This window comes from Corythoichthys intestinalis, chromosome 6 (assembly GCF_030265065.1).
Source record: "Corythoichthys intestinalis isolate RoL2023-P3 chromosome 6, ASM3026506v1, whole genome shotgun sequence".
Lineage (NCBI taxonomy): Eukaryota > Metazoa > Chordata > Actinopteri > Syngnathiformes > Syngnathidae > Corythoichthys > Corythoichthys intestinalis.
Genome location: NC_080400.1, coordinates 53,270,993 through 53,343,081, shown reverse-complemented (window position 1 = coordinate 53,343,081; position 72,089 = coordinate 53,270,993). Strand labels below are relative to the sequence as shown.

The 72,089-nt window shown below is 38.6% G+C and overlaps 1 protein-coding gene across 4 annotated transcripts; it reads left to right on the top strand.

Moving 5' to 3' along the window:
- The first annotated feature begins 27,828 nt into the window (after positions 1-27,828).
- fzd4 (frizzled class receptor 4) lies at positions 27,829-64,118 on the top strand. Of its 4 annotated transcripts, none has more exons than XR_009063514.1 (8): positions 27,829-28,437; positions 37,549-37,686; positions 39,574-39,954; positions 45,870-46,015; positions 46,409-46,656; positions 63,434-63,557; positions 63,727-63,870; positions 63,946-64,118. XR_009063514.1 is itself a non-coding variant. In XM_057839444.1 (7 exons), the coding sequence occupies exons 1-7, from the start codon at positions 28,174-28,176 to the stop codon at positions 63,773-63,775; spliced, it is 1,350 nt and encodes a 449-aa protein (XP_057695427.1). In that variant the 5' UTR covers positions 27,829-28,173; the 3' UTR covers positions 63,776-64,118. The 4 variants fall into 4 exon arrangements, 2 of the variants coding, with proteins under 2 accessions (XP_057695427.1, XP_057695426.1); XR_009063515.1 differs by having other exon boundaries at positions 63,434-63,587; positions 63,784-63,870; XM_057839444.1 differs by having other exon boundaries at positions 63,727-64,118.
- The last annotated feature ends 7,971 nt before the right edge of the window (positions 64,119-72,089 follow it).

Genomic DNA, 72,089 nt, shown 5'->3' with positions numbered 1-72,089 from the left:
TAGATAGATAGATAGATAGATAGATAGATAGATAGATAGATAGATAGATAGATTTTTTAAATATTTTATTGAATCCTGTGGTTTATAGTCCAGTGCAGCTTATTTGTTTACTGGCCATTACTGAATGCTTTTGACAGATGTAATTAAGTGTCATCTGGCAAATTATGTCTCTAACTCCATTTATGTTCAGCTCGGATCTCTAACATCCAGTCAAAAGTGAGAGAATTTCACTAAATGACATTTGTTATAAGCATTCATTAATGCTCATGACAGTGTCATGTCATATTTATTATTGTCTTGTGACAGTCTTATGGCGCCACTGTCAAACAAAGTGTTACCAAATACCATAAATACCAAATTAATGAAACAACTGGAAAAGTTACTGAAGAAATAATTAGCACAGAACATGAATTTTGATTGTTATTTACATCTGTAGCTCCATCATGCTAGGAGGCATGTTGGAGAACAACAGTGTTGACAGCAGGTGGCATCAGATCCACCGGACAGAGATTGACTGTCTCCCCCAAGGGAGCAGTGATGGCCAAATGAAGCTTCTTGAAGTAATGAAGCTATGCAGCCAACTGTAGTTCATTTGGTCTTACGACAGTCTTATGATGCTGCTGTAAAAAAGTGTTAGTGGTTAATTTCTTTTGGTGTAAATATCCCATAATACAGTGAGAACAGCTGCAGTTTATATTCCAGTGCGGCTTATCGATGAACAAATGCCGTTTTCATGTCAAATTTGGTAGGTGGGAGCTTATAGTCAGGTGCGCCTTATGGTCTGAAAATTACGGTATATGTGTTATATATACAGTGCCTTGCAAAAGTATTCGGCCCCCTTGAACCTTGCAACCTTTCGCCACATTTCAGGCTTCAAACATAAAGATATAAAATTTTAATTTTTTGTCAAGAATCAACAACAAGTGGGACACAATCGTGAAGTGGAACAAAATTTATTGGAAAATTTAAACTTTTTTAACAAATAAAAAACTGAAAAGTGGGGCGTGCAATATTATTCGGCCCCCTTGCGTTAATACTTTGTAGCGCCACCTTTTGCTCCAATTACAGCTGCAAGTCGCTTGGGGTATGTTTCTATCAGTTTTGCACATCGAGAGACTGACATTCTTGCCCATTCTTCCTTGCAAAACAGCTCGAGCTCAGTGAGGTTGGATGGAGAGTGTTTGTGAACAGCAGTCTTCAGCTCTTTCCACAGATTCTCGATTGGATTCAGGTCTGGACTTTGACTTGGCCATTCTAACACCTGGATACGTTTATTTTTGAACCATTCCATTGTAGATTTGGCTTTATGTTTTGGATCATTGTCCTGTTGGAAGATAAATCTCCGTCCCAGTCTCAGGTCTTGTGCAGATACCAACAGGTTTTCTTCCAGAATGTTCCTGTATTTGGCTGCATCCATCTTCCCGTCAATTTTAACCATCTTCCCTGTCCCTGCTGAAGAAAAGCAGGCCCAAACCATGATGCTGCCACCACCATGTTTGACAGTGGGGATGGTGTGTTCAGGGTGATGAGCTGTGTTGCTTTTACGCCAAACATATCGTTTTGCATTGTGGCCAAAAAGTTCAATTTTGGTTTCATCTGACCAGAGCACCTTCTTCCACATGTTTGGTGTGTCTCCTAGGTGGCTTGTGGCAAACGTTAAACGAGACTTTTTATGGATATCTTCGAGAAATGGCTTTCTTCTTGCCACTCTTCCATAAAGGCCAGATTTGTGCAGTGTACGACTGATTGTTGTCCTATGGACAGACTCTCCCACCTCAGCTGTAGATCTCTGCAGTTCATCCAGAGTGATCATGGGCCTCTTGGCTGCATCTCTGATCAGTTTTCTCCTTGTTTGAGAAGAAAGTTTGGAAGGACGGCTGGGTCTTGGTAGATTTGCAGTGGTCTGATGCTCCTTCCATTTCAATATGATGGCTTGCACAGTTCTCCTTGAGATGTTTAAAGCTTGGGAAATAGTTTTGTATCCAAATCCGGCTTTAAACTTCTCCACAACAGTATCTCGGACCTGCCTGGTGTGTTCCTTGGTTTTCATAATGCTCTCTGCACTTTAAACAGAACCCTGAGACTATCACAGAGCAGGTGCATTTATACAGAGACTTGATTACACACAGGTGGATTCTATTTATCTTCATCGGTCATTTAGGACAACATTGGATCATTCAGAGATCCTCACTGAACTTCTGGAGTGAGTTTGCTGCACTGAAAGTAAAGGGGCCGAATAATATTGCACGCCCCACTTTTCAGTTTTTTATTTGTTAAAAAAATTTAAATTATCCAATAAATGTTGTTCCACTTCACGATTGTGTCCCACTTGTTGATTCTTGACAAAAAAATTAAATTTCATATCTTTATGTTTGAAGCCTGAAATGTGGCGAAAGGTTGCAAGATTCAAGGGGGCCGAATACTTTTGCAAGGCACTGTACATATGTTATACAGTATGTGCTTGAAATTACGGTGAACCTCAACTGGAGACTAATAAACTAACTTATTTTAACCCCAACCCATCAACATTGGACTACATTTGTGTGACTGTTCCAAAAATCTTCAAAATAAACTAATCAGTTTCCATCAGCACCATGATATGTTTGATTAAAAATGTAACAGCTGATCACCGAGATGATCTAAAATAATTTTCAATCTATGATACCAATTTCAAAATCGCCCTGCCCTACCTAAGACCCTCCACTATATACAGGGCATGAGTAGGGTCTGTCTGAGGGATGCAAGATGGCAGTATAAAATGCCTTTTAGGGGCAATTCATGCTTTTTGGAAGAGGTGGTAACTGTTCTAAAGGTTCAATTATACCGCATCCGTCAGGGAATGGCAGCCGAATCAAATACCCAACCATTATAATTAATGTGCGAGTTTATGTACCCTGCATTTTCATTTCTGTTGCTTTGCTGGGCCAGTATTCGCAAGCCTTCCATATCACCTCAATATTTGCCAGACGGCCCAACATTTCAGCGCGGCGTGAGCACCATCAAAAGTTCTATCTGCCTATAAAGTAAAATAGCAGGTGTATTTTCAAAATAAATGAAGCGAATACATTGAACTATTCTTCACGTGCTCTTAATTTACTAAATGAAGCCATATACTGTACCTTTTTTTGTTTTATAATCTATTAAATATGCAACTGCACGTTCTTTCTCAGTCGAACATTTGAGACTGTTGTGCTCCTTATGGTTTAAGTATAGCTAGGTGAAGGGGGTTGCAAATAGCAGACATGAGATGCACACCCGGTAATCTACTCTGCTCTTTACAGGACCCACAGGTATACTGCTGGATGGCAGTTTCCTGGAAAAGGTCACATTCACTTCTATCATTGTCAGGAAAAAAGTTATAGCAAAAATGACTGCGGCTTTCCAGTCGCAGTGTCATCTCTGCACGTTACCACAATGAACAAATTGTCTCCGACAAGTGATTTCCTGTAGGAAGCTGTTCAGGTACCGTTGCTGAGAATGAAAACTACTAACACATCCACTCAAATATTTGTCTCCGATTCATACTATTGTCCACAGCTCCCTGCAAATGCTTTTTCATCCCCTAACAAAAATATTCTAAGTGGTGCATTCTCACAACGAATACTGTACATTTTTACACTTTGCCTTAGTTTTACATTTAGCATTATGTTAACTTTTTCTATCAGTTGGAATGATTTCTAAGTACACCACTCATTTGTTGTAGCAATAAAGGAAAGTTTTTTTTCTTTTTCTAAGCCTTAAAGATCAATGCTTTTTTCACAGTTTTATTCATTATGATGACCTCTACTATGCACCCTTATTGTTCCTTTAAAATTTTGCACCATGGCGATCACCCCGACCGCCACCGCTTTTTTGAATAATACATTATCTTAATATCTCTTGTTCAACATAGAATTATTTTGATTTTTTTTTTTTAATTAAATTATATTTACAATACACTGTATACATTTAATAAAAACCTTTATTTTATATTTGTTTCTATAATAAATGTTATTTAAAATAATTTAGATTGTACTTCTTCAAATTGATATCTGTTAGGGCTGCTGAAAAAAAATCCTAGAGAAAATGGAATTGGAATATCGTTCTGATAAGTTGTAAGGCTGTTTTAATGCTCTAATGAAACATCACAAGTTGAGTGACTGTTTGGCGCTTTTTATAGGCCGCAAGAATCATTTTTTCAATTAGTCCAACAACACATGGATACAGCATAAATATTACGGTGCGTTTGCCAATCATACAGTCGACTGTGCAAATTACGTCTTCCCACCTGCTTTACAGGTTAGTGCCAGTCAACCTGCATATCCTTGTTCATTTTTACCGCTGTATTGATGTGTGTTTGGTCGCGTTTTCCCGTGAATTGTCAGTTTAAATGGTTCAACTTTACTCTTTACGTATCAGACAGTTAACTGCGGTAAACTACTCTGTTCGCAAATTCATGTGGCAGATTAGCTGCCGTCTCCTACCTGGCTGTAAATACATTGACAATTAAATGTGATTTAAGTGAGATGTTCTCACTCAAGAGTTTTGTTGAAGATTGTTTTAATATAATATGTGCTATTTGAACTGTATAAATACCGAAGCTATTTATAGTTATTAGTTTATATGACTAAAATGAATAGAATCAATCTGTATGAATTAATTGCCCATCTTTAGGATATGACATCTAACAATTTTGGATGTGTGCTCATCATAATTTTCAGCTGTTTTACAAACATTTGATTTGTTACTGCAGTCCTTGTAATCTCTAACAAAATGTTTTTTTTTTTTCTATTCGACTCAAACATCATTACACTTGCAAATGGATTTTGCGAAGTTATTTGCTTGCAGCAAGGATGAATTGGCAAGGCAACATAAACCCCTTTTAGGTCACAACCTATCAGTTGAATTGCATAATATTTACAGTAATATATCTCAAATTCTGTTCAGATGAAGCGCTATTTCTGACTTTTTATGATAAATAAGTGTTAAAAAAATTGCTTTGTCGTCAGTGCCCCACTGTGCCCCAGTATTGTATTAGGTCTAGTGACGCCCCTGCTCTAAATAATAAGTCTGAAATAAGTCTGAAAATGCTTTTTCTAAATCTAAGTGAGTCACTTTCTCAAACTGTCTGAACAAATAAAAATTGGTTTAACAAAGACGCAAAGATACAGACGATATTTTGATGTTAATTACAGGCTACCTGCTAAATGACAGACAGACAAAATGGCTACCCTGTGGTCTGTGGTAGTAATGACACTTAGCAAGACAAACAAATACACCACACCACATCCTCCACCACACACAGAGAGCACTGTGGGTTCAGCATAATACCTAATCATAAATCTTGCATGCTGGTAACTGTATAAACCCATGCAAGTCAAGTGGTGCATAAGTTTCAGTTTAGAAAGTTGCGCGTTCAGGTCACAGCATTTACAGCCAAACATAGTCCATTTTCTTCATTGAGGGTGGAAAGAATGGGAAATAATAGCTGTTTATACTTTGAAAACCAAACTGTTCCAATAAATGTACTCTGTCTCTCTCGGCTGCCTCTTTATTCTCGTTCTGAACTGCTTTTTATGGATGAAATTATTCTCCATGTCCCTGACAGAGCAATAAAACATGTTGCCAGATACACACACTCCTACTGGGCCTTGGAGAGATGGAGTCATTGGAACAAAAAAAAGGCAAAAACGGCCAAAAGAAAATATGAAAAAACAAAATACAGCAAGAAAGAATGCAACAAAGTGCACGTGAGTAATATAAATGGAATGAAAATACAAGGAATTGAGAAGCTGTGACGTTGGGGATAGCACAATTACTTTTCCATGTGTAGCCTCTGGGCTCAGTTCATCTACTGTATGTGAACACCGAGCATGCATGTTACCCCAATCAGTCATTAGAGTCTAAGTTAAAAATAAGCATCTTCCAAGTCTCACATTGCTACATGTCAAATAGAGTTGTCCAATCTAAACCCTGATTAACAAAAATGTCGTCATTTTTACCCTCCACATTTCACAAAGAAAAATATACACGAATGCACACACTTTCATTCTTGGACACCTCTCAGGGATCTAGAGGGAAAATATTTTTTTTGTTTTTTTTAATACATGCAGCTGCTATGTAAATCATTTGTCTGGTGTTCTCCTCTGACAAAACAAAACGGAGTGATCTGAACCAAGAAATACAGTCCTCAGTCTTTAATTGTTGATTTTTAAAATATTTTACTGTTGCTCTAATTGATGCAAGTGAATAATCAGTAAACTGTTTATTGTTAAACCTAAAACAAATGTATACAAAATCAGATGTCATAACAAGAGATACTGATAAAGTTCCAGGCTCTGTTCCCGACTGGTACATTTTCAAAAGTAGAGATTTGAAAAGAATTATTCACCAGAGTTGTAGATACTTTTTACATTCCATCAAAGGTCTGCATGAAAATCTTAAGTATCCCAGAAGATTTGTGCTTCGAATACTTGGCAGAGGTCTAGTGATTAACGCCTGTGAAGACTCTGGGTAACTATGAAGTACCAGTCACAGGTTTGTCTGAAAAAGATATCTACAAAGAATAATCGCAAGAAATTCAAGTAGGAGTCACCATCAGACAGAAATGCGAAAGATGCATCATTCCAGGGTGCCTCCTTAACAGTAATGTGTATTACACCATGTTAATAACATATAAAAACAATCTAATACATGGTACGATTTTCTCACAAATTCACATTGATTAACACAACCTGTATGAAAACACTTTTTTTTTTTTCTTTTTTTTTTTTAAATGGTATTTCCAGCATGTGCCTCCATGCAAAATACCACATAAGGTCTACAACTGTTATTAAATATTACACAATCTCACTTCCTCGTTCTCTCTCAAAGACCCTGCTAGTCACAAAACCATCCTGTAGCTTCGTGGTCATTTAAAGTAATATGACACTTAAAAAGGAATCTTATTTTCTTAGTTATTGAAATTATAATTATATATTGAGCCGAAAACGGTGAGCTCTAGGCGAACATTCAAGAACCAGTGGTGATGCTGGAGGGCGGCACAAAACCGAATTCAGCACCAAGTAAAAGTGTTTTTGTTTCAAATTTGAACAGCATATGGCTTTCATCATAACATTTTCGCTTTTTTTAGTGCAAACCTGCTTTAGCCGAAACCTGCTTAAATGCAGGATTCTAAATAAACCATGCCTCTGTTTTAGCAGTAAAAGCCAAAATGAGCCCAAATTTCAGATGACTAATCTGATTAAAAAGATCAGAAGTACTCCATCCGCCATTGCTGAGGTATGCCCCCCGCAGGACACAACCAACAGCAGCTAATGTTACTGTTTACATTGACTGACAGTATGCTACTACAGGTGTGAAAACACCCCAGTAATGGCAGCCAACCACTAGAGGGCGACGAACACAAATCTCTACTCGGATTAGTCTAATGTTGTTACTTCAGCAGACTGCAAGGCAATGCTCGCTGCTGCACGCTGCCAACTAGTGGACGGGAGTAGAAGGGCAGCTAACGAATTGTTTATTTTCACCAAAAACACGTGTAAGGATCAATACAGACGAATTTTTAATTGATACGAGAATTGCGTGATATAATATTGCGATATATCTCAGAATCAATTTTTTATCACTCCAAATGTCAACTTTCTAATGGGGAAAAGGGCTGAGCAACATCGATAGGTCAGTTGGTGACCAGTGGTCCCTCGCTTGTCTGACTTGTTTCGCCTTTCTTCGCGGCGAACATGATTTTTTTAGAAACCCAAAGAGGCTCACACCACTCTTTCTTGTGTAACAACAAAAACCTGCAGCACAACGGGCTGGCTTGACACAAAAAATATAGGGAAAACAGCAAAATCTACAAAACCTGACGTCACATTTGTCTTCCTCCTCAATCTGAGACTCTGGACAGAAGTCACTCATATTCGTGGCGTAGGATTCAAAAAGTTTAATAAACATCGATTGCGTCCGCACAAAGCCAAGCGGTCTATTTCATTCAGGAGCGTAAAATACCACGTGTGATATGAAATAACCATGCTTTTTCGTGCCATGTACACTTTGATACTCCACCTCAGCTGCATTCAGACAGACAAGGACAAATGTAATTGTGGCCTGTGGTTTGACTACACATCCAAACTGAAAACCATCTTGTACAAATGTCTGGCTGTCAGTATGGTCCATTTGCCTGAAAGTGTGTGCATGTTTTGCGAGACAATTATACAGCGTTTACGTACTTTTTCTCTATCAACCACTGATCTGTGATGTAATTAGCAGGCGTAACATGTAATGTAGCACAGGTCAAAGCACAGTAGGTTGGGCTGAACAGTAGTGATACTATGAGAATGTTTTGGCGGTTGTCCACGCTACATCCAAAGAGAATAAGATGTTTTTATAAAGTCGTCATTGACTTCACAATAAACACTTCTCGCTGTGCTTGATATGACTATAAACCCACATTGAGAATCAAATCTAAACAATGAACCCACATTCTTTCCATCCGAACACAGGCAGATGTTCAGAATGGGACGGAACATATCACATCCGCATATGTTTTGAGGCTTTTCACCATTCAGCTTAATAAAAAAAAAAAAAAAGGCTGTCAAATTTATCGCGTTAAGGGGCGGTAATTAATTTTTTAAATTTATCACGTCAAAAAATTTGATGCACTTAATGCATGCACGGAATGACCCGTTCATTCGTTGCCTTAAACAGTTTACAATGACGCCGTTTTAGCACAGGGAGAGTGAAAATGCAGGGTAATGCGAGTGGACACAACGTTCATTGGACCGCGCCTTTTATTGGCTTAAGCTTTGGCAGCCACTACCAACAGTCATAGTTGCCCAACCATGGTTACCCATCATGAGGCAATCTTATTCCTAACATGCTTAATTGAGCACAATGCAGAACATACTGTATACCACTTACAGCCACCATTGACAGTCATGGTTGTCCAACTTCCCATCACGCATTTGGGCGGAACCGTTAGGTCGCTACAGTATCATTTAGTGAAAGCACAACAAAATTAATATTGCTATCTCTCAAAAATAATGTCCTCAAAAAGAAAAGCGCTCAGTGCAAAGACAACTGGAGTTCCCAATCATAATAACTATGCAAAATACTCATAAAACTTACACAAAATTTGCCTTGGCTAGATCTCTAATTAATTTAAAACTCGCCATTGAAACCTTGTGGTGTATTTCAATCACCTTACGTAGTTAATGACACTGTGGAAGAACGGCAGGGAGCCGTCACCGCTCGGCGACGTCAACAATGGCGAGCTGTTAGTTTTTTGTTTTGTTTTTTTTTTTAATTGAAAATTTTACAAATGTTATTAAAACAAAAACATTAAGAGGGGTTTTAATATAAAATTACTATAACTTGTACTCAAATGTATCTTTTAAGAACTATAAGTCTTTCTATCCGTGGATCCCTTTAACAGAAAGAATGTTAATAATGTTAATGCCATCTTGTGGATTTATTGTTATAATAAACAAATACAGTGCTTATGTACAGTATGTTGAATATTTATGTCCGTCCTGTGTCGTATCTTTCCATTCTAATAATAATTTTAAAAAATATGGTATATTTTCGATATTGTTTAAATTGCGATTAATTAATTTTAAAGCTGTGATTAACTCGATTAAAAATTAGAAATGTTCATTATAGTTAAACTTTAAATATGTATACATTTAACAAGACAACATATTGCCTTGTCGTAAATAATCTTCATTAAACCTTTCGATGTTGAATGTTCCTTGCAGATCCTGGTGGTCCATATAAACTCACTGGAGTTTCACAGAGGGATACAATCCAATCGGCAAACCTGGAAGAGGGGATGATGTCATGTGAATTACCACCATTGCAGCTACGACTGCTCTCAGCTCTGGGAAGACAGAACATTTGTGAAATCAGAGCTCAATAATGTTCCTACTTGTCACGAAGGTGATTGACAGGAAGGATTTTAATGCTGGTTGCAACTGACATTGAGAGACATCAGATCCATTTGAACTTGGAGAGCTGGCTGCGATCGTTTGCTGTGATCATTCGTTGCTATCTTCAGTTGTCAGTCCCTATCAATTTAAATGGATTGAACGTCGAATGCCGTCAATGGCAACGATCATGGGAAGAACACTAAATAAGGAAGCTCCTGACTTATTTTTTAATAGTTTGAACTGTTTCATGCATAAGAGAAATGAGAGTGGGCCCTGGTTGAAGTGTGTAATCTATGTAGTTTTTATTTTTTAATTAGATTGTAATTGCATTTGCAAGTCAAATTGTTCTAAAGACGGTAGGTTTTGAAATTGTTTAATTTGGGACGATACATTACACCGTGGTTTATTCTGGAAGTACCTGTCCTCCTCTATTATCAGGAGTGCTGAGCACTGAGAAAAGCCGTCTGGAGGTTGCCACTTCCTGGTTCTAAAATGTGCCGCATTAAGCATACAGTATATGAATAAAGCATGACTTGAATCTATAAATGCATATTTTCTATGGTTAAGTACAATACTTTTAGCACATGATCCCTCTGGGTTTTTTACTTTTTTAACCCCCATGTGCTCCACACCCCATCCGATGCTATTTGCCGTTTCCCAGCTGAGAGGCATTTCCATTGGCTTGCTCACTGCCAAAAGTCAACCTCCTTGTCTAGTCACTCAATGTTATTTTCCCCCGCGAGCTTCACCCCACAACGTTGTTTGCCGCCTAATCCTTGCCAACTCCTGGTTTTAAACCTGCAGTTTTGAGACTTTTCACCATTCAGTTGAATGAGGAAGCGTCTAAAACCTTTTGACTAGGGTGTAAAATGTGCCACGTGAAGCTTACAGTGTATACATAAAGCATTATTTAAATCTACTGTATACACGTGCATTCGCTGTGGTTTAGTACAATTCTTTAGTCGCAGAGCCAGTTCTTGTTTTTGTCACTTTTTTTTCTGCGCCACTATTTGTCGTCTATCCTACTGAGAGGCACTTTAGTTAGTTAGTGTTGTTGTAAGACACATCAATTTATCTTCCCTTTGCCTGGTATACCAGACTCACCGCTGTTCCAGCGATTGAGTCTGGCGACCATCCAGCGGATCAAATTCTGAGGGCGGAGCAAGCCACAGCAAACAGACAGCGGAGTGGACCAATCAGCGACGGGCAGACGTGACGTTGTTAAAGCGACAAGTAATTAGCGTGAGCGGAGAATGGAGATGTTTATTCAACATGGCTAGCGCGAGCCATGTTGACTGTTGTCAATGACTTGTGTCAATGTGTTTTTGGTAATTTAAAACTGGTTATACCGCAGATTGGAACATATTCTCGGCTCTCCCGTTCGCCATCTGTGTTGTTGTAGAGACAACTTTAAGCGCACAAGAGTGACATTACTCGTTAAGAACATGTCACGCAAATAAACGAATCTGATTGGACGGTTGATTTGCTGTTAATGGGCTGGGTCCAAGACTATTTCTCACAGTGTTTGAAAAATACAGGGAGAATAGTCTGGCGGTGCCAGGCAAGTATTCCCTTGGCTCACAGTGTTTTCCACCTGTAAACAAATGAACAAAACGCTTGCAACACATTTATGCGTTTACATAATTGTGCCATCTTATAAGTACTAATTAGCAACAGGCTAGCAGCAAATAGCATGTTTTGTAGCCACAGCAGTACAGTAGTTGTAGTAAGTAATATTAAACATCGTCATAATTAGAAAAATCATCGTAATAACAATATCAAAGACAACAAGTCTTTTCACGTGCAAGATTTTAGCTTCAGTATATTTTGAGCACCAGACACATGAAAATGGAGGGATAGGAAAAAAAAAAAAACGGCAACATGGCTACATAAACGGTCTTTGTGGTGGCACGGACTTGGTTCCACATCTGCCTTCATTCCCTTTCCAAATAGTATTTCCAAATAGTCTTTTTTGAGGAACTTTGATGTTGTTTTGGATTGAGAAAGTGTAAAACGGAAGTCACGAGCAGACATGCGGAAGTACCTCGGAAACTTTATTTGTCTATTGAAGGTAAGAAAAAGGGCTTTCCTGGCAGTCTCAGTTAAAATGTCAGGGCTCTGTGTACTTATCAGTGCCTTGGTGGAGCATACATGGAGTAGAAAAGTATTTTAAATTAACTTTAAAAATCCAGTATAATCCCTTTAAGATTGAGCTCTTGACCAACCTGTGATTAATTAACTCCTGGGTTGTGCAATAGTTTTGTTCAGTGTATTTGCTGCACGACTCTTAAGTGCCGCATTTTTCATAGAAGCACATAAAGATGTGTCACATGGTTGGGATTTCATCAGTCAAGTAGTCTAATAAGCAGGCCGGGCACTAAATGTAACAGAGATGCCCTCTTCTTACAGTTGCATGTCAGAAGATGAAAGACTGCAACAGCTTCATTCTGTTCAGTGGCTTCTGATACAGTATGTCACTGAATAAATCCGGACCATCAAGGTGAAATACAAGTATATTTCTACAAAGATACGCTTGTGAGTGTCAAAGAGGGGGTCAATATTCCCACGGCTGGGACAGTGTTTACTTTTCCTCTGGAGACACGAGTTCTATTTCAGGGTGTGGAGAAACAAGATGGGGAAGAGACAGGTGCCCAGGAAGTTAGCATAGACTATGAATAACAAACTAAAGGGAAAAACGGATGGTGGTAATTTCAACCGAGAAAAAAAATGAAAAGATTTTCATTCCATCAGAGACAGTTTTTAAAAACAAAATATTTTGTATCCAACATATTTGAGGGCGCAACAAGGATATTATAGCTAAGTAAAATGAATGAAATAACTAAACAAAAACTAAAATGACAAAATGAATGTTCACACTGCAAAAACACATCTCTTTAAAACTAGTTAAATTCCCTTGTTTTCAATATAAATCTACGAAAAATAAGTGAAATTATCTGCCAGTGCTTCAAGTGAATTTTTTTGGGGAAGAAAAATAGCTAACTGAAAACAGCTTAAAAGAATTGTTGTAAGCAATAAATTAGTTTAGTTAATCTTTACAGAAAAAAGCATGTTTGCCAGAAATGTTCTTAATTCAAGAATAGATATTGTTGAAAACATTATTTGAAAGCATTTTTTTATTGATTTATGTGAAAAATGACTTTTAGATGTATGGGCTTAATAAGAACAAAAAGCAATATTTACTTACAGTTAGTGGAATAATATGACACATAAATCTTAACTATTCTTTAACAATTACAGATGGAGAAAATTGACTAAATTTAAAAAAAAATAATCTGATTAAGATGTTATAAATTTGCAGTGCATAAATGAACAAATATAAAAACAAGACATAAACTGAAATGACACTGCAAATATACGCCTCCTTAAAACTAGTTAATTCCCTTGTTTTCATTGTAAATATACGTACTAAAAATTAGTGAAATTATTTGCCAGTGGTTCAAGTAAATCTTACTCAGATTTCTTGAAATAAGAAAAATAGCTCATTAAAATTAAGCTTAACAGACATTTTGTCATGTCTCGTAATTCTTGTTAATGTTTTGTTTGTTCAAGTAGGGTTTTTTGCTTATGTTTTGGTAGTGACGTTACACCTTTAATTCCTGCTCTTCCAAATCAGGCTGATCATTTTCACCTGTGACCCTGTGAATATATTAGGGTTGGGAATCTCTGGCATGAAGCCGATTCGATATGTATCTAGATACACAGGTTACGATTCGATTAAAAAAACGTTACACTTTTAAGGCCGAGCGATTCGATACGATTCGATACAGTTTAAGAACGATACGGTTCGATACAGAGTGAAAACGATACGATAGTAAACATTTGTTGTGTGTGTTTGTACAGTATTTTAAACATATAAAAAAGACCACATTTCTAATAGCAAAATTAAACAACAAAATTTCATACTAATGTTATGTTTTATTTTTTTATGAAAAAAAGGCTTACTATATGACAGTCATTTTGTTGGATGGGATTGATAATAAAATAAAACCCTAGTGACAGACAACAATAAAGTGCAGTAATTCAATTACTGTATTTCCTGGTGTTTTTAACGCAAGAGGTAAGTAATTTAAGTGCAAACTTTCAACGTAAACATCTTACAAACAAAAAAAAATTATTTACAGCAGCTCTAGAAAAAAATAATTCCAAATCAGGCTGATCATTTTCACCTGTGACCCTGTGAATAAATTAGGGTTGGGAATCTCTGGCATGAAGCCGATTCGATATGTATCTAGATACACAAGTTATGATTCGATTAAAAAAGGTTACACTTTTAAGGCCGAGCGATTCGATACGATTCGATACAGTTTAAGAATGATACGGTTCAATACAGAGTGAAAACGATACGATAGTAAACATTTGTTGTGCGTGTTTGTACAGTATTTTAAACATATAAAAAAGACCACATTTCTAATAGCAAAATTAAACAACAAAATTTCATACTAATGTTATGTTTTATTTTTTTATGAAAAAAAGGCTTACTATATGACAGTCATTTTGTTGGATGGGATTGATAATAAAATAAAACCCTAGTGACAGACAACAATAAAGTGCAGTAATTCAATTACTGTATTTCCTGGTGTTTTTAACACAAGAGGTAAGTAATTTAAGTGCAAACTTTCAACGTAAACATCTTACAAACAAAAAAAAATTATTTACAGCAGCTCTAGAAAAAAATAATTCCAAATCAGGCTGGTCATTTTCACCTGTGACCATGTGAATAAATTAGGGTTGGGAATCTCTGGCATGAAGCCGATTCGATATGTATCTAGATACACAAGTTATGATTCGATTAAAAAACGTTACACTTTTAAGGCCGAGCGATTCGATACGATTCGATACAGTTTAAGAACGATATGGTTCAATACAGAGTGAAAACGATACGATAGTAAACATTTGTTGTGTGTGTTTGTACAGTATTTTAAACATATATAAAAGACCACATTTCTAATAGCAAAATTAAACAATACAATTTCATACTAATGTTATGTTTTATTTTTTTTATGAAAAAAAAAAGGCTTACTATATGACCGTCATTTTGTTAGATGGGATTGATAATATAATAAAACTCCAGTGATAGACAACAATAAAGTGCAGTAATTCAATTACTGTATTTCCTGGTGTTTTTAACACAAGAGGTAAGTAATTTAAGTGCAAACTTTCAACGTAAACACCTTACAAACAAAAAAAATATTAATTATATGCAGCAGCTCTGGAAAAAAAGAATTAAACCTGCTAATGTTATCATAAATAAATAATAAATTATGCTTTACGACTGGTATAATTGGGGGAATAAAAACATGGCATTTTAGACGGACAGGTCAATAATCATTACTTTAACCGTATACACAGCAAAGTCATTCACTTATACCTGTGCTTCCACATTTTTTATTCCTCATCACTGTCCATATCTTTTTTGAAGGGCAGATTTTTCTTGAGGAAGATCAACTTATCCACATGTTCATGTTCAAGTAGACTGCATTTCGTGGAAACAATATGCCGCCCTTTCCACCATTGTAGTGGGTTATTTTTCAGGGTTAAAAACTCACGATCTCTGTACCGCTCCACACTTCCCATAAACTCTGTCCCATGCAAACAGATCTGGCTACCTTCATAACTTCAAAGTCCGACTTTTGTTTTCCTGGGTGCGTTGAAAATCAATCGCTGCACGTCGCTGGCGTCGGTGATCAAACTGTCCATTGTTTTAGCATGTTGCTTTGTTGCCACTACTAGTTTCGTTTTTGGCTCTGCAGAAAATGCTACGGAGCGTGCGTTACAGTGGTTTTGTTAGCTCTAGCGTTGTTATGACACACATGTGACGATCGGGTAATGACGGCGACTAGTAGCGGTTCTGCCGAAATGCATGGGAAGTTGAGGCAACCACGACTGTGAGTAGTACTTGTCCATATTATGTTATGCGTACGGTCTCGATCTAAGTGTGCTGTTTGGTGAATGACACAAGTGTAGCATGTGAAGTAAAAGCTAAATTATTATCATATTAAGCATTGCATTGAACTCGGCATTAGAAGCCGATTCTTGTGCTCGCGATAGCCGAATTCTATCTCTACTATCGGTTCATTGAATATATAATGGCTAATTACTGTCGAATGGTAATTTTACTATCGATACAGCTGTATCTCTCACCTGTAAAACCGGATATCCGGTTGTATCGGTTTATCGTTCTCAAGCTTAGTATAAATAGTCTGCGTCTTCTCTTGCCCTTTGTCAGTTCGTCTGGTATCCTACCATGTCTAATGCCACCATCTTGTATAAGCATTTTTTTTTTTTTTTTAACCAAGATTTATGTTTAGAACAAATCCTATTTTATTACTTCTTTGACTTTACTCAGATGTTTGGTGTCCAGCAAGTGCTGTGTTTTTTTTTTTTTTTGTCTACTTTTTTTTTTTTTAACCTTGTGGACTGAAAAACAAACCCTTTTTGTTTGAACTGAACAGTCTTTCATTTGTTCGTCCTTGTCGCGTTTTAAGCAATAAATTAGTATGTTTAGTCTTTAAAAAAAAGCTTGTTTTAGAAATGTTCTTAATTCAAGGATATTGTTCCAAACATTATTTTAAAGCATTTTTTTTTCTCGATATAGGTGAAAAATGACCAACTTTTCATTGTATGGGCTCAATAAGAACAAATAGCAATATTTGCTTGCAGTAAGTGGAATAATCTGATGCATAAATCGGTTAACCACTCTAGATTACTAGATTTGAGATAAATAATCTGATTAAGATGTTAGAAATTTGCAATGTACATTTTATATTTTCAGATCTAGCTAAAACTAACTTGATTATTACAGGAATGCTCTTTGTTTACTGTTTCTCATTTGATTTCATATTATGATAGAAGATATAATTCCGAGCGATGACTGCAGTCTGCAAAAGATTTAACAGAGTCAGTAGCAGCATAAATCGAATTATCTTCCCAAACCTACTTAGTTGACCTTTGTCCTCATGTATCAAGCATATTTGTTTGCAGCTGCTATGAAATTGTGCCTTCATGAAATTTCAATAATTAGAGGAAGCAGCCGTCAGCTGGTGGTGAAGATACAGCAAAGAAGGGAATGTTTTGTATGTTTTCTTTACCTTTGTGTGGCAAATTCTCACCCACACAACCAATCGATGTGGGAATTGTGTCATTTTATTCTTTTAGACCACACAAATCCGTCCACTTCACAACTAGGCTGCTCCACCTGCTCGGAGGATTTCTGAGAAAAACTCATCTGCCCAAGGCAGTGAGAGAGCAGTGTGGAGTTACAGACGAGCAGGGTTCAAGGGGTTAACTCTCCAACAAGAGGCCCTTTTACAGACATGGACAGGAACCATCTATCAGCACTCTACTGTCTGACACCGCACAGAGTTGCCTTGGGCTGAAGCTGCTGCTGCAAAAGTACCCAGAAGGAGAAATAAATGGATTATCCTTATGCATATCAAAATGTATTTATGTTTTATACATTTTTCCTCACATGATGTACTCATAAAATTGATCAGGGCTCAGAGAAACAGTTAAACAGTTATGCAGTTCATAATCAATTAAGTTTTTTTTTTTTTTTTTTTTTTTAAATGGATGAAACATTCATTCACAGGGCTCCAGACTAACATTTTTTTACTAGAAGCAAAATGGCCCCTAACTCAAAATTTTACAGACGCAAGCAGAAGATTCAGGGGATCACACTATGAATTGACATGCAGTTTTCCTCTAATTTTGACTGTTTTACCAATAAATACTTTCATAATAAATGCATAAAACTACAACTGTATGAATGTCTATTTTATTCTCTATCAGTTTTGACATCAACCTAGCTCCAGGAAATAAACATACGGGAAGAACGGAGAAGTTCATTTAACATGGCTAGTGTGAGAGAGACTGTTGGTTTTAGTGACTCGATGTGTTTTTGGTTTTTTTAAAACTGAATTTACCACTGAGAACAGTCTGGCCGTGCCAGGCAAGGCAAAACGTGTTGATGACCCTAAAATTGAGTTTCAGCAATAAGATTAACTTGCAATACAAATGTATAATATGCATATGGCGGAAAACACAGACAAGGGTGAAAAGCAGTTTCTGCTCTTGCACCCCTTTTTAAAATAAACTGCTCTATTTTAAGCCAAAAGAACTGTTGCTTTTGATAGAGCAATATGTCTATATGCTGCCATCGCATTTTAATGGTGCATTAAGCCCCTGAACAATTTTTAATTTGTCCGTTTTACCCTGGAGACCCTTGTTTACAGACACCGCGCAACCGCTTTTGTTTCATCCCAGCCATAAAAAGAAGGTAAATAATTATATTTATTATTCGAAATGTCTGTCATTTTTAGCTTAGAATCATCAATTCATGTCTGATATTAGCTTAGAATCATTAATTCATGTCTAATATTTAGATGGAAAAGAAAACGACTTTATAAAATTATTCACTCGCATATTTTTAACTTTTAAACAAATTACATCACAGTGAAAAATATAGTGTCTGTAAGTAGGTCACGGATATTTACCTCATAACTATCGCTTAATTGTATATATTTTTTTATTTTATTTTTTTTTTGTTACTCTCGCATTTTCCCCGATATTTTAGATGATTTTAGGGGCATCGATTCAAACAAAGAAAAATTAAAAACAGAAACAGCAAAAAAACTGTTGAAAGTGTAAATATTTGAAAAAGGAACTCTTAACCATTCCTTCATGTCTGCGATTTCTGCATTGCGACCCTTGTTATATTAACGTGTTTTACCCATAAAATCCTCCAAAAGTCCGGCTGTGGCCATTCACAGCTGTGTCTTGACACTCAGTGATACATGCTCCAATGACTTTTTGGATCGAAACAAGGTGAGTATGCGATAATATCTCGTTAAAATCATGGTGTCTTTAATTATGCTCGCTCATGTTCTCACCTCGAGTTAGTGTTTTGGTGGTTTAAAAAAACTTCTTTTTTAAACGCGCTCCTGTTCAAAAATTTTCTTCCCCGAGACAATTTAAAATATAAGCCTTCATATGATGTATCACACATGCATGTAGGACAATTTTGAAATTTGGCCAAATTGGGGCTCTTAGAGCAGAACTTCAGGTCAACCGAGTGTTTTCCGCCACATACATCTTGACACTGTTCGTGTTCAATCCTCAGTTCAAGCTAAGTTGTTGTTGAAGCTTTTGAAAGCTTAGCTTTAAAGAATAAATATCCATTCTGCCTTCTCAGGGGTAGTTTTGGCTAAGCAAAGCAGAGGACTCTTGAAAGTGCTAGTCACGTGATCTGTTCGAAAAATAATTTTGACCCATTATGAAATACTTTGTAGTATTCTTGTTCATTTCATTCATTTTTGTTGTTTGTTTTATTGCTTTACAACTTTTATAGACAACATTTTAAAAGCTAGGTCTTTATTTTAAAGGGGAAGAATTCTTGACATTAGGCTTAATCTTCGAGTTAGCAGTGTTGGGCACGTTACTTTAAAAAAGTAATTAGTTATAGTTGCTCACTACTTCTTCCAAAAAGTAACTGAGTAGTAACTGAATGATTCTATAGTAAAAGTAACTAGTTACCAAGGAAAGTAATTATTTCCGTTACTTTAAAAAGAAGTTGTTGTATGTCAAAGAATTTGAAATTTTCTGAGCAGTATTCGAGTCAGTTGAATAGAGAAGAACAGACAGGTAGTTGTGTTATAGAACCTTTTAATATTTATTGCACCTCACCAGCAACAGATTTATCCTACACTTGAAGTGCAACAAAAATAAACAGTAAACAATATAATAAAATAACAATCAGCAGTAAACAATATAAAGTGAGTTTAATCAATTAAATCTAACACTTACAACCTGAGACAACTGGTCAAGTAGACATAGCCTACTGTACTTCAAGTATTTGGACTTGAAATAGTGTTTATATCTCCACCTCGTAAAGGACAAATTTTCCTCTGAATGCTCTGCCATCATATCCCTCTGCATCTGTTTTGCGTGTGTGTGTTTGCGGCACGCGCTGTTCCGGTTTGTGTGTGAAAACACCGGCTCTGATTGGCTTACCATGACACATGACTCTAACCCTCAGCCAATCACAATCACTTCCATCGCATCTATCCAGGTGGTGCATTCAGGTAGCCTCGTCCCCCTACTCCTCCCGTCACCCTCAAAGCGTCTGCCATCCTCAAGATGGAAAGCAGCATTCTTGCTGGCTGACAGTGGGGGATGGGAAAGAGGCTAGCATTCATGTGTAGCAAAAACAAACGTTAGCAGGCTTTGGAAAGCATTGTCCATTTAATGAGCAGGGACAAACAGCCTGGAGTCATAGAAGTACGTGTTGAAATATTCAGATGCAGAATTATCCAAGGCACCCTAAAGTGCACACAGCGCCAATATTGTGTTGCTCACATGATGCGGGAGTGAGTTAGAGACACGGCCTGCCGAGAGCCGTACGTTGTTGAAGTTATATGTCCTATTAAAAAAACAGAGTGCCAGCACGTCCTGTGTGGTATATCTTTGCTAAGAAAAAGCACAAAACAAAACATGTGAGCTATTCTCAAACCTGAACGCACCCCAAGTCTTGGATGACAAATAAAAAGAGCAGAGTAGACTCGCTACGGCTGATAGTTTCTTCAATTTATTCAGAGTAAGTAACTCACCGCTTTTGACCGTTAGTAACGGTAATGGTGTTGTAACGGCGGAAAAAATAATTAATTAGATTACCCCGTTACTGAAAAAATAACACCGTTATGTAACGGCGTTATTTATAACGGCGTTATTCCCAACACTGCGAGTTAGCAGGGGTTTAATTAGTCGGTGGAGTTGATTTCAACAAGTGCCGTACAGTTTGTTAGTTTTAGGGCTCCGGAGTGGCTAAGCTCGCGCGAGTCAATGGTGCCTACTTAGGATGCCAGTAAAAAAAAAACAATCGAACAAAGTCAAATAAATTCAAAATGCAGATCATTGTTCGAAATACCCATGCGGCCAAAACAATGTCACACCAAACTGTCGTCTTCACTGAAACAGCTGTCACTTAATTGTTTCATAAATACTGAGCCAGAGTTGCTGACTATCTGGAGGTCAGTGATCATCTTAACATTCTTATCGATGGCTTCTTGTCAATGATCTTTTTTCCAATTTGGTTTGCAGAATGTGCATGTGCTTGGAAAGTAACCTGAGCCTGCTCTACCACATGGGATATAACACCTGCAAAAGTCTTTTTTTTTTTCTCAAACTCCCAGCATAATATGTCACATACATATAATGTTTAAACAATATGCGTTTTCTGCCCAAAACATTAGCAGTGATAGAAACGCCACCATTTCAAATTAAGTAGTTCACACATACACCTTTCGACAGAGTTGTCAGTTAGACATACTCACACCATTCCAAGGAGTTGGCAGGCCTATTAATACCACACTTGAAGGACTGGGCCTTGAGCCATGTGATGCTATGTGGTGTCTGATAGACACTTGCTTTTCTTTTTTTTTCGGTCGTTCGGGTGCTCTCAAACTGAAAAGCTCCAGTGATAGCATCCCCACACCTACAATAATTTCACTTTTAATTGGACTGTGGTAAACTTTAACTGTATACATTTAGTTTTCAAAGAAGTATGGCAAATTATGACAGTCAAAACAAAATTTTTGACCAGGTGTCAATTAAATGTCTAGGCAACGGTAAATACTGTATAGAAAATAAATGAACAACAGTGGTGGAATGTAACGAAGTAAAAGTACGTCATTACTGTTCTTAAGTACATTTTTGTGCATCTGGCTTTCCTTTATTATTCGGCTTTGGTAACTGTTTAATAGAGTTGTCTCATAATGAATTTTTAACCTATATTGTCCAACTAAAAAAAAATCAGATACCAATATCAAACTGATACTGACATATACAGTCGTGGACATATTATGGCTAATTGTATTGTGGTGCCCCACTGGATTCTTTAATAATGATAAATGTCACAACTCCAAGATTTTCCAAATAAATATTTTGTAAAATAAAATAAAATAAAAGAACTTCAACAAATGTGAAAAAAAAGTGTTTATATTGATTGCACTACTGTGTTTATTGTTGAAATCAAAATAGTGCAAACGTTTTTTTTTTTTTGTTTTTTTTGTTTTTTTTTAATCGAGTGCAAATGGAAGTGCAAGGTTCCAATAAGGCACTGTCATATCACATATGGCTCGCACAACATGCATATTGGTCCAAAACCGATAATGAAAATCCAATGTCTATATTATCTGGTATCATTTTAAAATGCTTTTATCGGCCGATGTTATCGTCTCCCCGATAAAAATGGACAATTCTGCTGTTTAGCGTTGATTATTTTGCACGTTATTGTTTAAAAACAAAATGAATTTGTAAAATCAATTAGTCAATTAGTGGGCATGCTGAGAAACAAACTCAAAATCAATCCTAGGTGGACATTTCTGAAAACGATAAAAAAGATAACGTTCTTTCTGGTGGTATTCACGCTGTGGGGGGGGGGGGGGGGGGGGCAAAAAAACACATGGCTGTTACTGGAGAAAAGTGTGGGATAGATCATTTATAAATAGAAGCAATTTTCAGTTGGCCCTAAGCAATGGAAAGTACAGTAGCTTTCCAGGACTGGGAAACAAATGAACCACGGAGACCTCAAAGTACATGATGTCCACAGTGCTGACAATTTGTCCATCCTGGTGCTTTAAATGCTTACTTTCACTTCATTAATAACAGGAATTGATGTTATAACAGATGATTAATTCAGAATTGCATTGCTGTTCATGTGAACCTACCATCAGTGGATTCAGTCTGATTGCTTCCATCAGTTGCCTAAAGTGCCCAGCGGAAAATCCGAAAACCGTCTTCTTCCCACATGAAGTGTTTGACACGCTCTGACGGTATATTTACAGAGTGCAATTCGTGGCCTACTGCATGCAGTCAGTATCAATTACCCAGTCAACATAATCATAATATTTATGATGTATTGCAGCTTGCCAAGTGTCTTCATACTGATGCCCTCCATCATCTGATTGCTACTTTGGTTTGCTTGTGCTCAAGCAGCATGGTCAGAAAATATGCTCCTGGCAGATATCAAAACAAACATTCGCAACTGTTTTATAAAAACCAGGCAGATATATTCATGGTAAATGCTTTTAAAATATTAATACATGTTTTTTCTGCCACTTTCTGACAAACAACTTAGTCCATCAATTTCTCATGGATGGGATGAAATAGAATGCCTTTTGATTACATGCTCAATAGTTTTACTACTGTTCGCACCAGGGCCGGCCCTGGGAATAGGCGAGCTAGGTGGTTGCTTAGGGCGCCATGTGGTGGAAGGGGCACCAAATTGCTCCTGGTGGGAGAAATATCGCCTGAAAAAAATTATCATGCTATGCCCCTGACTGTTTTTTAACATGAAGTCCAGTTCAATAGGCTAAATATTAAAAATGTTAGCTGTTTCCGACCTGGATTGGATTCGCCATCTGCATATTTTGTGGCACTCACAAAGCAGGGAGGAACAGTTCAGGCTGACAACATGTAAGCAGATCCACCTCACGTACTATGCCAAATCATGACAGGTGAGTAAATCAAATGTCATTCAAACTCAATTTCAGAATGAAACTATAAAATTATCACATCACAAAAAAGTAGCAATTAATGAAACAACTGGAACAGTAACTGAAGAAGCAATTTGCACAAAACATGAACTTTGATCGTATTTGATCGCTGCATAGCATACTCGGAGGTATGAGGCACGAGTGGCAATATGTTGTATGACAACAGTGATTACAGCAGGTGGCAGCAGAGCTTGTCTCTCCCAAGGTAAGTGAGAATTTACATTGAGCATTGGTGGTCAAATGAAGCTTCTTGATGAATGAAGCTTTGCTCTCAATTGATTCAAAGCTTCATAGTGGTTCAGTTGCTTTAAACTTTACACCATTTAAGTGGTGAAATTGCAATATTTACAAAATTTACAATAACATAAAAATATATCAATATTGTCTTTTTTTGAGGGGCGGTGGTGGGCTCCTAGCTGCACTTTCACATAGGGCACCTAGTCACCGAGGGCCAGCCCTGGTTGGCACAATTATTAATCGCTCAGCACTGGGCTGATAACCTTGCACATGATGTATATTATTCTAACCCATTGCCCCCCGCCCCACTGGTGGCCGAAAATGTCATTGCATGTGGTAAATGGTGTTATACTTGTATAGCACTTTTCCACCTTTCAAGGCGCTCAAAGCGCTTTACACTACATCACCATCCACCTACTGGCGACACAGCACCAGGAGCAATGTGGGGTTCAGTATCTTGCTCAAGGATACTTAGGTGAGTTCATCAGGGCAGAGAATCGAAGCCACAACATCTGGGCTGGGGGACAACTACTATACCACTGAGCCGCGCCAATATAATTGACTTTCCTATATATTAATTTAAAATTAAGACTTTCCCGGTAAAATGCTGTCTATAAAGGTTGGAAATCAATAAAACAAAATGAATGAAATGAACAAATTTTATTTTTTATATTGGGTCAAAATTATTTTTTTGAACAGATCATGTGACTAGCACCTTTGAGACGGTCATTTGCTTTGCTTTGCTTAGCCAAAACCACCTGAAGACAGAAGTTGAGAGATGGATATTCGTAATATTTTCAAAACAAAGCTTTCAAAAGCGATAACAACTACTGAGCGAGAATCAAGGATTGAAGATGTGGACCATGATACGCCGGCGAGCACCACCAAAATGGTGAGCAGAGTTTCAGTTTGCCCGACTAAAGCCATCACCCGGCATACCATATTCAATGGACGATGATATTGGCCAAGCCTAGCTGTCCTAGGCAGCCAGATTTAGAATTCCCCTTAAAATGATGTGAAACAAAAAACAACAACAACAAAACAAGCTCATTTTTAACATATTATTATAAGTATTCCTGGATGGAATATTTAGTCAAAAAGGATGCAGCGTCTACTTCTCCACTAGGTAAGACAGAAAAATGCACGTGCTCACACACGCACGCACTCACACACGCAGTTGGGATGCCTGCATGTATGAGCATCGGCTAAGCTACTATCCGAGCATACATCTTGTAAGGTAATTTTATTGTTGACACTACGTTTCTGGGTCATCAACATGTTTTGCCCCCATTCCACAAAAGTCAAACTCCGCCTATGGTGGCAGCCAATGCCAGGCAACGAGTTAATATTTTGGGACATTTCAGGTGATTTTCAATCACTTCCTGTTGATTTTGGGCCATTTCAGAGTCACATTGTTGATTGTAAGTGATTTTATGGGTCACTTCCTATTGATTTTGGATTACAGAACAGGAGGTGACCCAGCAATTTCCCAAATGAAAAGGCAGTGACTCAAACTCAACAGGAAGTAACCTGTGAATGCCCTAAAATGGACAGAAAGTGACCTGTAAATGACCTGAAAATCGGAACGTGTGACTGTGAATCCTCTGGTTTCGAATGAACAAACGTTCATTCTCCCCTCCCAGTCTAAATGGATTGGGTGTCTGTCAATGGCAGCCATAAGCCCTTTTCACACACGTATCCGGAGATATTTCTGTGTAAAGTGACGCTGGATTTACTCGCGTCATTGCTTTCAAGCATGGAGAGATGTCCTGAGAATGACGCGGGTTGGACACTTTCACAGACTTGTCTCGTGTGCGGGACAAGTCTGAGGGCTGCTGGCTCGATTTTATAACCCGGACATTACATGATTTTTAGTCAGCATCGGCTGTCACAATGTTGGTCAAATCGTGTTTTGTTCCGAAGGGAGCGTTTCCTACGTCGTTAACTGCAGCCAATTCAAGCTCATCAAGACCGCATTTAAGACCAGGCGATCCAAGAGAAAGGATGGAAGGAAGAATACTGCTGGCTTTGTTTTGTTATATTATCAGCTCCCTGCCTACCGCTTAGGTTAGTATTTTATTGATCCTTGTCGACCTACTGTCACAAATCCATTGTGTAATTCCCCCTTTTCAGCGATCGCAGGTATTTTGGTATTTAATAAACCCTTGAAAGCATCCCTCCGTTGTTTTCTGCTTTGAAGTACAACCTTGTTTCCGCAGTAGCGGACCCTAACATCAGCAACAAAATAAACAACACATTTCCAAAGATTGACAATGAATTCTCTTCCTCGGTTCTACTGTCACAGACGCATTGTGTAATTCTCCCTTTTTAGCGATCGCGTGTATTTTTGTATTTAATAAACCATTGAATGCATCCCTCTGTTGTTTTTAGCGTTGAAGTACAAACTTGTTTCTGCAGTAGCAGACCCTAACATCGGCAAAAAAATAAACCACACATTTCCAAAGATGGACGATGGACTTTCCTCCTTGGCTCTATGATCGTTTAGCAATTTAATTTTGTTATGTTTTCAGTTTTATTTAGCTATTCCCAGCGTGCTATGTTGATAATTGCGATGTTTGTTTACCACTTTTCGTCTAACTGCGAAGAGGGAGGAAGTGACATCGTGCCGTAACCTGGGAATTTAACGCCTGCTTTCACGCACACTGCTTCCCAGGAAAGTCCCGGACATTATACTAAGACGCGACCCGTGAAATGTCTGCGTAATCTCTGTGTCAGTCGACCCGGACAATTGTTTTCACATACAACTGGTGCACAGTTAAAACCTGTGATATTCCCGGTGTTTCCGATTGTGTGAAAGGGGCTATAGAGTTAACTGAGACACTTTTATGGTGGAAGATTTTGGTAGCAACTTGTTGGTTCCTTTTTTTTTTTTTTTTTTTTAAAACATTGACACCTTTTTAAAAGGGGTATCCCGATTCTTAGCAGGAGCATATCGATAACCTTTTGGGATACAAAGTATCACGATATAAAATATCACATCACCATTTTGATATTTTGTAACACCCCTAGTAGATACATATGAAAATATATCTGAAAAACGTTTCTCACAAGCTAGTGCACCCACACCCCTGATAACCATCAACTCCAGGGGCACCACAATCTATTGTTTCAGCTCAGTGCAAATTACTTTGGGTCTTGACCCCTGATGATTTAGCCAAAGGGGAATAGTGATTTTGTGTGTGTTTGCGAGTTGGATCGGGGATGGGCTAATTTGCTGGGAAGGTCATTGCTGCTGCCAATCAATTTTCACAGTAAATTTACCCATCACTCCAAAACACAGCCGCAAAAATGTTCCTCCCATGCTACTGTTGCAGCACGTCTCACTTTTCATAGTTTCAATTCGCAAAATTTATTATAATTATGTGTGCCATAGTCTGTCGTAAATAAAAGAACACTGAACTAAACAGTTCAGACATTTTTACTTGGGATGCAATAGTATTTGCAGACACAGCTCTCAAATCTAGCTGGTAAGTAAAATTACATCTGGAATATGCATCAATTGAGTCACAACTGTACAAATCAAAGAGAAGCATGCATTTGTAGCCTAAGAGATTTTGCAGTTTTACCCCAAAGTCCCACACAATTCTCCTTAGAACTCTTCACAGTTTATTTCATGCTGGAAAGGTGAAGACTTCTCCAAGGGTTCACCCACCAAACAATACCTGTCCAGTGGCCCACATTCATTCACTGCAATGCAAAACAGATTTGCAGTTCTTCTGCATCACTTAAGCGCCTACTTTCAATTACAATGTCAGGGCCATTTAGAGGTGATGGCCCTTTGGAGAATGGGAGCTCAACCTCCTTTTCAGTTTTAGCGTTGAAAAAGATGATTGTGAGTATAAAGTATACCCTTTAGTCTTTTAAATAACCGCTGAAATACAGTTTATGAGCTAGATCTGGTAAAATTGGCTTCATCCTATGAGGAAGTTCAGTATACGTAAATGTTAGATTTAGAGAGGAAAATAGAAGAATAGGAAACAAGGAGGTAAGGGAATACGATTAGGGGTGTCAGAGTTGGACCCCGCCCCTCTACCGAGGGTTGGTCAAAGAAAGCAAAACCGGGCACAAGGATTGGTCGGCTGTGTAGTGGACACACTAAATAGTCTCCTTACACTCAGACACAATAAAGTTAGAAGCCGGGTCGCTTGGAGGCGCAAAAGCAAGTTGCTGCAACTGCTCATTCACTCGGATTTAAACGGGATCTACGAGAAACAAATGTGGGATTTGTTTTGCCTCGCAGAGACACGCAGTTTTTATGTGAACGCACTTTTTAGATTGTTTTCGCCGCTTCTCTCTGGATATATGCATTCATTAAGCACTCCAAATAAGTTAAGGTGACCACCAGGGACTAAGCCTGGGCACGTTGGACAGCTTGGACTGTTTCCAAGGCAAGAAAGGAATAAGATTGCAAAAGACGGCGACTCCCTTTTGGCGTGAGCATGTGGGGGATGATGGTGTCGCTGACTTGGGCAGCCCTGCTCCTCCTATCCGGACTGCTCGCTCCGCCGTGCGTGGTGCGCGGCTTCGGAGATGAAGTGGAGGAGATGACCTGCGACCCCATCCGGATCGGCATGTGCCAGGGCTTGGGATACAACGTCACCAAGATGCCCAATCTGGTGGGCAACGTGCTCCAGTCTGACGCCGAACTGCAGTTGACCACGTTCACGCCCCTCATACAGTACGGCTGCTCCAGCCAGCTCAAGGTACGACCCGCGCCGAGTATGTATTTATAAGCAGACCGCTTGAAAGAACCGTGGTTATTACGCACACGCGCACGTTTGCAGTTAAAGACACAATTAGTTAAAACTGCTGCACGCCTGTGTCCGTGGATGGAGCCAACGGAGCGCATGCCACAAAGAACTGCCACCAATAAAAGTATTCACGCTGGTGGTACCACGAGGAGGAAGTACTGTATTAGCAACTGGAAAGTTCATATTAGTCCATTGTTCAATGTTATTTCAGTTTCAATGCAAAAGCCTCTGCTGTCTCAGTGATTTCAACGGCAGCGACTAATGTACGAATGACAGCTTAAAAAAAAAAAAAAAAAAAAATCCAGCGTAGGGCTACTGCACATTAAAACATGTTTTGTTTTCTCCTTGAGATAACTGTTGTTGTGGTTTGGTCTAAAATAAATAAATAAATAAAAGTTGATTTGATTTTATTTGACTTAGAACACATCCATAACTGAACACTATGGGCATGCAGGTGACAATGGTTTTTTTAAGGTATCCTATTGTGGTCCCTCGGTTTTATTATCATTATTATTATTATTATTATAGTTATTCGTTGTTCCGCAGCCCCTTTGAGCTCAATTTGACCCCCTTAGAATGCTTCAAAATGCACCAAAATCAACAGGCAGGTCAAGACAGGTTCAATCTTTGATTCTTGTAAAGAAAAAAAAAAAAAAAAAAAAAAATCAAAATATGCGTAAATGTGTGTAGCGCCCCCTAGGAACAAAATATTTTTTTTTTTTTTTTTTTTTTTTTAAGGTGAAAGAGGAGGTAACAACGCAAAGGTTAAAACTTAGAACACATCAGTACTATATGAATGGGATACCATAGGCGGTGCCCAGAGTGCCGTTAGTACTACATTCAGTTTTCTTTAGGTGGGTAGAGCGTGTCCATGGGTGGGCACTGCCCCCTCCTGCCACCCCCCGGTAATGCCCCTGATCAACTTGCTGACGTAAGATACGATATACCTGTGTGGCCACCTCATCAGAGGTGAGTAGAGTAACCACAAATTTTACTCAAGTAAGAGTAGCGTTACTTCAAAATAATATTACTCAAGTATAAGTAAAAGCAGTCGTCCAATAAATGTACTCAAGTACAAGTAAAAATGTATTTGGTGAAAAGAATACTCAAGTAATGAGTAACATTGTGAATAACTGCTTATAAATATTTTTTTTAAACAATGGTATCTTTTTCTGAGCGCAAAGTTATCTATATGGACTGTTGCTATAATGATACTGTACAATAACCCAATACATAACCACATTGAGCCAAAGAAATACCCCCCAAAAAATCTTTGAATTCTGACAAGAGAAAAAAATTACATAAAAGAAGCATTATTCGTCGAAAGAGCATGACTGCCCTCTGTTGGAGAAAATAGTTCCGATTTTGAATAGTAAAGAGTTCCTTCACAATTACTAGAAGTATGCAAAATTTCCGATTCTTAGATTATTTGCAATTCGGCCGTGGAAGATTCAAGAACGATTCACAAACATCCAAATTCCAATTATTGAAATTTATCAAGTGAAGCGGAAATAAAACACAGTTAGCGCTGTCTTCGGGACGCAATGAGGAACGGGCGGAGAGTAAACATCATGCTTGTCATTACCCGCGTAATGACAATGCTCAACTCACGGCTCGAGCTCAACTCATACCGCTAGATAAAAAAACAATAATACCTGACTGTAGTCTGCTGACGGCTGCTACAAACTACGTCCACATAATGCTACGGTAGATAATAGATACAATATGTATAGAAAACTAGATGCGAAATGACAGACTTGCCGGGGTTGGTAAACAGCCGCCATCTGAAAGCAGTAGAGTTCCCTGGAAGGCTGTTGTAGCGATCCTTCCAAGTGAACTTTTTATCTAAAAAACTCCTAAAACGGCAAAATCTTGCCTTGAATCTATCTTTAAAACAGTTTTAAAGCATTCACGTGTCAAAAGGAGACAGAAGGGAAATTATGTAATAAAGGGTAGCAATTTTAACGGTTGATTCGCAACATTAAATTAATTGAATGTAGTTTAAAACTGCTGATACAGAATGGGGACTTGAGTATTTTATTTACTGTTTTGAACTTTTAGCTTGATACTGAAATAGTCGTTTATTTAAGCCTGAGAGGCTTTTTGTACAATTTTTGTAACTAATGTATGAAACATTAAAAGCAGTTAATAGCTCGGGGGAGGAGGGGGTGTCATCAATAATCGATTTACAATCGAATCGTAGCCTCTGAATTGTAATCCAATTGTTAGGTGCCCAAAGATTCCCACCTCTAATAATTTCTATTTTGAAATTAAAAGGATCATTTCTCTGGTTTTCCGTGGTCAATCAGTGCCAAATAAAAACTGTGAGAGAGGTTAATAAGTCATGTTGAGGGCAGTGCTCGATATCAAATACTTCATTTTTTACGGTGCTTTAAAGATGAACATGATTGAACAGGCTGGCATGAAGATATAACGTTGAACTTGCGTCTGATTGGTATAATGGAGTCATGTGATTATTGTTGCGACGTCTCATTGTCAAATCGGTAGAGCTACCCCGGTAATACACCAAGCACGTCTCTACTCTTGGCATCACTGGCCAAAAAATTAATAAATCCTAATATGTACAATAAAGAGGAAAAATGTAACGACTCTTGTGTAGCCCAAAGTAGCGGAGTAAGAGTAGTTTTTTCTTCTTCACAAATCTACTCAAGTAAAAGTAAAAAGTATAGCTGAGTAAAACTAAATTTTTCTCAAAAAGGTACTCAAATAAATGTAACGGAGTACATGTAACACATTACTACCCACCGCTGGTTGTCATTCATAGTACCTAATATTTGTTTTACCTGAATAGACTCAGATTCTTCAATGAGTAAGTCAATTTGTGATCAAATTAAAGATGAACATCATATTTCTCCCGATACCCTTTTTTTTTGCCTGGCACGGCCAGACTGTTCACCCTGTATTTTTCAAACACTGAGAAAAAAGTCTGGGAACCAGCCCATTAACGGCCTCTCGAGCAGGTACAAAATCAATCGACAAATCAGATTCGTTTATTTGCGTGACGTATTCTTAACGAGCAACGTCACTCTTGCGCGTCGAAAGTCGTCTCCACAACAACACAGATGGTGAACAGGAGAGCCGAAAATATGTTCCAATCCACAGTAAAATCCGTTTTAAATGACCAAAAACACATCGACACGAGTCATTGACAACAGTCTGTCTCGCGCTAGCCATGTTGAATAAACTCCGCTCTCCTCGTATGTTTACTGTTTAAGTCGCTCGTCCTGCCTTCGTCGTTTTACTAACGTCCCGTCTGCCCATCGCTGATTGGTCCACTCCGCTGTCTGTTTGCTGTGGCTTGCTCCGCCCTGGAAATTGTATCAGCTGAATGGTGGCCAGACTCAATAGCTGGAAGAGCGGTGAGTCTGGTGTACCAGGCAACCCTTTTTTTGCATGGCCGTGTGCACCAGGGGCGTCACTTGAACTAATACAATACTGGGGCACAGCGGGTCACTGGCGAGCGAACAAAAAACAATTCTGAAATGGCGCTTTAAACTAATCCTGGGTGATATGCCATGATTTGTTATCACGATAAATGTCTTATTATCTGTCGATAGCGATAATTATCTTTTTTTTTTTCTTTGAAATTTGAAGTCTGATTTTTGCCCGTTAGTGAAAGTTGACAAAATCTGCTTCAACCAATCTTTAATGTCAGAACAAAGATGCATGCATTATGACAAACTACTACAAGTATTTCACAAAAATTTGGAACATTGCACAAAATTTAAAGTCAACAAAATGCATAAAATTGTGCAGTACATGAGGTAATCAAAATGTCGAACATTGCACAAAATCTGAGGTATACATGCAATCCCTCAAAAATTAAATAACCATAAATAGACGAACTAATTTTAATGTCAAAGCACTTTGTGAATAAAATCTTAAGGTGTCTCACAATGTCAACAAAATAAATAGAAAAAAGAAAATGTTCAGTTTCAAAAATGTCACAAATAAACAAGAAAGTCATTGCTTCAAAGGTTACGGGCCAGAAAAATAGGTGTGTCCATAGTATCAGGCTTTAATGCTGCTCTGTGACAGGTCATAATGTTCCCAGTTTAAATCTATCAACTTTTATCAAACGTTTTTATTATTATGTTGACAAAAATTATATGACATTAATTATTGTTATAGTTTCATCGCCCAGGCTTACTTTAAACTATATATAATCAAACCTGTTTCAAGTTTCTGTAAAAAAAAAAAAAAAAGTGACATTTATTTTGTTATTCAGCCATCAGTATGATTCAAAATCAAAATCAGGACATGCCTTGTTGATAGTTAATTCACCTCTGCTCATGCTCATCAACTTCCATCGCTCCTTCACCTCTTCCACCACTCTGCTGCTCTACTTTGTCTGGACAGAAATGGGATATATCACTGTAACTGTTGTGCAATTAATCAGCGTTTGTCAACTGGCAGGTTGTTATGTAAAAGTGGTTTATGTTGCCTAGGTGGGTTACCTAGCTTACCTATCTCATTCATACAGATTGATTCTATTCATTTTGGTCATACAGTGGGGCAAATAAGTATTTAGTCAACCACTAATTGTGCATGTTCTCCCACTTGAAAATATTAGAGAGGCCTGTAATTGTCAACATGGTTAAACCTCAACCATGAGGGACAGAATGTGGGAAAAAAAACAAGAAAATCACATTGTTTGATTTTTAAAGAATTTATTTGGAAATCTTGGTGGAAAATTAGTATTTGGTCAATACAAAAAGTTCATCTCAGTACTTTGTTATGTCCCCTTTGTTGGCAATAATGGAGCTCAAACGTTTTCTGTAACTCTTCACAAGCTTTTCACTTGCTGGTATTTTGACCCATTCCTCCATGCAGATCTCCTCTAGAGCAATGATGTTTTGGGGCTGTCGTTGGGCAACACCGACTTTCAACTCCCTCCACAGATTTTCTATGAGGTTGAGATCTGGAGACTGGCTAGGCCACTCCAGGACCTTGAAATGCTTCTTACGAAGCCACTCCTTTGTTGCACTGGCTGTGTGTTTGGGATCATTGTCATGCTGAAAGACACAGCCACGTCTATTCTTCAATGCCCTTGTTGATGGAAGGAGATTTTCACTCAAAATCTCTCGATACATGGCCCCATTCATTCTTTCCTTTACAAAGACGCCGTTGCAACCGCGATGCTAGGTGGCTCCAATAATACCTGACGCCTACGCCCACATGACACGGTAGATATCATATTATAGAACTAGATGAAAAAAACTGACACAGCTGCATTGCCAACATGTTTTAAGGACTACATGCGTTAGTAAACAGCCGCCATCTTAAAGCAGTAGACCTCTCAGGAAGGCCCTGATGTAGAGATCCTTCCTAGCGAACCTAAGTATTTTTTTTGTTGTTGTTAAATCTAAAATGCTTCTAAATCGGCAAAATCTTAACTTAAATCTATCTTTAAATGATGAAACAGTTTTAAAACTTACACATGTTTAAAGTAGACAGAAGGGAACTAATGCAATAACGGGAGCAATTTTAACAACTTTAACGGTTGATTCACAACTTTAAATGACTTCCACACATAGCAAAGGTTACTAGCTAGTTATCGCAATACCCTTGTGTCTAGTTAAGTGGAGGGTAAAGAATTGGGCTAGGGCCAATTGTCCCCCAAATCCTTTAAACTTCACATTGTGTGACCTGTTTTTTTGTTTTTGTTTTTGTTGTTTGGTTTTTTTGAGAAAAAAAAAATTATCACTAGTTACTTTGCCAAGTAACTAATTACTCTTACATTCAGGTAACTGAGTTACTAACGCAATTACTTTTTGGGAGAAGTAATTTGTAACTGTAATTAATTACTATTTTAAAGTAAAATTAACAACACTGAGGTTTACCCATGTTGACAATCACAGGCCTCTCTAATATTTTCATGTGGGAGAACTTGCACAATTAGTAGTTGACTAAATACTTATTTACCCCACTGTATAAACAAAGAGCATTAGTATTGATAAAGTTCAAATACCACATATCATATTACCACAATATTAGACAAAGCTCTCACTCAAATCGCATATAATTGTCATTTTATTAATAGCCAGTTAGCTAAAAGATGGCAGCTAATCTGCTACTTCAATTTGTGACCAGAGTAGTTGCCTGATTAACTTCCTGATACCTAAAGAGTAAAGTTGAACCATTTAAAATTCCGAATTTCTTAGGAATAGGCGACCAAGCAAACATCAACACAGAGGTAAAAACAAAAAACAAAGATGGGCAGTTTATCTGGCACTAACCTGTTAAGCAGCTGGGAAGGTGTAAGATGGGCATACGCACTGTAATATTTATGCTGCATTCATGTCTTGTTGGAGTAATCGAAAAAAAAGATTCTCTATTACATGGTGTTTATAAAAAAGCGCCAAACAGTCACTCAACTTGTGATGTGTCATTGGAGCATTAAAATAGGCTACTCTTCTTTGCAGCAACCATGTTTTTATCCCACATTTAAACTTTACAACACATCAGAACAATTTTCCAACTTGGGAACGAAGCTCTCCCATTACACATGAATGCAGCATATCTTCCGAAGGCTCTTCGCAGAAGTATCAACTCCTCTGGCTATCACTGCCAAAGTTAATTGCATAAATTACCATGTTAAGGAGCCATGTACAGATTGTGTATATTGAGTGAATAGTTGTGACCATATTAAATAGGTGCATTCTGTACACTATAAACGCCAAAGTTTTTTTGTTTTGTTTTTTTGACCCATGAAATCTATACTGGGGCTTTGCAGATCAATACTGGGGCATGTGCCCCAGGGAAATACTGTATGTCTGGCAGCACCCATGGTGTGCTTTGACATACAGTATACACTCAAATTCTTACTGCACAATTTGAGAGGTATGCAGTTTGTGAGGTTGCAATTGTAAAATTTCAACATTCAAAGTCATTCATTTATAAGTATTCTTGTGAACACAAATCATTGAGAACACCAAATTAACTGTTTTAAAGATTTTTGCCATTTTTATTTGAGCTTTGCTAATGGCCTGTCTGCAGGCGTGTGCTTTTTTAGAACTTCAACAACTTGTTCCAGACAGGTGTTTGGATGAAGGGCAAAACTGTTGAGAATGTGCCACAGTAGGCAAAGTGTTTTAAAATACATATGTGCTCAGTGTGTTAGGCAGACAGACAGAAAAGGAACTACAAACTCCACAGTCTTGCTCCTGCTCAAAATTGCCCTGTAAGATTAGCCGTCACCCCCTCCTACACACAGAAGAGGGAGGAAAGGTGAAAGGGAAACCATATCCCTAACATTTGCTCTAATGGGAGGCTTCCTGGCAAATAACCAGAGCAGCTTCAGGCACTAAAGCGGCAGCGCTCAGTTTACCAACTGTCAGGGAAAACACCCTGGACATTTCTGTCTATCATTCGACATTCAAACTACATAAGACATTAAATCACAAATTGTTCAAAGTTGTTATCTAACTTTAAACAACTAAATTCATTATCAAATACTTTTCATACTGAATTTGACATTTTAAAACAGTATCTTTCAAGCGTTCACTAATTCTTTGCTGTCAAAGTAATGGCTTCCAAACCTTCTAGTATGTAGGAATGTGCTTCTTGAATTGTCATACCCTGACAAGAAACTGATAGATCTTGAAAAATGGCATAAAAAAAAAAAAAGAAAAAAAAAATTGAACCGTTGGGATCCCGTTGGAAAGATTTCACATCATGACCATCTGAAGAGGTAAAATGCCACTCCACTCTTGAAAATGTCTTTGAGACCCAGATTTATAGATCTATTTCAAAACAGTTGCCATGGCACAGAAAATTGAGCCTTGGATTAAGGGGGATTAGGGAGCATTACACGGCTCATGCCCCTTGTGTTTACTCCTCGGGTTGTTTTTTGGAGACGAAGAGTTGTGTGTCTAACCTTAAACCAGGTTGATAGCTCTGGTTTCTTTAATCAAGTTGGGATTTTTTTTTTTTTTTGTGCTATTTGAAGTAGATGTGATGCAATAGTTCAGGATGATGCAATGGAGGTACAGGGTGGCTATAAAAGCACAACCATAGGAGTGTTTGGTACTTCCCCTTATGGCAGTACTTCTCAAATAGTGGTGTGCGACCCTTCCAGGTCGGCGCAGAGTGATGCTGAGGGTGGCACATTTGACCTCGGGTAACATACTTTTTTGCCGTACTAGAATAAAGTGTAATTGCACATCGACTCAGTGGGTGGCAGGGGCACTCTCATTTTCAGAGTGCGCAGTATTTTTGAACCAAACAAGAGCACACACCAAAGCGCACTGGAGATACGAAGAGCTAAGATGAGGAAATATGACGAAGCATATGTAGCGTTTGGCTTTTGGTTATGACTTGTAATACAGTGGGAGATGAGGAAAGACCAGCCTGTTTACTGTGTCTAAAACTGTTCGCAGTGGACAGTGGGAAACCAAATCAATTCAGACGTCACATAAGACATTAGACCCCAATCACATTGATAAGCTGCTTGATTTTTTTTCAGCGAAAATGTGCTAAATATTGCCAACAATCATCCCGCTTTGTCAGTGTTACATCAGTAAACCAGCGAGCACTGTTAGCATCCGATAAGGTGGCATACCAAGTTGGCTCGGTGTAAAATAAACCCACACCATAGCAAAAGGAGCTGATCCTGCCTGCAGCAAAATTAAAAACTGTCCCTCTGTCCAATGACACAGTCGTTTTTGTTCTCTTAATATTTTTTTTCCCCTGTAAAATTGTTTGGCATATTTTCCTCATGAGTAAATATGTTAATGCTAGTCAATTTGAATTTATTATTTTTTATTTATTTTATAAAATTTAATTTTTCAGTATGAACTGATCTAAAAATGTACGTTCAGTGTATTTTTACAGTTTGGATGTGACTTTTTTTTTTTTTATTAAGGTCACAGTTGGAATTGACTTTACTGGAGAAAAAGTGCACAGGGCCACAGTTACAGATTATTTGACTTGTCTGGAAGCAGCAATGTCAAAATTGTTCCTGCATTCTTTGGATCGGTTCGGGGGAGATATTTGATACCCAATATTTTGCAGTAACTACTAATTTCTCCTGTTCTCTAGTTCTTCCTGTGCTCGGTGTATGTGCCAATGTGCACGGACAAAGTGCCAATTCCTATTGGTCCATGTGGCAGCATGTGTTTGTCGGTCAAGAGAAAATGCCTGCCAGTACTTCATGAGTTTGGCTTCATTTGGCCAGAGGTGAGTCAACAGCCTTCACATTTCCTGTAAACAAACAGATGCTTGAGTTACTGCATGTGGACAACGTGAAACTAGGGGCTGTTTACACTGAGATGTTCTGAGCAGATCAACAGAAAACGTCCCATTACAGATTCACATCCACATGACCAGAGCTCAATTTTCGATCGACGTTTGAATGACGCCACAAGTCCACGTGAATACATGAAGTGTTCATGGCATGAAATAGGAGGCAGTGCAGTTTTACTATGCGACAGCAAATACACACAGTTTCTTGATAGCATGCTCCTCGACCCAGGTTGTCGGTGCATACAACCACCATTACTTCTAGAAACTAAATGGTAATAGTAGCTTGGGAGTTGCTGTTTGCGGGGATTAGGAAACATTACAAAACCTCAAAATATCAAAGTAATGCTGACTGGGAGCCACACTAATAGTAGCGCACAAATATCCATGAAGGGCACGCAAATTTTTTAATCTTGCATGATTTCTAAATACAATGCTACCTTTGTCCTAACTTGGCATTAAAGATCGTTTTTGTACGTGCATGGAAAGAGCTGTAAAGAAAATTGTATAGATCGTATAGAAACAAAATCGCCAACACTGCTACGATAGTGTGTTTCCCCCTTAAAGGAATCCACGGATAGAAAGACTTGTAGTTCTTAAAAGATAAACATTATTATGAGTTAAAATAATATGATATTGAAACCCCTCTTGATGTTTTTAGTTTTTATACAATTTGTAAAATTAGTTTAACTAGTAGGTCACTATTGTTGTTGGCGTCGCAGTGCGGTGACATCACATGGTTACGCTGCCAGGCTTCCAGACTATGACTCTAGTGACATAAACGTCATCCGTTCAACCCTTTCAATTTGAACCCAAGATGAACATTAATGAGCACGATAGCACTGTCGATATTTCACAAAACGAGCAGCAAAAGCAAAATGAACAGGAAAGACGGGATAAGACGAGACTGGAGTCCAAAAAAAAAAAAAAACGGTGTTCTGCCAAAATCTGCTACACCGGCTAAACATGCTAAAAGAGGCCAATTTGACACCCAAATTACTACCATGAAAAAAACTTGTTTTTTTAGATCCATACAGACAGAACATACTAAAGATGCCTTAAGAAAACCCTTCAGCGTAGTAATATCAAATAATGGTGGTTTAAATATGCTACGTGACAAGCTACCATAAGAAAACACAATGCCTAAAAGTATAAGCGGAAACACATGCAAAAAGTATTGAGGCAATGAAAAGGAACAAAAAACACAAAGAGTAAGTAGTCGCCGCTTTTAACCGATGAGCGTATGTGTTGGACGTCTCGCCACGTAGAAGGAACCTGGTAGTATTTGTCGAGTGACAGTGACAAGCTACGTCATCACCCAGAGCGTCCATTGCGCACTTAGAGTATGGCGCCCTCCGTAGGTCAAAGCATGTACTAAAAATTATACATTTTTAAATAAATTGCAATATTTTATTTTTTTCTCATAACATATTTTAATAAAAGAGAACAATTGTGTTTAAGTCCGAGGTTCCCTTTAATGATTGTAGTATTTTTCTCACGTATTTAATGCTTCTTCACTAACGGCATGTTGGATACAGAAGACGAGTGTGTCACCATTACCGGCAACTGCGCATGCCCAAAATGTCGTGCAGAGTGTGGTGATGTCATTGCAGCAAGAGCGTTCACTGCGGTTTCTGTTACGGAATTTTTTAGAGACTGCAATTGAAAGCTTCTGTCTTTGCTTGCCGGATTCATCATCAAAACGTGAAGCAAATCATTCAGATTGCTGTCGCAGCATCTCCATGTAAACGGACTCTAAGATCCTCTCTTTATATCACTCAGATATACTTTAGTATATGATTTTCCATCTTGTTCTCTGTGTAGGTGCTGAACTGCAGCCTTTTCCCACCTCAGAATGACCACAACCACATGTGCATGGAGGGCCCAGGGGACGAGGAGCCGCCCTATTACCGCCATCCTCCACACCAGGAAGAGTGCCAGGCCCTCGGATCTGCACCCGACCAGTACACCTGGCTGAAGCAGACGGATAGCTGTGTTCTTCAGTGCGGCTACGACAGCGGGCTGTACAGGCGCGGGGCCAAAGTCTTCACAGATGCTTGGATGGCAGTGTGGGCTGTCTTGTGCTTCCTCTCGACCACTTTGACAGTCCTAACCTTTCTTTTGGATTCCCAACGATTCTCCTACCCAGAGAGGCCCATCATCTTCCTGTCCATGTGCTGCAATTTGTACAGTGTAGCCTACTTGGTAAGCATCCCAGAGTAGTGTAGGATATGCAGTGTGGCAAATAAGTATTTAGTCAACCACCAATTGTGCAAGTTCTCCCACCTGAAAAGATTAGAGAGGCCTGTAATTGTCAACATGGGTAAACCTCAACCATGAGAGACAGAATATCGAAAAAAAAAAACAGAAAATCACATTGTTTGTTGTTTTAAAGAATTTAATTTCAAATTAGAGTGGAAAATAAGTATTTGGTCACCTACGAACAAGCAAGATTTCTGGCTGTCGAAGAGGTCCAATTTCTTCTAACGAGGTTTAACGACTCTCCACTGGTTACATATATTAATGGCACCTGTTTTAACTGATTATCAGTATAAAAGACACCTGTCCACAATCTCAATCAGTCACACTCCAAACTCTACAATGGCCAAGACCAAAGAGCCATCGAAGGACACCAGAGACAAAATTGTTGACCTGCACCAGGCTGTGAAGAATGAATCTGCAATAGGTAAAACGCTTGGTGTAAAGAAATCAACTGTGGGAACAATAATTAGAAAATGGAAGACATACAAGACCACTGATAACTAAAGTTGCACCGATACCGATACCAGTATCGGCAGGGGGCGCCGATCCGGCCCGAATTGGTGGTATCGGTATCGACGAGTACCTACATTTAGGGCGCCGATACCATCTACTGGCATCACTTGAATGCAAATGTACTGTCCTCCCCACGAGAGCTAACTTCCCAAATCCCGATGCATGACATCTGTATGTCTTTGTCTTGAAATTACCAAACGAAACTACCTCTTTCGTCTTCAATTTTAAAGATGTAAACTACAACGCATATCCGCGATGTTAGGCTGCTCAACTAACATGGCATTCACAATCGATTAGCGTGCGTAAGCTAACACCTACTATTATAGCGCCGATGGGATCAGAAACCTTAAAACCGTGGGAGACTAAGCAAACTCATGGTTTCATGATGAACAATGAGTGGCAAATTAAGAGTGCCGTACTTCAAACTCGTCCTGTTTATGAAAGTCGATTGTCATATGTGTTGTGCAGTAATGAGCAGAAGTGACTTCTGTGGCCAGAAAACACTCAAGCGGCGCAGCCGCAGCGCGCACAGTAGATATCGTCAAATAGCAACCTAGATGTCCTATGTTAGATCCCATGCTAACTCTCGCGCGCACACACTAGATATCATCAAATAGCAACCTAGATGCGCTACATTAGATCCCATGCCATTAGCTGCGTGAGCCAGAGCTACGCGTAGTCCATATACTACATTGATGAATTAGAAATCGCCATGACTGAATGGAAGTTAAGCAGGCCAAATCAATCCATACCAGTGACTATAGATAATGCTGCAAATACTGTTAATTCAGTACATGTTACAGATGGACTCGGACCACAAATAGGATGTTTTTCTTATATGGTAAATATAGCTGCTAAGAGATCTGCAGCAATCAACAGTGTGCCCACAGGCGGTTTTTGCTATGGGCAATGTGGGCGACCGCCCATGGCGCAATCTATTTGGGGGCGCACAAGCGCCCTCGAGAAGAAAAAAAACAAAAAAAAAAATCTGCTAGTTTTCTAGACTAATACCGCTCATTTCCACGTAAAGTTAGTAGAGTGGGCGCCAGGGCACCCCCAGAGGCGTCGCGTCCCATTAGGCATACGGAGGCAATTGCCTAGGGTCCCCAGCCAGCACGGGCCCCCAGAAGGCCACTAGATTTGGCACACAAAGATTTAGCATACCCAGCTTCCCTTGCACTGTTGAAGCTTAAAGTATTGAGTATGATAAATTACCATGAAATTATTTAGCAAATTACCTATCAATTCTGTTACCAGTCCCAAAGAGTATTCATGCGTATACCACGGCAGTTAGTTTTGACACTGTTAATATGTGCAAAGAGTGGTTCCCTAAGACCTTTAAGAAAAGTCTTTACTGTAAAATTGTTTTTCACAGGCCACCTCATTATTCATGTGACTACTTAAAGAAATGGTGATTTTTCCAAGAAAGTCTATTAATGGGTCTATCGTATTCCTCGTTGAATACTCTATAAGAAAAATATAACATATATGCATCTAAAATAATCCTAAACGATTTTATTAGCAATTTTAATACTCCTTTTAGCAAGGTTCCTTGGGTATGCGGTATGCCGCTGCGTACGTTCCCATAGCAACCAGTCCTGTTATTGTCCTACGTCACAAGTGCTGCATATTCTGAGAACGAGAATAGGCGTAAATCAAAAAGTAAATCCGAACTTTAAGATTTTTTTGGTTGAATTTGAATCATATTTCACATCACTTAATATGATACAAAATAATAAATGCAAGTCTAGTATAGAAGCTCATGCAAAATTGTTTAGTACTTAATTAATTTCCTCTTGAGTTATTATTTATTTATTTACTATTTTTTTGTATGTCTAATGATGTAAATATGTTGAGATGGTTATATTCTATGTGAACTAGTTGTTTGTATTATTTGTTATTTGTATGTTTTGTAGTGTTCAATTAAAAAAAAAAAAAAAAAAAAAAAAGAGAATAGGCGTAAGCGTAAGGTGCGCATTTCAAGCAGAGGGGGCCACCCCACCTGTTTGAGCGTTAATCTGTGCGTCAATGAACGAATCTAAGTATTTCCTCTTCATGCCATAAAGTTCTTATGATAAGTTAGAGCAGTTATCAGCGCGACCGTTTCGTGTTTTTCCTGTTACGTCGGCTGGTTGATCCCACTCGTTCTCGCTGCGTCGAGGAGAGTGTTCTTTACATTATATTCGCATTGCACATTTGCTTTAAGAGGGAAGGTGTTAGTTTAGCATTTTAAAATGATGTTGTACATCCATATGAGTGTAAAGTGCTTAGTTTTCGCCACTTTTATGGCCAAGATGACCGCACGCAGCGCGCACTCGAACCACCCCCACCTTCGTGTTCATTTTACTGCGCAAATATGTATGTCTGTCACGTGACTCAGAGTGAGAGTGGGCGGCGATTAGGCCTTTTTTTAATTGGCAAAATGAAGAGAAGTTATCCGTCTGGAAATGAAAAAAGAAAGAAAAAAAAGCAGAAGAGGAGAAAAGGAAGCAAGACAGCGGTGAGTGTACTATGTTACTGTAGTTTTATGTCCTTATGAGTGTCCTAAAAAGCACTCTATGAGACTGAGGCGTTATTATACTTTTATTAAATATGCTATTGCTCCAAGTCCAACTGTCCCCCTTACTTTCACATGCTCAAAGGGCCCCATGTTGCTTGTTGCCTGGGGCCCCCTGGGACCCTTGCTACGCCTCTGGGCGCCCCTTACTATCATGTCAACTGCTGCTGAGAGTCGTGTGTGTCAGAAGAAAAGGCAGGGGGAGACAGGAGGGGGATCAGCTGCTCGCAACTGCAGAGTGAGTGAGCAGGACGAGTCTCACTCACTCTCAGAGGAAAAGCAAGGAGGGGGGCGGGGGATAGACTATTTTAATAAAATAACGTAATAAATGTAACACATTCTTGTGTTTGATGTCGGGGGGGGGGGTAGTTTGGCTGTCGGTGGGGGTGGGGGGGGGGGGACGCTGATGGGGTGGTTCGCCCAGGGCGCAAAAGTAGCCAGGACCGCCACTGAGTGTGCCCCACTTTACAAACAGTAAAGACTGTTCTCAGCACTTATATACAAAATTTCTTCAGATCAGTAGAAGTAAGCACATAAATATTATGCACTAAAATGCTTGTTTATATGATGTTATTTTTGCTTGTCAGCAAATAATAACAATAATAATAATAATAGTAACAGTTGAATTTTCTGCTTCAGAGCATTTAATGTATTGAATTGTATCGAAAATCATACCAAACCATGACTTAACTGTATCGTTGCATCCCTTATACGTACACACACACACACATATATATATATATATATATATATATATTTTTTTTAATTATTAAATTTATTAAGATCATGGAAGCTTCCACTTGGGGAAAATATATACATGCAGTATAGCCTGTATATACATAATATAATAAAAAAAAATATATTCATATATATATATATATATATATATATTTTTTTTTTTTTTTTTTTAATTTTTTTTTTTTTTGCTAACAGAGTGGTATCGGAATGGTATCGGTATCGGCCGATACTGCACAGCCAGGTATCTGTATCGGTATCGGGCCCAAAAAATGGTATCGGTGCAACACTACTGATAACCTCCCTCTACCTGGGGCTCCATGCAAGCTCTCACCCCGTAGCGTCAAAATGATAACAAGAACGGTGAGAAAAAATCCCAGAACCACACAGGGGGACCTAGTGAATGACCTACAGAGAGGTGGGACCACAGTAACAAAGGCTACCATCAGTAACACAATGAAGTCAGCGAAGCTACCGAAATTACGGACGTCAAAGATTCATCTTCGGATTCCCAATGACGCCTGTAGCCTTTTTTTTTTTTTTTTTTTTAAGGAAAGAAAAGAAGACAAATGAAATCAGCTTTTTTATGTCTCTAGTTCAAAATGTGGTTAAAATCATGACATGATGAACATTAGCAAGCCCGTTTGCTAATGTTTGCAGGAACTCAAATCCTGCACTGCCAGACGTGTCCCCCTGCTGAAGAAAGTACACGTGCAGGCCCGTCTGTGTTTCGCTAGAGAGCATTTGGATGATCCAGAAGAGGACTGGGAGAATGTGTTATGGTCAGATGAAACCAAAATAGAACTTTTTGGTAGAAACACAGGTTCTCGTGTTTGGGGGAGAAAGAATACTAAATTGCATCCGAAGAACACCATACCCACTGTGAAGCATGGGGGTGGAAACATCATGCTTTGGGGCTGTTTTTCTGCAAAGGGACCAGGACCACTGATCTGTGTAAAGGAAAGAATGAATGGGGTCATTTATCGAGAGATTTTGAGCGAAAATCTCCTTCCATCAGCAAGGGCATTGAAGATGAGACGTGGCTGGGTCTTTCAGCATGACAATGATCCCAAACACACAGCCAGGGCAACAAAGGAGTGGCTTCGTAAGAAGCATTTCAAGGTCCTGGAGTGGCCTAGCCAGTCTCCAGATCTCAACCCCATAGAAAATCTGTGGAGCGAGTTGAAAGTCCTCGTTGCCCAACGACAGCCCCAAAACATCACTGCTTTAGAGGAGATCTGCATGGAGGAATGGGCCAAAATACCAGCAACAGTGTGTGAAAAGCTTGTGAAGAGTTACAGAAAACGTTTGGCCTCTGTTATAGCCACCAAAGGGTACATACAGTAACAAAGTATTGAGATGAACTTTTGGTATTGACCAGATACTTATTTTCCACCATGATTTGCAAATAAATTCTTTAAATATCAAACAATGTGATTTTCTGTTTTTTCCCCTACATTCTGTCTCTCATGGTTGAGGTTTACACATGTTGACAATTACAGGCCTCTGTAATATTTTCAAGTGGGAGAACTTGCACAATTAGTGGTTGACTAAATACTGATTTGCCCTACTGTACACTCATTTTCCAACAGCAGGACAATATTGAATGAAACCATCCAAATGTACTAGTGAGAAAAGAATGTCTGCAATAAGAAAAACAATTCACCCATTCAATTGTTAAATTTCTCCTGCATACAGCGATTCAGTACCCATCAAGCTTGAACGGAGGAACTTATCTCGTATTATTGTTTAGCCTTGGTTGAGGCCAGTGCTTCCAGAGCACAGTTAGTACATTTGGGACCGCAGATTATTTGAAAATGTCATGCAGTTGTACCGAACGGGCCTTATTATTCATCTGGACATTCAGTCATTAAGATAAACAGCCAGGGTCACAAACTAATTCAGTTAGCTTTTTGTTTTCTTGTGATATGTCCTTCACAAAATTGCCTCAGTCTGAAGATAATTCACTTTGCCATTTGGAATAAAGAGACTGATTGTTTTGCTGAATGCTTATACAGTACATTTTAATAATGTATTTTTATCTTCCATTTAGGCACGGTTGACTTTGGGAAGGGAACGTGTGTCGTGTGACCTGGATGCCACTGAAGTTCCTATTCTAGTGCAGGAAGGTCTAAAGAGCACTGGATGTGCCATTGTCTTCCTCCTGCTCTACTTCTTTGGCATGGCCTCCTCTCTCTGGTTAGTGCATGCACGCAAATCATTTCTAGTTGAACAACAATTGGAACACAAGACTAGCATCTTGTTTTGTTTAAAATCCTGTAATCTTGTCCCATAACCTCCTAAACAGGATCGATTAATTCAGACGTTTAAGAGCTACCACTGAAATGAGGCCACTATTGAAACACGTAGCTGAAAATATTCCTTTTTCTATTTTGCCCTTGGTTTCCCCTTTCCAGGAAAGTAAACCCATAGGACTTTATTCCAGCCTTAAATATGACACCACCATCTGTTGTGTAACCCATTGCTATTTGTGCTTTATAGAGCAACATGGAACGACCATAACAGTATTAGCATTATAAAATATTATATAAGAGAGCAACATTTAATTTTCCATCATTCTTCTTGATCCAGGTGGGTGATTCTGACCCTGACTTGGTTCTTGGCTGCAGGATTAAAGTGGGGCCACGAGGCAATTGAAATGCATAGTTCCTACTTCCACATAGCTGCCTGGGCTATTCCAGCTGTTAAAACCATTGTCATTCTTATAATGAGATTGGTGGATGCAGATGATTTGACTGGCCTTTGCTATGTTGGCAACCTACAGCAGGAGGCACTCACAGGCTTTGTAGTGGCACCGCTAGCTGCCTACCTTCTTATAGGTAAGTAAAAACACATCTCAAAGTAAGAGTTTATTGGCATGCTGAACCTCCTCAAATTGTGACAATCCTTACAACATGTCCCCCGTGTCATCCAAAAACATTGATATTTGTAAAAAAAAATAATAATAATAATATTAAAAAAATAAAAAAACAAAACCAAAAAAACATACTGTGGTAGTAACTCATAATGTTCACAAAAAAGAGTTAAATGCAGTGTGTTTGAACATAAATAATTGAAAACCAAAACACAATGCATTACAGAAGCTAGGGATGTTCCGATCACATATTTTGAATCTAACTCCAGGTCACCTGATCTGGAGGATCTGCTGACACCGAGTCCCGGTCCAGTACTTCAGCAATGTATTGAGGGGGAAAAAAGCATCTACCGTACTTTTCGGCTGCTACTTTTTTCCCTCATTTTGAATCCTGCGGCTAATAGTCCAATGCATCTTATTTGTTGATTTATTTGGATTAATAGGTAACACTTTATGTGACAGTAGTGTTGCACGATACCATTTTTTTGGCCCCGATACCGATACCACCCCGTTTTTTTTCCCCCAAAGAGCTACATACTTGGATGTGAAATCATTGCTATCATGGCTTTGTCAGGCTGCCGCTTACCTTTGCGAAACAGGAAAAAGACTAATACAAAGTGAATAGTCTACTAAACCCTAGTAGACTAAACCTTTGGCTTTCAAAGGCCAAAATAGTGCTATATTTATTAAATCAAAATATGTGTAATACTAGCCCAACAGTAAGAAAGTAAAAATAAAATAATACTAAACTCTGAATGAACTGAATAAACTTTTTTAAACCTCTCAAAGGCCAAACAGTGCAACTCACATGAAATTATAAGTAATAATAAATTGACCACAACATCCTGTCTATCTATTAGCCTCCTTCTCTGTGCCCCTGCAGCAGCGGGGCAAATAAGTATTTAGTCAACCACTAATTGTGCAAGTTCTCCCAAGTGAAAATATTAGAGAGGCCTGTAATTGTGAACATGGTTAAACCTCAACCATGAGAGACAGAATGTGGAAAATAAACCCAGAAAATCACATTGTTTTATTTTTAAATAATTTATTTGCAAATCATGGTGGAAAATAAGTATTTGGTTAATACCAAAAGTTCATCTCAATACTTTGTAATGTACACTTTGTTGGCAATAACGGGGGCCAAACATTTTCTGTAACTCTTCATAAGCTTTTCACACACTGTTGCTGGTATTTTGGCCCATTCCTCCATGTAGATCTCCTCTAGAGCAGTGATGTTTTGGGGCTTACAATTAACTTACAATTAAGTATAAATTTACTAACATTGTTTTTGTTTGTAACAGAAAAGACTTAAAGAGCAATTTGCCTGAATAAAAAAGAAACATACACTCAAGGCACATTTTATGACTATTTGATCCTAAAAAATAAAATGTAATAAAATCAATAAACGATAATAAATTCAAATTGATTAGCAACATTAAGTCAGAGCACAATATGCCAAACAAAAAGAGGGACAGTTTTTATTTTTGCAGTACTTGTATCGCACTTGTGTCAGCTCCTCTGCTCTGGTATGTTTTTTTTTTTTTTTTTTGCACTAAGCAATTTGGTATGCCTATATATATATATATATATATATATATATATATATATATATATATATATATATATATATATATATATATATATGACCTTTTTTTTTAACTTTTTCTCCAAAGTATAATAAAAAAAAAAAACAACTTAAAAACTCGTTTATGATAAGTTTTAAACATGTTACTGTCCCACCAAATTATTTTTAAACAACAATACAGCAGAAAAATTCTTGGCTATATTAAATGCTTCCTTGAATGAGTCCACTCAAATCTGCTCAAACTGCTCACTTACACACAGTTGCCACAGCAACTGTTTAACAAGTTAAACAATGATTGACCAATGTGGCGCTTTGAAGTTCGCTTCTCTGGCCAGATCAAACATGAATTGCTGTCAATCATCGTTAACTTTAATAAACAACTCCAGCGCACTCACTGTCTGACCAACAAAGAGCAGGGATAGGGAGGGAAGAAGGGTGAGAGACTACACCTCATCTGTATTTTTTTTTTTAATCGAAAAAAAATATGATTAATCGAAAAAAAAAATGCGATGGAGGGCGCGAAGTTTGATGCACGAAGTAACGAGGAATCACTGAATACATTTGACTTTGCACCTGTTCCCTGCTTTTTTCTCAACTTTTATTCGGCTGCCCGGCTGTGAAAATAACAGCGGTAATGTTTCATTTTATTGCAAGACTTGATTCATAAAAATGCAAGGTATCAGCATCAATTACGAATTATTAACTGTGTTCTATGTTGACCTCCAGGTACCCTGTTCATCTGTGCTGGCCTAGTAGCTCTTTTCAAGATCCGTTCCAATTTGCAAAAGGATGGTGCCAAGACAGACAAGCTTGAGCGTTTAATGGTGAAAATTGGAGTGTTTTCCGTGCTCTACACAGTTCCAGCATCCACTGTGATCGGATGTTACCTCTACCAACTATCTCATTGGGCAGAATTCAAAGCAACCGCACAAGACTCATACGTTGCATCAGAGATGCTTCGAATCTTTATGTCACTACTCGTAGGAATTACCTCGGGCATGTGGATCTGGTCAGCAAAGACCCTTCACACGTGGCAACGCTGCTCCACCCGCTTGCTTAAGGACAGCAGGGTGGGTCGAAGCGGCAAGCGAGGACCAGGCAAGGGCTGGATTAAACCAGGGACGGGGAATGAGACCGTAGTGTGAGGTCAAAGAATGGACAAGACTGGACTTGCTTCTTTATCTCACAGACATTCACCCTGACAAAAGAAGGATGTAAAACAAAACACTGGATGTGTACTACGCTCGAAATATGTGGAAATCCACAAGGATGTCTAACGCTGTCTCCTTGACGTTTCCTTTAAGTGTTGGGGTTAAGAGAAAGGGTGGATTGCTTTAAAAAAAATAGTAGCAACAGTAGCGTCTTGACCTCTATTAAGACTTTTTCTATCATAGACAGATGGAGGAAAAGATGAAATGTGGAGAAAGAATGACAGCAGGCTCATTAAAGAGTTAACATGAAGATTTGACATAAAATAAGCTGTGTAGTGCCACGTCTACCTCTTCCTCAAATTTCTGCTCAGCGACTCGGACTGAACTTGCTGGGTGCAATAACTCCTCAACCTTAAAGGCCTGTGAAGGCCATTGATGAGTCCACATACAGATGGTTTTCAGATACCGGGTGAGGTTTCCCAAAGAGCCTTTTGTCTCTCCATATACGTAAAATGACTGGAAAAGACATAAAAGATTACAAGCTAGGGACAAATTTCAAATTTCCTTCATTTAAAAAATGTTTACATTTACCAACTTTATTTAACTGACACTTTTAGAATGTTTTTGATCGCTACCAGCTTCAAGCTGTCGCAATGCACTATACCGTATTTTCGCGACAGTAGGGCGCACCGTATTAAAAGGCGCAGGCTCATTTTCAGGTAATATTTTTTAATTTAACACACACACACAAGATGCACCGCATTACTATTCGCATGAAAAACATACGTTAGCATGCGCGCTAGCATTTTTTTTTTTTAAAAAGGCAGCAGGAGCAGAAACTGAGTTCAATTGTACTTTATTAAAGAATTTAAGAAAGTACTCCCATCAATATTAATCAATCCACAAGTCCATCAGAGTCCTCATCTTCTGTTCTTCTGTATCCGAATTGAACACGGCAGGTCAACTTTTCTTTAGGCAGCGTCTTCCTCTTAAAAATTACCATAGGTGGTAGTTTCCTTCTTGTTTCGCTTAGGTCAGTGGTCCCTTTTTTGCACCAAGGACCCGTGTGATATGGGCCTGTTTTTCACGGACCTGCAATTTGTGGCTGAAAATTACATTAATAAAAAATAACACAATGAGGGCTAAAAACAAACAGTAAGTTCTCACCATCAGCCAAATCAACGGCAAATACCCTTGATTGCAGGCACAATGAGTTCTTCTCCAATCGTGAAAGGTTTCTTGGCTTTAGCAATACGGTTCGTGACGAAGTATGATGCTATCATTGCATTCGCTTTTGTTACCTCGTTTGCTAGCTTTTAGCCTCGTATTAAGCAGAATGGACTTGGTTGTAGGCTCATCTTCTGGGTCGGCAGGTGGCCTTTTCTACGTAAAATAGCTGTCCAAAGACGTCACTGCCTGCAGCACACAGACATCAGCAGCTAATGTTACTGTTTACATTGACTGACGCTGGGCTGCTATAGGTGTGCAAACACCCCAGTAATGGCGGCAAACCACTAGAGGGCGACGTACACAAATCTACTCAGAATAGGCAATAGAGTAAATTGGCATATTGATGTGTCAAGGGGCACAGGCTAGATTACAGGTCGTTAACAACTAATTTATTATTTCTCTGTGGCCCGGTAGCAAATGCAACACAGACCGGTACAGGTCCCCAGCGCGCTGGTTGGGGATCACTGGCGTAGGTGATAGCCTTGAGTTTGAACTGGGCTTCGTAAACGTGTCTCTTAGTAGTAGATGCCATTTATGAGGGTCCGTCGCCAAACCAATGTTGTTTAGCCTAACGCAAACACTTGAACGTTACCATCACACGGAACGTTCTTCCTTTAAGGTTCTCATGCGGCTCTCACTTACAGTATGTATGCCTTAAGGCGCATCACATTATTAGGCGCACCGTCGATTTTGGAGAAAATTTTTGACTTTTAAGTGCACCTTATGGTTGTGAAAATACGGTAATTAAAAATCTAAAGGTGTGCGTCTGCCACAAGTGCATTCATTAAAACAGCAGACTGATTTAATGATAACAGAGGCAACAATGTAAACATGATGATAGGTTGAGTTTAAATGCTGAGTATTGCCTTCGTAATAAAACGCTTCGTCTTGTTTTGTTTTTTTTTTTGTTAGTTTTTTTTTAATTCTGTATTGGTAACAGGGATAGTTAAATCGCAACCAGACTACTTAGGCCAACAGCAAGAAATAATAATAATAACTATAGTAATAATAATAATTGTATTTCAACTGAAGTCAACCCTTTCGTCGCCTAACCATCAAAAAATTACATTTCACCAAGATTTCAGCATATAGTTAATTGTTTGCATTATAAAACAAGTCTTAAAGTGGTTTACTGAGCGATTTGTGTGTGTGGATGTGAGAAGCTGGGACCCTGCGCGCTGATGTCATGTTATCTTTATGGAGCCATCTTGTTTTCAATTATGTGTCCAGCCTCCTTGAAAACCAAGGACTATATGCTCACAGGTTAATGGGAAGTCCAGGAAATTAAAAAGCTGGCTTTTCCAAACATTAGCCAGAATGCAATGTTATTTGACAATCACTTGCCAAAAGACACAACATTCAATATTATGAAGCAGTAGTAAATGCATACTCTAATGTAGCTGTACATTTCAACATGTACAGTAGATGAGGAGCCAAGTCCACCTTCTACAGACCTTACCTTGAGCTAAATTGTTAAAACACAAAATCTCCAATATTGTTTCTAATTTGCCTTTTCAGGATCATTTGAATCATCCATGTTCCACATAGTATGTAGAAAAACAAAACCATAATTATCGCCATCCCAGACAATCAAGCCACTCCAAGGGAAAAATGTTAGTAAATGCATTCTAGAACTGAAAAATTAACAATTCACAAGTACCTCGCTCATCATGTCTTCCTGTAGCATTCATCAACGTGGACAGGCTTATTTTGTTTGAACGACAATCTTGTAAAGTGCTTGCGTTTCAGTGAGTCTTTGAATGTATGTTTGTAATGTGTGTCACATTTAGTTCTCGCACAAATGAGAGTGAATTGTGGGGATCTCAAGTACGCAATGGCCTATGATACAAGAATTCAATGTGTCATGTGAAACCAGATAGTGCCTCACAGTGCTGTCACTTTTTTTTTAAGATGAACTCACCTATAGAGGTAGGCAAAGGTATCTATTTACAGGCTTGTGTTGTGTCTTTGACTACCTAGGGAAATAAGACCTTGTAGATATTTCTATATGTGAGAAGCCCAGAGCTGCCATCAGTGGTCCTCGAAGCAGCATACCTTGGCACCCTGATTAAATTTCCAAAGTCAAACAAACATTACATTGAGCTAAAGTGAATTAAGCTAAGCTCTGACCACCGTCCGACTGAGCTAATGCAGTTTCCCTTTTCTCATAACGTTTGGCGGCCACCACCCATATGACCACACTTTGCCTCCCATGACGGTTTAAACAATAACAGAATAGTTAGCGTAAGTTACTTTGACGCAGGCGATGTTTAAATTAAAATGAAATCACTAGCAACATGATATTTTCATCATGTTAGGATGCTCTGATTTGAATCAGTTTTGTTCACCAGTGCTGACCTCAGCCTGTAAGATCTAAGAAGTCTTGAGAGATCATCAGTGTATTATAGGAAAAAAATGTTAATTTATCCTCGTTGAAAGTGACAGAATTTTTAAAACTTGTTTGTTATTTAAATTACACTTTTGTATCAGAAGATAAATAAAAAGTTTTGGATACCAAAATGTTATGCTCTGAGTGTTTGTGGATGCAATTTGCAGTAATATAAAGGTCACAGTCATGTATTTTGTACATAGAGAATACAGTGAGGTATACAAGTATAAGAAATATAATTAATAATGAAAAGTGGGATTTTCAAAATTTTTCTTCTTAGAAAATTTGGGAGGTGTCTGAAATTTCCATCTTTGGTGCATTTCTACTGTGAGAGAGAACAAGAAAAGCATTTGGAAATTTTATTGTATGATATTCACGAAATTTGCTTGTACTTTATTGCAACTCATACAGTGAGGAAAATAAGTATTTACACACCTTGCGATTTTGCAAATTTCCCCGCTTAGAAATGATGGGCGGGTTGAAATTTTCATTGTAGGTGCTTGTCCACTGTGAGAGACAATCAAAAAAAAAAAAAAAAAAAAAAAAATCACAGAGTATGATTTTTATAACAGTTTTTTTGTACAATACAGCTGCAAATAAGTATTTGAACACCTGAGAACATCCAATGTTAATATTTGGTACAGTAGCCTTTGATTACAATTACAAAGGCCAAACGTATCCTGTAACTTTTCACCAGGTTTCCACAGACTGCAGCAGGGATTTTGCACCACATAGAAATTCTCTAGATCAATCAGGGTTTTGGGCTGTCACTGGGAAACACGGAGTTTGAGCTTCCTCCAAATATTTTCTATTGGGTTTAGATCTGGACACTGGCCAAGCCCGTCCAGAACCTTGATAAATTCTTTAAAAAGCCACTCCTTGGTTATTCTGGCTGTCTGCTTCGGGCCAAAGGGAAGAATGTTATTTCCCAAAATCTCACAATACGTGGCCCTGGTAATCCTCTACTTAATACAGTGCAGTCGTTTAGTCCCATATGCAGAAAAAAAACCCAAAGCATGGTGCTACCACCTCTATGCTTCATAGCAAGGATGGTGTTCTTGGGATGGTACTCATCATTTTAATTCCCCCAAACACTATGAGTGGAACTAAGACCAAAAAGTTCTATTTTGACCTTATATGACCACATGACTTTCTCCCATGACTCCTCTGGATCATCCAAATTGTCATTGGCAAACTTAAAATGGGCCTGGACATGTGCTGGTTTAAGCAGGGAAACCTTTCGTGCCATGCATGATTTTAAACTACGAAGTCTTAGTGCATTACCAACAGTTACCTTGGAAATGGTGGTTCCCGTTCCTTTCGGGTCATTCACCATTCTTAGGATCATTGAGACCCTATGAGGTATATCTTGCATGGAGTCTCAATCCAAGGGAGATTGACAGTCATGTTTAGCTTCTTCCATTTTCTAATTCCGGTAATTGCTCCAACGGTGGATCTTATATCACCAAACTGCTTGGCAATTGCCCTGTAACCCTGTCCAGCCTTGTAGAAGTTTACAATTCTGTCTCTGGTGTCTTTGGACAGCTCTTTGGTCTTGACCATGTTAGGAATTGGAGTCTTCCTGATTGTATGGGGTGGACAGGTGTTTATATGCAGCTAACTGCCTCAAACAGGTCAAAAAGTCCACCTCCACTCCACTTTTTTGTTGGACTTTTTAAAGGCGACTAGCAGGTCTTTTAGCCTCACAATTCTAGATAATCGGTGTTCAAATACTGATTTGCAGCAATATAATACATATAAATTGACATAAAAATAATACACTGTGATTTCTGGATTTTTTTTAGTTTGTCTCTCACAGTGGACAAGCACCTACCATGAAAATTTCAAACCCACCCATAATTTTTAAGTGGGAGAATTTGCAAAATCTCAGGGTGTTCATCACTGTATATAGGTGAACACCTGCCCAGTTTTGTCACTAATGCGTTCCAAAGTAACTCTTTATTGTAATTTGATTACTTTTTTTTCCCAGTAACGGTGTACCGCAAGCAACACGTCACTTCCGCTCATTAATATTCATGACATTGGCTACTGTTGTTAAGTAGGGACAAGCCACCGGTTGTCCCTAATAGGAAATGAATGGAAATTGTGTACAAAGGAGATGTTTACAGAGCTAAACCTACCAATTCTCTCCGAAAATGATGTGCCTGGTGCCAAATTCACTGGTAAAGATGTGGATGAACATCTGTTCAGTTAAAGAGATGGCTTGGGTGTCGAAGGTTGAAAAAGACGAAAAAAAAAACGAGCCGACCTAAACATAGCCTTAGCTTTTTTATCGAGGCGACTGACAATGACATTCTCCTGTTTCAACAAGCTATCCTTTACCATCAGCCCTGTCTTTCTTATATATCCTCTGGTTGTCCTACATCTCTTACCGTTCTTGGGGGTAATTTAGTTAGCTTTGTGTAGCGATCGCAAATGCTACTCAGTGACAGCCAACGAACACTTTTAATTTTTTCAATGATAACAAATCTTAATTCTATAATTCTATATACACTTCCCCCTTACCAATGTTGTTTTAAATATATATATATATATATATATATATATATATATATATATATATATATATATATATATATACGATGCTAAAGGCATGTTTTTTCTCTTTTTCCCCAAAGTATGATTTTAATGTATGTATGTATGTATATATATATATATAAATAAATGGTTTTAAGCACTTTAAATCTAATAATTACGATCAGTTTTAAACATAACTGTCCAACCAAATCATTTTTGAACAAGAATAAAGTACTGTAGTAGAAAAATGCTTGGCTTTATTAAATACTTCTGTTTATCTACCTTAGCTGTGACTCTTGGTGGACATGTAGAAATTACAAACTCCTCATGATCACTTCTGGTATTTAATTTATATGTCTCAAACGTCTCCACACACACACACATTCATTCCAGAGGTGCTTCCTTGCAGAAACTCTTTAACCAGTTAAACGATGATTGACAGCTGCTGCGCTGTGATGTCCGCTTCTTTGGCAAGATCAAAGATACCAGCATCGTTAACTTTAATAAGCAAGTGCTGCAGTGACTGTGAGGTTCAAAGAGCTGGGAGAGGGAGGGTGTGAGGCTCTGCGCAGAGCAGAAAGCAGGGCGTATGTGGTTTAAAAAAATAAAAACTATCGCACGTCCTTGCGATGGGACTATTGCGCACGCACACATCGCGATGGCGATGTTTAAACAATACATCGTTCAGGCTTACATGGAACCCACCAAAAGAAAGATTAGACTCTCTTCTTTCAGGAGGAAAAAAAAGTTAGTCTTTTTCCATTCTTTAGAAATCAGCATTAGAAAATAGCTTAGTTTGAGCAATTTTCCAATTTCCGATTGAAAAACAGAGAAATTGAGCTTTTTGTAAAAGCCTGCATTTCAAACATAACATTGACTTTAATGCAGCTTTTTTTTGCTTTTGTGACATCCCAAACATCTGAATGTTTTCCTCCTACAAAATAACATAAACAACAAGACAAATAGAGCTTTTGATAGCAAAGTAACAATTTACTTACACATAATTAACCAAGATATGACGCTGTTGTGGCCATGGCTGTCTCGCCAGATGGGGTACACTTTTCCCTCATCACTGCCTGTCTCATCAAGATAGATTTTTTTTAATTGCTCTTTTGTAGTGACCACTACCTCATAACAGAATTCACCTAGGGAACTTGTGTGGGGCATGTTGTGTTCCTGGGGGGGAACTAATTTAGCCGTGCGCGTTTCCGGCTGAGTCACGAGACACTAGAGAGTCACGAGAGACACGAGTGGCCGAACATGGCAACGCGAACTCTACTCAATGGGTAACACAGACTCAACAACATCATCCGCTACACTGGTGATCCCGATCGTTCTGCTTGGTCGTCCAACGCCTGGCCTTCCGGACGTCCTCCCGATTGTTCTGCTTGGTTGTACACTGCCTGGCATCCTGGACATCCTTCTGATCGTCGCACTTCGTCGTTCATCACCTGGCATCCCGGACGTCCTCCCAATCGCCCTACTCGGACTTCCCACACCTGGCATCCTCGACGTCTGCCTGATCATCCATTCGGTCGTCTTCCACCAGTGCCCCAGTCATGCAACCCCACCGTTCGTTCCATTAAATCGGGTTACGCCTCCTCTCCTCACTTCCTTTCATGGTCCAATACGAGTTCTAACCAAATGCGCTGCATCCAGTGGCCAGTTTTATTGCTTTAAAATGGATTTTGAGCATTATGCTTTGGAGCGAAGTTGCATCAGAACCTACAGATGTCTCTTGAGAAAAAAAACGTAAAAGACATATAAATACGTTTTTGGGACACAGAAACAATTAAAAATAGAATGTATTTATACGTTTTTGGGAGCAAATGATTTAAAAAAAAATCCACCTCCAGTTCATTTATGAATCTAGATTACTAGCACCACTTTGAGCTCATTTGAACTGCATAAAACAACTGGCCACCCCACAGTCAGTCAGACTGCCATGGCCAAGACAAAAAAGCTGTCAAAAGACACCAGAGGTAAGATTGTAGACTCCCACAAGTGTGGAAAGCGCTACAAGGCAATTGAGCACTCAGCACTGGATTTATACTGTTCATGCTGCTACCTCTTGTATGATGAAAAACCAAGTGATGACAAAATCAAAAAAAAAAAAAAAAAAACACTACTGTGGGGGAAAAAAAAGTAATCCCCGCAACCTTTGTTGTGAAGTTCCCTCTGTTAAAAAGAAATGAACAGTCTTTAACCCTTTAAGGTCTGGGCCTATTTTGTCTGATTTTGCATGCCTTTGAAGTTGCCTTTATATTTCAAAGAAAGAATTGTTTACGGTGGCCTGGTTTGGTCCCTTTTTTTGTGACACCGTGAACTTCATGTCCAAACTGTTGTTTCCTTCACTGACCAATTATAAATCCTCATTTTGTGCCCAAAAAGACCAAAAATTCCAAAATCGTTTTGTCAAAATTTTTAATATTGATGTCCAATTGACAACCAAACATGCATAACGAACCGTTTTGAAACTTTGTAATATTTATTCAACATGTTAGGATGAACATTCAACCAAAAAAATTTAGAATAAATAGTCTTATATTTGACAATTCAACATAAACAACAGGTATAGCCATAGGCGTTTTTTGCCTTTATACATGCTCTAGTCAAAACAGGTTATATACAGCGGACCAAACAGTGAAGAACAGTGAAAAAATATATACCATCTAACACAAAAAGTGTTTAGAGGCCATCTCTTTATGAGTTTAGGTATTGTGGCCCATCACCTGATGAAAACTATGTACACACAATCAAGCTTCTTGAACACACAAATTTATATACACAAATTGAGAAGACTGATTGTGGGGGGGAAAAATATATATATAACATTGAAAAAAAAAAAAGTTTTTTCAAAAATATTTACAATAAACAAGTTAAATTTTATTCAGGCACGCCACTCCGAAAAGCAGTTTCGTCCTGGAATTAGACACAGGGCTGCATCACACAGCCCACACTTCCATAGGGTGTCGGTCCTCTTTCCACCCTTCCACCTTCATTTCACTTTACTTTCATTGTCACTATAAATGTACATGAAAAAAAGTCAGTATTTATGAAAATAATAAAGTATAAAATAAAAATATATACAGCAATAAATAATAATGGAAATCTATATGTATGACAATTGAAAGAATACCATAGCTGAATATGTGGTACATCCCTAATCTTCATATAGAAAGAAGAACACCACAAATGATAAATTCCTGCCTGGGATACACACAGTGCACGTACGACTTTGATCTGATATGTACATTTTATTATTATATATACAAACACATACTTATATTTCATCAAAATTAAGTTTGTCTTGCAATATCAAAAGAAACTTTTTCAGCATTAAAAAAAAAAAAAAAAAAAGTGAGTTGGCTTACCTCTGCTCGTCGATGCCGTCACCCACGTGTTCAAATCCGTCACTATCTTCACTCGAGGACTCTTCCGAAGAAGACGATGATGACGAATTTGGACCATCCTCTTCCTCAAGTTGATCAAAAAGCACAATTGCTTGCGCTAAATGTAGTTTTCCGTTCATTCTCAAAGTCACACAAAGTCGCTGCTCGATCCAAACGGCCGTCGCTCGCCACCTCGCTGCTTCAGAACACTCCTTCCTCTCGTTCGGTGGAACCTCGCACGGCAGTTATAGTTATTAAAAAAAAAAAAAAAAAAACGCATTTTGTGCTTCCACTGTGACTTCGAAAGGGTTCGTTTGATTTGTGTTTTTTTCATGGAGCTTCCGTTTTGAAAAAGGACAAGAAATGATGGAAATATAGACACAAACAAATAATCCATGCAGCGTTTTAATGTTTTTTTGAGAGGACAGTAAAACTTTAAAACTTAAATGACAATATCTCACGTTTTAGTTGGTCGATCGACTTCAAATAATAACGAGAGTAAACCGCAACTTCCGCACTTTAAAACGAGACCAACCAACGGCATGTGGGTGACGTAATTAAAACGTGAGGGCGCTTCAAAGACGACGTGCGCTGAGGACGCGGCGGCGCGTCCTTCGACTCTCAAGGGTTAATTGTTCTTGTTGTACTCTATATTAATCTTGGCAAAGTGGCAAATTTTCAGGGACACATGCACAAGCAAAGACACAACATTCCTGCAGTATTTACTAATGCACTTCATTTTCTGCAAATGGTGCAGAATGACTTTTTCGCATTTGGGGGCCAATCAACAAAGCAATGTATTTAACAGCAGTTTTGTAAAATCTTGGATTAAAATCTCCTTTTTTCGCCACTGCCATGATCACTAAAGCTAGGTCCTGAGGGTGATCCAGCATGAAATTGACCTGAAACATACTTGCCAGCGCTACAAAACCAAAAGAATCTCTCTTCAGTCTCTCAAGGGGGGAAAACTGCTTTGGGATCTGGATAACTGATTATTTTGAAGTGGCATCCAAGAATTTTGAAGGACTTAAATCATTTCTGCAAAGAGAAGTGGGCTAAAATCCCCTCTGAGGTATGAGCGAACCTGGTGATCAACTATAATAAGCTTCTTATGGCTTTGCTAGCAAGATTGTATTCAGTAATCATAAGTATTTACTTGTGATTCGTTTGGAGCTAAAATGGTTATCTCTTTCAACGGAATGTACAACATGTTATTACTCTTTTGCTATGTGTTTTGTACACATGTTTCACTCGTTCTGTCCATAATAACAGGGTGGGTAGTAATGCGTTACATTTACTTTGTTACATTTACTTGAGTAACTTTTTGAGAAAATGTACTTCGAAGAGTAGTTTTATTAAGCCATACTTTTACTTATATTTGAGTAGATTTGTGAAGAAGAAACACTACTTTCTCTGCTACTTTGGGCTACACTAGTCGTTACATTTTTTCTCTTTATTCTACATATTAGATTTTACTTTTTTTTTTTCCAGCAAAACCAACAGTAGCTCGTTATACCAATCAGAATCAAGCTTGCCTTTCTACGATCACGCTGGCCTGCTCAATCATGTGGCGTCTTTAAAGCACCGTAAAAATTGAAGTATTTGATATAGAGCGCTGCCCTCAACATGACTCAAAAGCGCTGATTTTAACCTCTCTCTCAGTATTTATTTGGCATCAACTGACCGTGGAAATCAGAGATATGACCCTTTTGATTTCATAATAGGAATTATGAAGGAATAATTCACTATTCAAGTATTCAACCTTGGAACTATTTTCTGCACTAGAGGGCACTCATGCTCTTTAGATGAATGAAGCTTCATTTCTGTAATTTTTTTCTCCCTCACTAGAATTCAATTATTATTATTATTTTTTAATTCTTTGGCTTAATGTGTTTATGTAATAGGTTATTGTACTGTATAATAATAACATTTTAAAAAAATAACTGTGATGAGAAAAAAAATACTATTGTTTAAAAAAAACAACATCGTAAACAGTTACTCACAATGTTACTAATTACTTGAGTATTCTTTTCGCCAAATATTTTTTTACTTGAGTACATTTTTTTTATGACAACTTTTACTTGAGTAATATTATTTTGAAGTAAGGCTACTCTTACTTAAGTAACATTTTTGGCTACTTTTCCCATCTCTGCTTATTACCATAACAACTACATTACTTTTGTTGTTGTTGTTTATAACATAACCTGAATACACACAATTATTGGCCTCCTATTCACTTTTCACGAATGAAAGGATTTTCAACAATAACAGAGCCAAAAGACTTTGTTTGGCATGACATTTAGCTGCAGCCCAGCTATGCACTAAATAAACTAGATTAGCTCCTTAGGTGTGTGTTGTGGGAGTGCTGGGGAAGGTTTCCACAGATCTGGCTCTGCAGCTCAGATTGCCTTCCTGTAATTTACTGTGAGTGAATGAGTGTTTGTTTTAGGGCTCCCTCAAAAGCCTGAGGTAAGAGCAAAGTGACAGCATCTACTGCTCTATTGTTTCCAGATGTAGGGCAGCTCATACACACCACCACATGCAAGTAAAGCATGTTCAAACAAACATTATATGTAAGGGAGCTGTTCTTCGTAATATGAAACAGTTCAATAATCTTTCCTATTACACATTTAGACAACATGGGTTTATGTGTAGTAGTACATGCCTAACTGGCTTAAATGCCACAACATGAGCGCAATGCTAATTTTCCAACTTTAGCTCGATATACAAGATTCTGAACCTTTGAAAATTTCTTAGAGTGAGACTATGTGTGTCTGCGTGTGTGTGTGCGTGTTTTGTACGTGCATGATATATATATGTGATTTTTTTTAAAGACAAATCCGTAAATCATACTATATACAGTATGTTTTTATTAATCATGCCACAAGTGTTTATTATTTAATCAAAGCTGGCTTCATTTTTGTCTTCGCAATATAAAAACATGCAGCACATATGTAGGCCAGACATGGGCACCTCCGTGAAGTTGGCCCCCCATCAGATGCAACTTTATGTAAAAATGATGTTAATTGTTTGTGCGATGTTTGTGCTGTAAAAAGTTTCGTTTGTGCTGCTATCGTTTTTAAGATATTTACAACTCTCTTATAGGTCAATATGAAGTCAACCAGCCCCCCAAACGTAGCACAAATGAATGGTACCCCTTCGGGTCCATTTTGCAGTAAATGGTGGGCTGTGAGTTATGTTATCACTCAAAATTAATATCTCAAGCCCCCCATTTGCTGCAAAATGGACCTGAATGGGTGCCATTTATTTGTGCTATGTTTGCGCTAGTTGTTGGGACACCCCTTTGTTACTGAGAGAGTTGGTACGCTCCGTCAGCCACGGGAGTTGAATACGGAAAAGCTGCAAGTGACGTCATCACCCAAAATTAATATCTCAATATCCATAAAACAATAGCAGCATAAAGGATCTTTTTTACAGCTCAAACATAGCACAAACGAATCGCACCATTTCGATTCTATTTTGCAATAAATGGGAGTTGTGTGATGTCATCACTTGAAATAATATTCTCAATATCTCAAAAACGATAGCAGCACAAATGAAACTTTTTACAGCACAAACGAAGCATAAACGATTGACACAATTTTTAGCCATTTTTAATCAAAAATGGATGACTGGTTGACCTCAGATTGACCTATAAAAGAAATGTAAATATCCTAAAAACGATAGTAGCACAAAGGAAACTTTGTACAGCAAAAAAAAAGCACAAACGTAGCACAAACGATCGACATCATTTTTACTTAAATTTGCATCTGATGGGGGGGCAACTTCACGTAGGTGACCTGGGCTATTATTTTCCACCGGGGCCACATGAAATAATTTTACTGTGATCGAGGGCTAGCCTAACAATAACTTGTAGCGGATGACATTAGTGAGTCTCGTCGCGCGTCGAGTTGAGTTCGTGTCTCTTGTTCGGCCGCTGGTGTCTCTTGCCTCTCTCTGCCGAAAATGCGCACGACAAACAGTTCCCCTCCGGAACACAACATACCCCACATTATTTCCGTGGGTGAATTATGTAGAATGTAAGGTAACCACAAACTACTATTTTTTTACCGGCAGTAATTATTATTTTCCTTCTAAAATGCAATACATTGTGATGAAATGCTCTTTCCTCTTTTATTTACAACATTAAACAGCAGCGTTCCTTTTTAACACTCATTGAAACGGCATTTCTTGATTTATAATGTCAATATTACATGGGATGCGGATAGTGATAATATTCTATGACTATGCGTGTTCATAGACCTCATAATATTCATATTTAATTTATATATAATTTTGAAGTCTGTGCCGCATTCTCAAATGTCCAGCATTTTTCCCCGTCAATATTGCACAAATATTTGGTACACCTGCCAGCCTTTCCATTTCAGTTCTAATTTATTCACCTCTCTGAAGATTGGGAGGGAATTTCATTCAACATATATATTTGTCATTGTTAGGGGATGACGGACTCGGAGCGTCGGCAGGCATGTGTGAAGGAAGAGCTTCAGATGGACGCCGCGGTACATCGGTGAAAAGTTACCTATGGTACTCCAATGTGCCCTCTCCCTCAGTCCAATTCTTGTATCTTTCCTCATGCTTGATGATGTAATGGTAATTACAATTTAAAGTCAAGGAACACAGCAAGATATGTGCCACAAACTACCCCAATAGTAGGTGACTGCATGCCGGATCCGGCCTCAGCTCGCTAGATCCGCATAGCAATCACACCCGTTTAACGTCAGTGCGCCAGATGCGCCCGGAGCAGCACTATGACAGTTTTGCCTCAATTGTCGCCTTGATTGCACAGATGGGTAAGTCTGGGAATAGGTGCCACTGATCATCGTCAAACCATCCTTGGCCTCACATCATCGTCAGATCAACAACTCACCTACAGGTATGTGACTTTCAGCTAACAAAGAATCTTGTAATCCTGATACTGAGCTAATTTATGCGTTTTTTCCCCCCTTAGATCCTGTACTGCTTGTTTGGCAAAATGCCTGCCTGCCCGTTCACCTGAGCTATCACCAAACTGGCCACCGGATTCTTTGGACACTATCTACCATTCCCTCTTATCATCAGTGAATTAGGTCCCCAGTTACCCCCCCTTTACAAATACAATATGTTGTTTACAGTCTAAAAATTGGCCATCTTTAATGTTGAGTTGCTTGTTCCAACAAAACTATTTTGTGAAAAAACAATATTATATTGTTATGTTGTTTTATGTTGCATTAATATGTTAGCATTAATAAATGATATTAAAAAGAAGTGTTGTCATTATTGCTTTTAATAGACACATTTAATTTGCAATATAAACACATTAAAGTATGATACATTGAACAAAATGGGCTCAAAATTTAAAACTGAAAATGGTTTTGATACAAATCTGGCCCAGATTGGGTAACGTGTGCCATATCCGGGCCATATACAGTATTAATGTCGTGTCTGCTACTTTGGACCAGTTCTGGCCTAAACCTGGTTGCTGATCCGGCAAGTAATTCCTTACTGAGTTTGGGCCATTGTTCAAAAAGACACTGGGGCGGATCTATTTTACGAAGTTGGGCCAAAATTTGCAGTACATCTGGCCCATGTCAGCTCCAGTTATATTTTGCTATCTCGGTAGGTGCACGAATTGACCTTGGACTTAAGTAAATTTATACTAGTCCTTCTAAAAAAATTTGCATATTGTGATACATTTCATTAATTTCTGTAATGTACTGATAAACATTAGACTTTAATATATTTTAGATTCATTACACACAATTGAAGTAGTTCAAGCCTTGTATTGTTTTAATATTGATGATTTTGGCAAAAAAGTCAAGAAAAACCAAAAATTCTTATCTAAAAAAAAAATAGCATATCATGATAAGGTACTCTAAAGAAGCTATTAACCTAAGCATCTGAATCAACGAATTAACTCAAAACCCCTGCGAAAGATTCCTGAGGCTTTTAAAAACTCCCAGCCTAGTTCATTACACAAAACTGCAATCATGGACAAGACAGTTGACCTGACTGCTGTCCAGAAGGCCATCATTGACACACTCAAGTAGGAGGCTAAGGCACAGAAAGAAATTTTGAGTAGGCTGTTCCCAGAGTGCTGTGTCAAGGCACCTCAGTGGGAAGTCTGTGGGAAGGAAAAAGTGTGGCAGGAAACGCTGCACAATAAGAAGAGGGGTGACCGCACCGTGAGAAAGATTGTGGAGAAGGGCCGATTCCAGACCTTGGGGGATCTGCAGAAACAGCGGACTGAGTCTGGAGTAGAAACATCCAGAGCCACCGTGCACAGGCGTGTGCTGGAAATGGGCTACAGGTGCCGCATTCCCCAGGTCAAGCCACTTTTGAACCTGAAACAGCGGCAGAAGTGGCTGACCTGGGCTAAAGAGAAGCAGCCCTGGACTGTTGCTCAGTGGTTCAAAGTACTATTTTGAGATGAAAGCAAATTTTGTATGTCATTCGGAAATCAAGGTGCCAGTTTGGAGGAAGACTGGGGAAAAGGAAATGCCAAAATGCCTGAAGTCCAGTGTCAAGTACCCACAGTCAGTGATGGTCTGGGGTACCATGTCAGCTGCTGGTGTTGGTCTACTGTGCTTTATCAAGGAAAGGGTCAATGCAGCGAGCTATCAGGAGATTTTGGAGCACTTCATGCTTCCATCTGCTGAAAAGCTTTGTGGAGGTGAAGATTTCATTTTTCAGCACGACCTGGCACCTGCTCACAGTGCCAAAACTACTGGTAAATGGTTTACTGACCATGGCGTTACTGTGCTCAATTGGCCTGCAACTCTCCTGAACTGAACCCCATAGAGAATCGGTGGGATATTGTGAAGAGGAAGTTGAGAGACACCAGACCCAACACTGTGGATGAGCTCAAGGCCGCTATCGAAGCATCCTGGGCCTCCATAACACCTCAGCAGTCCCACAGGCTGATTGCCTCCATGCCACGTCGCATTGAAGCAGTCATTTCTGCAAAAGGATTCCCGACCAAGTATTGAGTGCATAGCTGATGTAATAAATTGACAGTTGACTTTTTTTGTATTAAAAAACACTTTTTTGTGTTGGTCGCATGAGATATGCAAATTTTCTGAGATAGAGATTTTTGTGTTTTTTTTATTAACTTTTTTGCCAAAATCAATATTAAAACAATAAAAGGCTTGAACTACTTCAGTTGTGTGTAATGAATCTAAAACATATGAAAGTCTAATGTTTATCAGTACATTACAGAAAATAATTAACTTTATCACAATATGCTAATTTTTTGAGAAGGACTAGTATTTATCAGTCCATACCTTGATTAAAATGCAGAATTTGGTATCGTCATTTCTAAAACACGTTATAGTCATGGGGGTTGTGGTGATGATGATGACGACAAAATAACAAAAACGAACGAGAATGATGGGGTACACCCTCACATCCACACTTGGGCAAGCAAGTAAGGGCCCTCTTCTGAAAAGAAACAAAAACTGAAGCCACAAAACATTACAAAGGAAATCATTTCTATTAGTATAATCGGCTTGGAAGATGATTGAATGAATGAATGGGGAAATCGCGTCCCCTGGTGGTGTCGGCCTGGACCGGCGATATTTGCTGTTACTGATTTTCAAAGTGGTTCAATATCTATATTGATTTTAACAGTGGTGGAGAAAGAAATCCCTTAAAATTATTATTTTTTTCTTTTTACTTAAGTAAAAGTACAGATACAGGTCACACAAAAACTACATGAAAATCAAATGTATCAACACATGAAGGTCCGGATTTTGAGTTATACTCAAAATTAAAGAGGAAAAACGCACTACAGTCTGATCCACCTTTGATGTAATGTCCTTTAAACAAGTCAAAATTACAATCAGTCATGTGTGTGGCCTCCGCGTGCCTGTATGACCTCCCTACAATACCTGGACAAGCTCCTAATGAGGTGGGGGATGTTCTCCTAAGGGATCTAGATCTGTACCATGGCATCACTGAGCACCTGGACAGTCTGAGGAGCAACCTGGCAGCCTGTAGGAGATTCGAAGAAACAGGCAGTTACTCCAGGAGAACTGGAGAGGGCCGTTGAAGGTCCTTAAACCCACAGCAGGATCAGTATCCACTCCTTTGCCCTAGGAGGAACAGGATGAGCACTGCCCGAGCCCTACAAAATAACCTCCAGCAGGCCACTGGTTTGAACGTTTCTGACCAAACAATCAGAAACGGGCTCCATGAGGATGGCTGGAGGGCCTGACATCCTTTAGTGAGCCTCGTGCTCACCGCCATTCATCGTAGAGCTTGAATGGCATTTGCATTTTTGCAAGTACACCACTGGCTCTGTGCTCTTCACCAATGAAAGCAAGTTCAACCTGAGCACATGCGACAGACGTGAAAGGGTCAGGAGATGGTGTGGAGAGACTGCCTGCAACATCATTCAGCATGACCGGTGTGATGGTCAGGGGAGGTATATCCCTGGAAGGACACTTTACAGGTTAGATAATGGTACCCTGACTGGTCTGGGGATGGAATCCATGCACCCATTGGCATCAGCTACGCTTGTGCAGTGGGACCTGGGTTCCTTCTGCTCCACAACAATGCCCAACTTCAAGTGGTTGGAGTATGCAAGCATTTGCTGAAGGAAGAAGGAATTGATAACAATGGCTGCCCCCCACGTTCGCCTGACTTCAATCCAGTAGAACATACCTGTGGAATATTATGTTTAGGTCCATCTGGTAGAGCCAGGTTGTTCCTCAGACTGTTCAGTGATGCCCTGGTCCAGATCTGGGAGGAGATCCCCCAGGACACCCTCTGTCAGCTCATTAGGAGTATGCCCAGGCGTAGTTGGGAGGCCATACAGGCACGCAGAGGCCACACACACTACCGAGCCTCATTTTGACTTGTTTAAAGGACATTACATAAAAGTTGGAAAAGCCTGTAGTGTGTTTTTCCACTTTCATTTTGAGTATAACTCCAAATCCAGACCTCCATGGGTTGATACATTTTATTTTCATTGATAATTTTTGTGTGATATTGTTGTCAGCACATTCAACTATGGCAAGAACAAAGTATTAAAAAAAAAAAAATTCATTAATTCATATCTAAAATGTGTTAACTGAGTGTTCCCTTTTTTTTTTATTAGCTGTCTATTTACATACATAAATACATACTGTACATACATACTGTACATACATACATACATACATACATACATACATACATACATACAGTAGAGTACTTTACAGCAGGGATCCCCAACCTTTTTTACACCACAGACTGGTGTGATTTGGGTCTTCTGGGTGTTATGTCAAATTTTGCACCCTTATAAAATTTTGCTCCCAAAGCTTTTGTGGCGGTGAAAAAGCCCTCTTTTATATTCAGTTGGACTCTTTTGTACATGTCCATCCATGATCAAACGTAAGTTAATAATCCTTTCTTTAAAGAAAGTTTGTTGTGTTTACTTTGGAATCGCTGCATTCGCAGTCATTTTTAACATTCCGCGCATGCAAATTTTGTCAGACTACCGGCAATGTGCAGCAATAAAATACAGCAAATATAAATTTACATTTGTTTTTAGCCCCGTCGTGTTAAGTGCAGGGAAAATATAACTCACCTGCTGAATCAGTGGGAGGCCTAAGCTTGTTTCGTTGAGACGAAATGGTCCCATCTAGGTGTCATGGGAGAGTGAGAGAAGCCCGCTTCACAAAGATACGATGTTGGAAATTGTAGCACGGTTTTCAGTGCTCTCGTAGCGATGTCAGGATATTCCGGAATGACTTAAATCCAGAACCGCGGTAGAGTTGTTGTCTCAAATGTACAGTACGTTTAAGGTCACCGTCATTTGCGATCTCTACAAGCTGATCCTCCTGTTGCACAGATGTTGTTCACTCGGTTTATTCACAAACTGGTCACAAATCCTCTCCTTCGCAGTTCGTGGGTCTTAAGTTATTGGGAAGTAGTGTAGATTTTGTTTTCTTCGAGGTTGTAGGCTCATCTTCTGTCTCCTCTGGTGCCCTTTCCCCCTAAAAACTCTGTCCAAAGACGTCTTTTTTCAGTAATTCTAGTGTTGGGGCTAATTATTTCCGGGAACAAATGTGATGCGCCCGCCCATACGTTATTATCGAGGACAAGCATACATAGATATACAAAACAAGATGTACTGCTAGCAGTCCAGTCAATGGATTTCTATGACGACATTCTATCCTGTAGTATTATATCTAGAGTAGACAGGGATATTGCCGTGTTAATGGGCGTAGGCCAAAGTCAATTCGGCCAGAATGCCGTCGTTAATAAATTATTATTTCTGTGCTGAGCAATAGCAAATGTGCCACGGACCGGTACCAGTCCACGGCCCGGCGGTTGGGGACCCCTGCTTTACAGTACAGTACGTACACACGTACAGTACACAGATACATACATACATACATACATACATACATACATACATACATACATACATACATACATACATACAGTACATACAGTGGGGAGAACAAGTATTTGATCCACAGTCAATGGGAAAACCCATTGGCAGTGTATCAAATACTTGTTCTCCCCACTGTACATACATACATACTGGACTGTCTCAGGAAATTAGAATACACAATATTCTAATTTTTTGAGACAGTCCTGTGTATATATACAGGACTGTCTCAGGAAATTAGAATACACAATATTCTAATTTCCTGAGACAGTCAGGAAATTAGAATATTGTGTATTCTAATTTCCTGAGACAGTCCTGTATATATACACAGTACATACATACACACACACATACATACACACACATACATACATACATACATACATACAAAGAGATCTGAGTCAATGTTCAAAGAAAGAACCGGAAAATTATTTGACTGCGCAGTTTTTAAACTGTGTAAAAAAAAAAAAAAGCAATGGAATTGACTGCACTGTAAACAGAAGCTTAACAAGGTCAAAAACTCAGCTTAATGGCGGATTTGTCGCTGCATAACCTCATATATTGTTGCTTACACAACACAAGTATGTACATCTAAAATAATCGTACGTTTTTTGTTGTTGTTGTTGTTGTTGTTGTTGTTTTTTTAATTTAATGCTATAATTTTTTAGTTTGTGGTAAATGGGAGCTAAACAAAATAAATATACTGTATGTGTCTTGTCACAACAATGTATTTATAATAATTACTTGCGTGTGTGTGTGTGGGGGGGGGGGGGGGGGTGGTCACCAAAAGAGAACAACAGGAAAGATTGATTTGTGTTAGGTGAGACTGATAGGTCACTAGTTCGCTAGTTAACTCGTTGGCTGTGATCGATGGTGATGAACGTCTAAAACGATTAGGTAACTACTCGTTGAGAGAGAGAGAGAGAGAGAGAGAGAGAGAGAGAGAGAGAGAGAGAGAGAGAGAGAGAGAGAGAGAGAGAGAGAGAGAGAGAGAGAGAGAGAGAGAGAGAGAGAGAGAGAGAGAGAGAGAGAGAGAGAGAGCGAATCAGTTATTTTAAGAACTCCAGATAGGCCACTAGATGTCAGTCTTTAGCCGGGATAGAATTGTGTGTCGTGATCTCTCAGACGTTCAGGTTTTCAAGATATTGGGCTAATAAATCAATGTATATGTTTATGTATATATTTGTTCCAATAAAATAAGGTTGATTTTTTTTTTGTCAGAAGGACTTCTACTACAGATTAAAACTTACTTTATTAATTTTTTTAAAGTAGTCATGCAAGCATCCATATTCCCTCAGTGTAAGTATCTTTAGACTAATGTCTCAGCCAGTTGCTAACCGCACTTTTGACTTCATTGTCACTTTCAAACTTTGTGCAATTTTTTCAGACAGTTTTTGACTGAAACATGTGGCACTATACACAGTTCACATTTTTCTATGAATTTCAACTGGTTTGCACCCTTCAGCAACCAAAAACTTGATAACTGACTTCTGTTCAAAACTGGAACATGCTTTTTGTTCACCCATATTTGTTAATCGGCAAAATTCTAATTTTTTTTTTTTTTTTTAACGGACAAAAGAAATTAAATCCATATGAAAACGTGAAACAGAAAAAAAGTAAACTTTTATCTGTATTAGAAGTCCTTATACCGAAAAATTCACGATATTTATTGAATGACCCTTGAATATATTTTATTTGCATTATGTTTTTTTTTTTTTTCAATTTATTATTTTTTAAAAATTTATTTATTTATTTTATTTTATAAACCACACAACACTAGAGGCAGCAGTACGACGAGCAGTTAACACGTGTGCCCAACAGTTCTCTGGTTACTCAACCTTCTTTCCGCATTCCAAAATAACCATTTGAGGTTCATTGAAAAGACTAAAGGCAAATCAGGTCACATTTATTTAAATAGCTATTCATTAAAATATATGTCTAAAAGGGTTTGACAGGCCCAGAGTTGACAAACAACCAAATCATTTATAAGCGCGAGGGTGAAAAGGATTGACCGCCTAAAGTAATCTGTGATTTGATCCAGTTCACTCAAGACCCCAACGAGGACAAGAGCTAAAGAAAATGGATGAAAGTTTAAGTAAGGTCAAGATAGCTTCAGTTAAGGAGGTACTTTAGTATTTACTTATGTTGACAAAGAATAATATTCAATATAACGGTTCGGCCTAATCCAGAGCCATGGTGCCTGATGTCCACGCAATATTACAGACCCATGTAAACAATGACAATGCAACAACATCCAGAGCCTTTAGAAAATCTGGGCGCATCTCATCCAAGCCCAAGGCCTTGCCACTGATGAGCTATTTAGCAGTTTAACGGCATGTCTTACCGTGTCCACCAACATGCTCTTGTATTGCCTCTACATCAGGCACCGACTACCTTACAGCGCAGCTCCGGTAAGCCTCTATGGCATGGAATATGGTCCACTTAATATCCCTCACCTCTACTCTAAATGGGGGAAGTTCAGGGGTGAAAGTGGGTTCAGAACGGTCAGGAACGCAGTTCCTGTATAAGATTCAGGGCAGGAACGCGGTCCCGGTATAGGATTCAAGGCCGATGCTTTGATTCCAAAAATATGACGGCAACTGTCAAAACGTTATGTAAAAAAAAAAAAAATGCTAAGCTGCCATACATGCATTTCAACTCCAAGAAGAAAACAATCTACCAACATCAGATTTACATACACAAGCGTTATTAACAAGCATAATAAATTTCTTGTG

Bases quoted from the DNA above. Each gene is read 5' to 3' on its own strand.
- fzd4 (XM_057839443.1), top strand. From the start codon at position 28,174: ATGTGGGGGATGATGGTGTCGCTGACTTGGGCAGCCCTGCTCCTCCTA. The intron at 37,687-39,573 runs GTGAGTCAACAG...TTCTCTGTGTAG, and splicing joins TTGGCTTCATTTGGCCAGAG to GTGCTGAACTGCAGCCTTTT. The intron at 46,016-46,408 runs GTTAGTGCATGC...TTCTTGATCCAG, and splicing joins GGCATGGCCTCCTCTCTCTG to GTGGGTGATTCTGACCCTGA.